This window comes from Lynx rufus, unplaced genomic scaffold, assembly GCF_022079265.1.
Source record: "Lynx rufus isolate CCGP_SWC_20201006 ecotype Redwood Valley unplaced genomic scaffold, mLynRuf1.p SCAF_9, whole genome shotgun sequence".
NCBI lineage: Eukaryota > Metazoa > Chordata > Mammalia > Carnivora > Felidae > Lynx > Lynx rufus.
Genome location: NW_025814897.1, coordinates 21750705 through 21819628, shown reverse-complemented (window position 1 = coordinate 21819628; position 68924 = coordinate 21750705). Strand labels below are relative to the sequence as shown.

Genomic DNA, 68924 nt, shown 5'->3' with positions numbered 1-68924 from the left:
ACTGATTAAGTGTGTGATAATCTACAGCTATTCCCCAGGACCATCTGGCTTTTACAAGAGCCAGGAAGGAAGTTAAATGGAGATGTGATTGAAATCACACCTCTGCTTCTTTCAAGTTTTAATGGTGGCATTAACTTTGTCATTCTTCCAGGATGCTGGATTTGCTTTTGGATTACAAGTTTGGCAGGGGGAAATGGGTTGGGGTAGGGCAGTTCTAGGGCCTTCTACAGTGGTTCTCCCGTCTGGCCATAACAGACCTCACTCTGTGGATCAGGGAACCAAAATGAAGATTCTTCCAGTTACTAGGTACATCTGTTCAAAATATAGCTTCTGAGAACCATGAAATAGATTCATGGTCCCACTGGACTTAAATGAAAACTCCATTTTTTTACCTTTCATAAACACACTCTGATTAGTGATCCAAGGTAGTATTTTAGGATTAACTTAATTCAATTAATTTCTTAATACCCTGAAGAATAGAGTACCTATCCTCTGGAGCGTCCTGAAGGAATAAGGATGGGGGTGTTTGAGCAGGTTGCATATAACAGATCCGTTTTAACATTCTCATATTCTGTAGCATTTAGATTTCTTCTTCCATCTATAATATGCCAAGTAGTTCTGACATTTTGATCTTCCTGGATGTAGCTTATGGTTGATATTGGCCAACTTACTTGTCTAGTAATGCCACTTCCCAAACCATAACATTAAATCCCGATTCCCAGCATCCATTAAAAAAAATTTAGCTAATCAAGTCTTAAGGTATGTTCTTCTTCATCTAACAAAGTTAGAATCCACTTAAATACATGCTCCTCAGACTCCTGTTGATAAAGTTGATGAAGTCCTGCAACTCTTTTGGCATATAGTCTCTCTCCTCTAGGCCCAGGGCTGGTACTTTACAGTCTGAACTATGCGGCCATTACCTTTCCTTGAGGATCTGGAAGCAATGATGGTAGTGGAGGTGAGTCCTGAGGGAAATTGGCTTCCTTGGTTCAGTCATTGAAAAGTTTTTATTCAGTGGCGAAAGGGTTGCAGGATATTCAAGGGAGGTTTAGGAGGATTTGAGCATTCAAGTTCTCAGTCCCATCTTGTCTGCATAAACATGTCCATCCTATATCTTGGGGCCCCACTTCCTTCCCATCAGTACCCTCAGCTTACTGTAAGAGACTGAAACTGAAGAATTTGAGTATTTAACTAGGTTTGCAACTCTATAACCATTAAAATCGTTTTCTAGACTTGGTCTTCATCCATATTAATTCAGAGGCTACAGGACATGGGGTCCTTTAGAGCTACCGTAGACACTGTCTTCCGCCTGGTTCTCAGTTGGGTATTGGAGACTTTCAACGTGTCCTTTTCACTGTTTACTCTCTGGGGAGCCATCAGAAGCAGCCAGCCGACTCCACAGTCTTTACAATCACGATTGTCACCATGGAGACTAAGTACCACAGTAACTTTATTTCTATTGTCCCCCACCTGCACTTCATTCCTTGCCACCATGTGTGAGAAGCTGAGTCACCGTGATGCCACTGAATGCCATGGATTAGCAGTAGCCCATTTTCTCCAGGTAAGGAGGTTAGTTCTGTGCTTTTCAAATAGGAGAGCAGTGGAATATCAGAATCCTGTTTTGGGGACAGTTTCTTGGGCGCTCCTTCCTGGTATCTTATTCTTACATCAGTCTAGAGCCAAGAAGGCAACACGTGGCACACTCAAATAATGTAATTGAGGTGGATTTAATAAGGCAACGATTTATAAAGGTTAGTGCAGGGATGGTAGAGGGAGTAGAGCTCAATTCTTCATCCCTATCTTTATCCATACCATTTCACGTCCTCCTTATGGGTGGAGTGTACTTCCTTGCCTCATAGCTTTGGACTGAGTCATGTGACTTTTTGGCCAATGACATGCGGGTGGAAGTGAGAGGATGTCAGTTCCAAGCTTAGGCCTCAAGAGGAGTCACATGTTCTTGTATGTTCTTATGAGCCTCTGTCATCACCATGAACGAAGCATCCATACTAGTCCAAGGAGGATGAGAGAGACATGTGGAACAGAGTTGGTCCAACTGTCCCATAGACCTACAGTGAGAAGCAGCACAGCTGCTGTGGCTATCAGAGCATGAAGTAAAGATGCCCAACTGAACCCAGCCTAAATCAGCCAAGTTCTAGCTGACTTGCAGATGTATGAGAACAAACGGTTGTTTTAGGACATTGAACTTTGGAGAGGTGGATATGTAGATTAGTATAGCAATAGCTAGCTGGTCCACTAGAATAAAGACCAGTGAGGCGAGGCAGAACCTCAGAGATGTTGATAGTAGGCTTAAAGGATGAAGGGGAAGAAGAAGTTACTAGAACCTGGAAAGAGTAGCTACAGGACAGGATTTTTGACAGGAGCTCTGGCCTTTGGTAGGGGGAAGTAGACAATTCATAGAAACCAGAGAGGGAGGCAAAGGGAATAAATATCACTCCCTTGCTCTCCTCCTAAACTCTGACTTCCTGCTAGTGTCTCTTAGCATCAAACCTAGAAGGCAGGGGAAACTATTGGTGCAGGTCATTTAAAAAAAATTCTCCTAGTGCACAAAGCAGGATGAAAGGCTGCAAGGGAAAATGGAAAATACCCAACATACTTTGCATGTCTGAAAATGTCTTGGCTTCATTATACTTGTACGATAGTTTGGTGGGATATAGAATAATTTTTTTCAAAATTCAAAGAAATGTCCAGTGCGGTATAGCTCTTGAGAAACCTCTCTTTTTTCTCTCTTGAAATTAGTAGAGTCTTTTTACTGTCCTTAAGTATTCACGGATTTTCTCCAAATGTGCTTTGTAGTGGATTTACTTTTATCTTTTGTTCTAGATACTCATAGGCTCTTTTTCATCTGGAAACTGTGTCCTCCAGTTCTGGAAATTTTTCTAGAATGATTTCATTGATAATTTACCTTATTCTGTTTTCCTGCTCTCTTTTCCCCTAAATTTCTAATTTTCTCCTATTTCCCATCTTTGCCTTTTTGCCCTTCTTTCTGGGAAATCTCCCCAAACTTTCCCTTCAATATTTGTATCAAATTTTATTTTAATAGCATTCAAAATTGAGATATACCTCACAGAACATACAATTTGCTACTTTAAAGTGTGTGCTTCAGTGATTTTTAGTATATTCACTATATTGGGCAACCATTACCGCTATAAATTCCAGGACATTTCTAACATCCCAAGAAGATCAGGACATTTCTAACATCTCTGTACTTATTAGCGGTTAATCCCAATTCCCTCCTACTCCCATCCCCTGCAAATCATTAGTATATTTTCTGTGTTTATGGATTTACCTACTCTGGACATTTCATATAAATGGAATCATATTAATATGTGGCCTTTTGTGTCTAACTTTTTTCACTTAGTATAGTCTGTTTAAGGTTCACCCATGTTGTAGAGTGTAACAATACTTGATTCTTTTTTTATGTCAGAATAACATTCCATTGTGTGGATATACCATATCTTGTTTACCCATTAGTCTGTTGATGGACATTTGGGTTATTTCCACTTTGGGGATACTATGAATAATGCTGCTATGGACATTTACATACAAGTTTTGGTGTCAACATATGTTTTCAGTTCTTCTGGGTATACACCCAGAGGTGGAATTGTTGGGTTATATTGCATTTCTAAACTTTCTCAGGAACTGCCAAACTCCACTGAGTTTTGAAGTTCTACTGTCAAGTTTAATAATTCTAAGAGCTCCTTTTAACATTTCCTGAATGTTCTTCTTTTTAAAAATGGAATGTAATATCTTCCCCTCTGAGAATATCAATGATATATATTCTTCGAGAATTCTTCTTCCTGCATAGTTGTCTCACAAAGTTAATTTAATTTGATTTAAAAAAATCTGTTTCTATGTTAAAGTCTTTGCCCACAGTCTATGTCTCATAACCTTAGGCTGATCAAGAATGATTTTATTCAACAATGAGGAACCGGAAAGCTGATTGGATCACGTTTCCTATCATGTGGGTAGTCTTGGTGGCTATGAATGTCAAAGTGATTTGATGAGCTCTTTGTTGAGAACACCTAATGCCAGTTATTTAGGTCAGATTCTTCAGAGAAGAGCCTTCCAATCTCCTGTGGATCTTTCTACCTGTACTCTAGGGGTTGGCGAGGAAAGAAGGCTGGAGGTCTCTGGATACATGATTCAATATGTACATGGTCACTTCATAGCCTTCTTTGGGCATGGTGTTTCTGTCCTCAAATAGGCCTGGTAGTTCCTGGTCTGGAGGCTGTTTCTGTTCTCTCGGGACTGTAAGCCATCAGATTTCTGCTAAGATGGGGGTGGGACAGGTTCCTAGTGGCATGGAGTGGGAAAATGAACCTAAGGATCTAACTGCTGCTCAAACAGCTTTTAGTCAGTTTTATTTAGCCTTTCCCCTTTTTCCTCTAGTTCCTGTGTTAACTGACACTGTCTATTTCTGTAACTTTTGTGAGTTTTGTCGTGCAATTGTCTTGATTCTCAGTCTTCCTCACTTTGGGTTTGGGATTTGGTTCTTTTGGTTCTGCTGAATATGGTTTCCAGTTTCCAAAACTTGTTGATTTTGTCTCATTTCCTATTGCACTAATCATGTTTTAATTAAAAAAAAAGTTCATTTGCTGTTGTTTTTTGTTTTTGTAATTTTTTTAATGTTTATTTTTAAGGAGAGACAGAGCGTGAGCAGGGGAGGGGCAGAGAGAGAGGGAGACACAGAATCTGAAGCAGGTTCCAGGCTCTGAGCTCTCAGCACACAGCCCAATGAGGGGCTCGAACCTGTGAGCTGTGAGATCATGACCTGAGCTGAAGTCAGAATCTTAATTAACTGAGCCACCCATTTGCCCTGATTTGCTGTTGCTTTGATGGAGTTTCTAGATGATATGGAATTGGATGCATGTCTTCAGTCTTCCATCTTAATCCAGAAGTCTCCAATCCACTATTCTAAGTAAAAAAAAACACAAAAACCAAAAAACCAAAAAACCCAAAACTCCCGTCTGAATTCGTCACGACCTAATCAAGGGACAAAAACCCTATACTTACTTTAATAGAATTTAACATAAAGAATTGTTAATCAGGTATAAAGAATTGTTACATGGCGACTAAAAAAAGCTAAAATAGAAAACTCAGCTATTACGGAGATGGAAATTGTGGGAAGCAGCTACTGCTGGACCTGGAGAACAAAGAGAGGAAGTTGGGATTACTAAAAGTTCCAAACTTAGTGAAAGGGCCTTGGAGAGCTGAAACTTCCGGCATCTGAGGAAGAACGCTGCCTGATGCTGGTTGTCTCTGGTGGGGACGTGAGGCGGGCTATGAGTACTGGAAAGCTGGTTCAATTGCTTCTGAACTGCTGCTCTGGGGTGAGGAAGAAGCAATGTTGAGTGACATTAACAGGAAGTCAACCAGAAATGAAACAGGAGCATGTGCCACCTCCCTCCTCCAGCCTTTAAGTCTCTCTTTGATGGCCCTTGTAGTCACAGCTTGAAAGAGATCTGGCTGGGGCACCTGGGTGGCTCGGTAGGTTGAGTATCTGACTCTGGCCCAGGTCATGATCTCGCAGTTCCTGAGTTGGAGCCCCACATCGGGTTGTCTGCTGTCACAACAGAGCCCGCTTCGGATCCTCTCTGCCCCACTCTCTCTCTGCCCCTCACCCACGTTCTCTCTCTCTCTCTCTCTCTCAAATAAATAAACATTAAAGAGAGAGAGAGAGAGAGAGAGAGAGAGAGAGAGAGCTCCAGCTGGCAAAGGGGAACGTGTGGTGTGCAGAGCCCAGTTCCAATGCCACGAAGCCAAGAAGGTGGACTGAGGACAATAGTTTAGCAACCGGTGTAGTTTACCCTGTCGGCTACTAGGATTATAATCCACCCAACTAAACGTATTTGAAATTCCATACAGCAATGAAATCAACTCTACGTTTCTACCTTTTTGCAAAATCATTCTTTTTTTTTAATGTTTATTTATTTTTGAGAGTGAGAGGGACAGAGAGACAGAGAGACAGATAGAATATGAGCAGTGGAGGGTCAGAGAGAGAGGGTGCAGAAGATCCGAAGTGGGCTCTGTGACGGCAGTGAGCCCAACACAGGGCTCAAATTCACGAACTATGAGATCATGACCTGAGCCAAGGTCAGATGCTCAACCAAGTGAGCCACCCAGACACCCCTTTATGAAGTCATTCTTACCCTCTCCTCAAAGTAAGGAGACACAAAGTCCAAATAGCAATTGTATCCATATGTGGGAGATAGTCTTACTATTTCTGAGCTATGTTAATTACTGATCATAGTTCCATCTGAATATTCTGTTTCTAAATGTTATCTTTTGATCCCAGTTTTTCTCTTCCATTCCCCTCATTTGGTTCAGAATTCGGGTGGGGAAGAAAGGAGTATTATATATTGACCTCTTTAAACACTAACAAGTATGCTTATTGTCAACAAGTTTACTTGCTAATGTACCAATCAATGTACATGCATCCCCAAGAGTGGTATGAATTCCAGTTGTTCTACGTCATCTACTTTTAAGTTTTGCCAATCTACGCATGAGAAATTGTATCTCACCATTGTTTAATCTACATGTCCCTTACTGGGGAGAATGAACATCTTTTTTCCATATGTTTACTGGACCAGGGTTTCCTCTTCTGCTCATATATGTGCCGATTTCCCTAATTTTTCTTCTTAATGATTTGCAGGATCTCAATTTTTTTTTTTTGTAAAATGTATTTGAAATGTATGGGTAAGAATAGAGGCTAATATAAAAAACATTCATGTTCCTACCACCCAGACTTGTTAAATTGTCTTATTTGTATTCATTCGTTGTCTTACTTCAGGTTTTGTTTTAAAGAAACAAAACCTGTACACACCTGAGATCCTTTTGGTCCCCTTCTTCAATTCCATTTTTTTCCATTCTCCTCAATAATCACTATCATGAATTTAGTGTATCATTCCCATGCTAAGTTTTTATACTGAGTGGAAGTTATATTCTGGATACTAACCCTTTGTTAATTTTATGCGTTTTGAATTGCAAATATCTCCTCTCATTCTGTGCTGTGTTTTTCACTTTGCTTATGGTGTTTTTTGATATATGAAAGTTTAAATTTTAATGTGATCATATTTATCAGATGTTTCTTTTATGGTTTGTGCTTTTTGTGTTACATTTTAAAAATCCTTTTTCTATCTTTCCTGTATTCTTTGTATGTCTTATCTTTTTGATAAATCTCTATACTCCCTTGAGGAAAGGATCATCCTCTACAATGTTAATTCCAGGGACTCCCAACAGCTAGGTCAAAAAGCCCCACCTGGTCCACAGCAGCATGTTGTCTTTCTTTGCACATCTGGCTTTAGCCGCTGAGCCCTTTAGTCACTACCTTGTGCTCTTTCCTCTGTTTTCCTTTTTCTCTGTGTCTGCTTTACTCCTGCCTATTCTTTTATGCCAGAGTGATGAGTTTAGAAGAGTATCAGTTACAGCTGAAAATCATTAAAAACAAATAGTCTCATGCAAGTGGAAAGTCCTCAGACTTTCCTCATTCTGTAGGTCATTGACCAGATACAATGTATTTCTGTCTTTTTGACCCGCTTCCTACTAGGTCAGCTTTATTCTAAACCTCCCTTGCCACCACATGACATTTTTATGCCTAATTCAGTGACATTTGGGCTAGATAATTCTTTGTTGGGGGAGTGTGTGTCTATCTTGAGCAAAATAGGATGTTAAGAAGCATCTCTGGCTTCCACCCATTAGATACCAATACCATTCCTCTCCACCCTGAATTGGGGCAGCCAAAAATGGCTCCAGACATTGCCAAACATCTCCTGGGGTGGGGGTGGGGTGAAATCAGCCCTCATTGAGAAATTCTCACCTAATTAGACAGGCCTAAATCCCATGTCTGGTCCTGAAACAATGACAGAAAGTGCTACTTGGCTTAAGCCAATCTGGACTTATCTGTAGAGCTGGTGCAAGTTTTGGTCTGTGTTGATGAAGTGTAGAAATCCAAGGGAAAAGCTAGGTGCTAATGGGAAGGGGGAAGGTGGAAGTGATACTTGATCAAGAAATGGCCACCCCTAGGGGCTCCTGGGTGGCTCGGTCGGTTAAGCGTCCAACTTCGGCTCAGGTCATGATCTCACGGTCCGTGGGTTTGAGCCCCGCGTCGGGCTCTGTGCTGACAGCTCAGAGCCTAGAGCCTGTTTCAGATTCTGTGTCTCCCTCTCTCTGACCCTCCCCAGTTCATGCTCTGTCTCTCTCTGTCTCAAAAATAAATAAACGTTAAAAAAATTTTTTTTTTTAAAAAAGAAATGGCCACCCCCAGAAAAATCTGATATGATGCCCAATGTGGCGGTTAAGTGGCCATTGTCATTGTTCTCCCAATATAATACCTGGTAATTAATAAATCCTAAGCCCTCACCGTTAGCTCCTCCATTATAATGGAAAGAAGAGAGAGAGGGAAAGGGATAGAAAGAGAGAGAGATTTCTGATGTCTCTTATTAGGACACTAATTTCATCATGAGGACTTCATCTAAACCAAAGTATCTCCCAAAGTCCCCATATCCAAATACTATCACATTGAGGGTTAGGGCCTCAACACATGAATTTGGGAGGAAGCACAGTTCAGTACATAGTATTAATATTTGGAATTTTGGCAATTATAATTCATTTAGAGAAGAAATAGAAATGTGTATTTTTTTGTTATGGATTAGCTTCTGATCAGCAGGTGTGTCCATCCCTGAATTTTTATGACATCACAGGAAGCAAAGAGTTTATATATGTGCAGGTATGTCAGAGACTTTCAACTTAATTATCGTGGGTCAGGTTCCTTGGAAATGTTTTTTGACACTGATGGTTTTGAGAGTTTGAGTAGAGGTGGTTTATTGAACAACACCCATAAGGATGGTAGGGAAGCAGGACTGGATAGAGGAGGAAGTTGAATTGTGATAAAGTTGCAACAGAAACTCAGCCAGTCCTATGTCTGAGAGCTGTGATGGCCCTTCAGAGTGGTCTCAATTTAAGGCTAGGAGCCATGCCCTTGTACCACTGTAGTCATTAGATGCAAGCTGTCTCCAAGGAGGGTACAACCTAGGGTGAAGCAGCTCCCTAATGCTGAAGGCAATTTCTAGAAAGGAAGTAGACGTTGGTCCTGACAAATTGGGGTGGGCATGGGGGCAGGTCTGAGCAGCACACCACAGCTTTCATTATGTTACCTGCACTATCTAAAAGCAGGTGACTCTAAGGGCACCTGGGTGGCTCAGTCAGCTAAGCATCCGACTCTCGGTTTCAGCTCAGGTCATGATCTCGCGGTTTCATGGGTGTGAGCCCCACGTCAGGCTCTGTGCTGGCATCGTGGAGCCTGGTTGGGATTGTCTCTCTCCTTCTCCCTCTGTCTCTGGCCCTTCCCCACTAGTACTGTCTCTGTCTCCCTCAAAATAAAGAAATAAACTTAAAAAAATTTTAAAAGCAGGTGACTCTAAACTCATTGTTGGGTTAGCACTGCAGGGATCATGTTTCTTTTTAATTGCTCAAGTCTTTCAGGCAAGCATTGTTGGATTGGTACTGCAGGGATCATGTTTCCTTTCTAATTGCTCAAGTCTTCCTTTCTATTGTCTCAAGGATTTAAAAAATAAGTCTCTCTGACAGTTTCTAAAAGTGGCTTAATGCCTGGTTTATCAAACTGAGCCTTACTTCTTAGTAATACAATTTCAATGGAATAAAATGCTTGAGTTTTTGGTCAGAAGCCCCTGAGACAGGTGTCTTTAGGGATAGAATGATAGCAGACATTCATACCTTCTCCTTCTCCTACCTATCTGAGCCCCTTGGGAAAGTATATTCCTTCCTGTGGGGATCTCTTAGTCTTAGAGTGCTGACAGTCCTTTGCCAAGGTATTTGGCAATGAGTGTGGTGGCTCTTGAGATTTTAGGTGTAGTAACATCACTGCCCAGCAGGCTTTTATATTTTGGCTCTATACAACAGAGGCTGCGTATTCCCAAGCACATTTCATCACGGAAGTGTTTTCATGTTCTGAAGTATTGTATTTTGCATGTCCACTCTCTTCTGAGAGCCTCACAGTCCTAAGTAATTGTCAATCCCAGTAGCTATATTTGTAAAAAGCACTTCAGATTGGATATAAGTTTATCACCATCATAAATCGATACAAAATGGGTCATTGTATGTTCATTACAGATATAAGGGAGAGGAAAAAAAGGACTAAAAACAAAGAGCCAAAGTCCTAGTGTTATATTTGTAAACTGCTCTTTAGAAATACCCTCAGGACAAGAGGGGCGCCTGGGTGGCTTAGTCCGTTGGGCGTCCGACTTCAGCTCAGGTCATGATCTTGCGGTTTGTGAGTTCGAGCCCCACGTCAGGCTCTGTGCTAACAGCTTGGAGCCTGGAGCCTGCTTCGGATTCTGTGTCTTCCCCTCTCTGTGCCCCTCCCCCGCTCCTGCTCTGTCTCTGTCTCTGTCTCTCTCAAAAAATAAATAAATATTAAAAAAAAAAAAAAAGAAATACCCTCAGGGCAAGAGAGCTCCTTGTAGGAAATTAGTACCTGGCTCTTATACAGCCTCCCTTCCCTCCCATAAAACAAGAACATGGAAAAAATTCCACAGGACAAAACCCAGTTTGGAGAAAATCCGATACCTGTTGAAATGTTTCCAAATATTAGAAAACTCAAGGTAGCTTGAGGTATGGAGAAACTACTGGGTTACTTTTATTGAGAAATTAGGGAAGTCACTGTTGAGTTTGCTTTAAGACTAACAACAATGGTGGATGATGTCACATTTAAAGACAGAAGGGCAGCAACAATTCAGATTTTTTCTCTAGGTACAGTGTTCTTAATGTTTTATGAAAGCCTCATGGTCACAGATTCTTACCCTTAGCCTCCCACAGAACAAAATTTTGCATGTAAGTTAAAAAAAATTTTTAATGTTTATTTTTGAGAGAGAGAGACACACAAAGTGTGAGTGGGGGAGGGGCAGAGAGAGGGGGAGACACAGAATGTGAAGCAGGCTCCAGGCTCTGAGCTGTCAGCACAGAGCCTGATTCAGGGCTGGAACTCATGAACTGTGAGATCACGACCTGAGCCGAAGTCAGAAGCTTAACTGACTGAGCCACCCAGGTGCCCTGCATATATTTTAAAAACAGTTTAGGGGGCGCCTGGGTGGCGCAGTCGGTTGGGCGTCCGACTTCAGCCAGGTCACGATCTCGCGGTCCGGGAGTTCGAGCCCCGCGTCGGGCTCTGGGCTGATGGCTCAGAGCCTGGAGCCTGTTTCCGATTCTGTGTCTCCCTCTCTCTCTGCCCCTCCCCCGTTCATGCTCTGTCTCTCTCTGTCCCAAAAATAAATAAACGTTGAAAAAAAAATTAAAAAAAAAAACAGTTTAGGTTCTTTCTCACATGATGTTTCATGTTCTCCTGGACTCCAAAGCTCTTTCTCTTGGGAGATTTCCCTGTTTGCATTGCACAACTCCAAGTGGTGTTGGGGGTGGGGGGGGGAGGGGGGGCGTTAACATTGCAATTTACGTGGCAGGTGACTCAGATCCCTACATTGCCATGTTTGTTAGCCCCTCATTTGTTGTTTTAAGTTTTTCCTTTCATTTGTGATACTTCCCTGGTGTTTGGTTTTGGCAAAGAATTTAATAAACAGCATAGTGTGGTGTGAAGCCATGTGGTGATTAAAGTATTGTGGTGGGTATTTGTTGGTTGCCTGCCCAGAGTCTACTCTCCCTTCCTCCTGACAATATTCCTTTATTTCCTAAAAGGGACATCAAACTTCCTTGATTTTCAACCAGGTTTTTTTGGGGGGCAGAACTGACCCTCTACTCCAGCGGTGGGTTCTGATGTTGATAAGTACAGGCCAATTAGCATATTCTTTTCCCCTGGTCTCAGTGATTTATTCGAGGATGGATGTATAACCTGATCAGGGTTAATTTGATGGAGGAACAGAAATGTCTGTTCCCCCTTCTCTCCCCACTTTTGTATGAGCCACTAGAAAGGATTCACTCTTTTCTGCTCTATGTAATAGGGGCACTAGGCAGTGAACAAACTAGCAAATCTGTATCCCTATGGAACGTACATTTCAGTAGGAGAAAGTGGGCAGTATAGAAGATCCATTAATTAGATGGTGTTCAGAAGCATGGAGACAATTTTAAAAGATAAGGGAAAGGAATAAGAGAGGTGACAGGAGGCAATATCTGCATAGCGCTTTGCAGACCGAGATGGAGACTTTCGCTTTTACTCTGAGTGAGAAGAGAAGCCACTGGGAATTTTAAGCAGAGGAGTGACGAGGTATGATTTAACTAAAATAGGATGTTCTGGCTGCTGTTCTGCAAAAGGAAAAGAGTAGAAGCAGGAAGACTAGTTGTGACAGTTATAAGGCTTTCGTATATTGCAATATTTCACTCTTTTTAATATAATAAATCTAGAGAGGGGGGGAGGCATATCTCGAAAGAAACTGTGGATGCAGCTTTTGGCTCATGGAGTTGACTGGAGTCAAACACAGAAAACTCACAAAGCTTTTAAGAAAAGCATATTGGCAAAACAACTAAACGAGACTAAGGGTGTGTGCAAGAAGAACAGAAATTTGGTCTCTCAATTGTCTATAGGCAGGAATCAGTTTGAGAATTCCACGTATCCACCAAGAAAGATATATTTTCCAGTGCCCTTTCCAGGTGACTAAGATAGATGATGGAAAAAGAATTATTTTCTAGACTGAAGAACCAAGAATTATGGAGAATAGACTGGAAAGTCATTCTGAGAGAGCAGAACCTATGCCTGATCATGGTACATTATTCCCTTTTCCAAATAGAGGAAACTGACAAGCTTCACTCAGTGGAATTTCATGTGTCATGGCCCAGTGACTGCCCTTTGCTTTCATTATTTTCTTTTTTTAATGACAGTATTTTTGTTTGTTGTGGTTACATTGTCTTGTACATCATTTGTTGTATGTTGGATGTATGAGAAGATACCTGCTCTTTTAATTCATATGGCTCAAGAACAGCCATATTTGGACCTGATGTAGATCCTGTGTTTCAAAGACTTGATGGACCTTTTAGAGGTCTTGGGACAGGAAAGAATTATTTTGTATGTGAAAAGGATATGAATCATTATAACCAAGAGAGTACACTGTGGTAGACTGAATTACTGGTTCTTCACAATTCTTCACTACCCTGTAGTATTATTATGTATACATGAGGCCTTTGCTATGGTTGCATGGTGAGCAGTGTATTTTCTCACCTCTTGGCTTTGGGTTTGTGCAAGTGATTTTCTTTGGTCAATGGGATGTCAGGGGAAGTGATATGGGAAAAACCTTGAAATATTCTTCTAGGGGCACCTGGGTGGCGCAGTCGGTTAAGCATCCGACTTCAGCCAGGTCACGATCTCGCCGTCCGTGAGTTCAAGCCCCGCATCAGGCTCTGGGCTGATGGCTCGGAGCCTGGAGCCTGTTTCCGATTCTGTGTCTCCCTCTCTCTCTGCCCCTCCCCCGTTCATGCTCTGTCTCTCTCTGTCGCAAAAATAAATAAAAAAACGTTGAAAAAAAATTAAAAAAAAAAGAAATATTCTTCTATGTTGGCTTTTTTCTTCTTGTGCTTCTGTGACTCCCATGAGAAGAGCATGTCTTGGGTAGCATTTTCAGCATGGGCTCTGAATAGGACACATGAAGCAGAGACACATAGTAGACCCTTGGGCTCACAGCCTGAGGCAAACATTCCTCAGTCAACCCACAAACCTTCGGCTTAAAGTGGATCTGAACCTAATCTCAAGCCTGGAATCTGGCCTGCCTCAATTAAAGTGCTACTGATCCACAGACTCATGAGAAAAAGTAATTGTCTTAAATCTCTTTGGGATGGGTTATACAGCATTAGTGTGGTAATGACTGAGCAATAGAGAGTTAATTGCAATAATTCACAAGAGAGAGGATGGGAATCAGGACCAGGGTGGTCACAGTAGAAGTGGTCAGATTTGGGGTATATTTTATAGATTAGAACCCACCGGTTTAGCCAATGGATTATAAATGAAGTGTGAAAGAAAGAGAGGAGTTGAGGATGAATTTTAGGCTTTTGGCTCGAGCAAACAGGAGAATGGAGTGGTCATTTTCTGAGATGGAAAAAACTGAGACAACTCAAGGCTTGAAGTAACATCAGGAGCTGTTACTAGGAACAATGACATGGTATTGCATGTGTTTGAGTTGGCTTGAGTTGGCAAATAGGGATGTTAGGTTGGTCATCGAATATACAGGTTTGGAGTTGAAGGAAGGCCCAATGTATACAGGTGGACAGCTGAGAATAGTCAGCTTTTAATTTTTTTTTAAATATTTACTTATCTTGGGGAGACAGAGACAGAGTGCAAGCAGGGGAGGGGCAGAGAGAGAGGGAGACACAGAATCTGAAGCGGGCTCCAGGCTCCCAGCTGTCAGCACAGAGCCCGATGCTGGGCTTGAACCCACAAAGCGAGGGATCATGACCTGGCCTGAAGTCGGACACTCAGCCGGCTGAGCCACCCAAGTGCCCCGAGATTAGTCAGATTTTAAAGCCATGACACTGAATAAGATCAACAAAAAAATGTGATCACTTGAAAAGGGGTCCAGCAACTGAGCCTGGTGGGCAGTTTCAAGTTTCATGGTTGGGGAGTTGAAGTTACCAGCAAAGGAGATTGAGAAGGAGCAGGCAGGAGAGAGAAGAGGAAAATGAGTTAAATGACAGTAAAGTGTTACTCATATGCATTGTTATAATATGGCATCCATTTCTTCCTACTTTCTTCTCTTCCTTTTCCTCCTTCATCAAAAATGTCACCACCACTAGATTTGTGTGTGTATGTGTGTGTATGATATGGAAAGCACAATGTTAATCACTTTATACAGAAATAAATATAACAGAATTATGAAGAAGGTAACAGGTATCTTATTTTTTTCTCGGTATATACTCACTAGGAGGAAAATTCCTTTTTTCTTTTCTGGTCTTCTCTCTCCGACAGAGAAGCTAAGTGTTTGTATTAATTCTGGGTCCCCTTCATAATCCCTCAAGCAGGATGGCTTTGTTTGAAGAGCAAAAGGATTGGAGGCTGGTGCTTTGAATAGAATAGAATGAGTAGCTGGAATGCTGGAGTAGAGTTGATTATTATTTTTTTCTCCCTAAGCCTGGAAGGGGGGTTAAGGATGGGAAGGAAGAGGTCCAGTGCATATTAGAGACTTGTGTTTAGCTAGCCTGCAGCTCCCTAGTGACAGTAAGACCTTGGAAGGGGGGATGGCTGTCCGGAGGTGAGTGGAGATTGGAGAATGGATGCCATAACCTTGAAATCATTGGCCTAAGTCATCTGATCTGAGTGGAGAACTTCTGTTCTTGGGTGAACTTCTGTTGTAGAGCCTGATAAAGTCTCAGAGACAGGAGTCGGTGTGGTGCAACAGGGCACCTGAAATAAAACTGCTTTGCAGAAAGAGAATGTCTGAGCTTAAGAAAAAGATCTAAGTGTTTGCAGGAGCACACTTGTTATGCACACCACGTGGCTGGCTTTAGAAGCTCCTCGAGATAGAGCCAGTCATGTTTTTTGAGCTTTGGGGAACAATGGTTGTGTGACTATGAACTGAGAGAGGTGTAATCCTAGAACCAAAGCTTGGGACATCCAATGTGTGCAGACTGGAATCTGAACCAGCCAGGACATTACCACAATGCTATATTATTGTGGTAGAAGGTAACAGCATTAGTTAAACAAGACTTCATTTTTTTTCTCTATTTTGTTTTGAGAAGAGTACTGCATCTTTTGGTCTAAGACATGAACCCCACAGTTTCTTAGGTATTCAAGGGTGAGATGGTCTCGAAAAGGAGAGACTGAACTTTCCAAAAATAAGGTACTGGGTGGGGGGCTTGAATGATTCGCTGGGGGAAAAAAAGGCATAAAGCCTCTGAGTTTATCATACACGTATTACTATTTGTGCTTTGGGGAAAACTTGGGAAGTTTTAGTTGAGGAAGGGTATTTAAGATGTTATGATGACTTTTGTTTTTCTTAAATATGTATTAGCCTTATTTTGTGTGGTTCTGGAGAGCAAAAAAATAAAAAACTGTCAGCTGCATGGGTGGAGGGACAGATAGTCACTACTAAATCATAGCACGTGTATTGGGCTCAATACATTTTTCACTAAATGACTGCATGCATGCGTGACAAATGAAAACATATGGGTGAAACTTACAGGGAGGCAGATTTTTGACTCAGCTTATCTTTTTCATAATCTGAGTTATTAAAAAAAACTAAATGGACTATTCTCGAAAGGCAGTGAAATTCTCTATCACCAGGAGTGAAGCAGGAGCCAAAGGACTGTTTTGTAGCGATGTGATACAGGATTTCTTCATTAGATGATGGTGAGACCACGTAACCTCTGAGGTCCCTGAAAACTCAGATACACCAGTTCTGTAACTTTAAATCCAAGGCTCTTCATCTTTACACATAGACTTGGGAGAAGTATAAATAAGACTCATGATCTCAGGGAAATCTTGAAGAGGCATGTGTTCAATGGCATGTTTATTAAACAAATGCTCATGACAGATTTTCACAACAGCAACAAATGTTATTTCACTACATCACATCTCCCTTGCTAAGAAAAAAAAACAATCATAGCAAGGTTGATGGATTTGGATTATTTGTTCATGTTTTTCTGGGGAGCGGGGGAGTAAAACCAGTCTCCTCACTCCTTTTCCTCTGTTTCCTTTTCTTGAGCATTACCTGGTTTCATTTTCTTCACCTCCTCTCTGACTAAATGTCCCCGGAAGGCTGCTTGGATTTTGACAGCAGCATTCTCCTGTTTTTCTTTTTCTTCTTCAGAAGATTCCTTCATGGAATGGATAAAAAGTAAGAGACTTCTTAAATATCCAATATTTTGATGCCATAAAAATAGTGCATACATTGAATCCATTGACGGTCGTAACAACTGAGATCTGTTGCTTCCTAACAGAATTTTACATACTTGTCACATCGTATATGTACCAAATGGTGAGTGCCAAAATGGCAGACATTTTGTTTTGTCATTCTTTAATATGTCTCTGCAGTAAATGATCATTGCCAACTCCCCCAGGCCCCACCAAATAGTTCTTATTTAACAGTTCCCAATAACATTTTTTTTTAAATAAGTAAGAATCCTTAAAGCTTGGTAAAAATGTCAAGAAGAATAGTAAGTGTCCTGTTTCTAAATAATCATGATTACATGAAATTAATTTCTTAATTTCTCAATGGTTAGCTAATCAAAATCATACATTTAAAGCAATAATGTCAGTTTTAAGGTGGTGGGCTGAACTTCTGTATATAGCTCCTTTTTTTTAAATTGAGGTATAATTTACCTAAATTGTAGACAGTGGAACACAGAGATCTTAAGGGTCTAGTTCAATAGCTACATAGTTTTTAATATATAATTTTAAATTATAACATTGATACATATACATTTAAAAAATTAAATGTCACTGGTAGTGAAAGATTTCTCCCCCTTTCCAAATCATACTCCTAAGATGTATCCATTATTATGGGTTGAGTATATATATCCCTCAAAATGCTTTCTGTATACAAAATATTCATATGGGTATATACATGCCTTTTTATTTAAAAAATGAGATCATGCTAATTACAATGTTCACAACTACTTTTTTGTAACTATCTATCTTGGTTCTCTTTTCAATGTATATAACTCTGCCCATTCTTTTTTTTTTTTTTTAATAACACCATTGTATTACATTGTACTAATGGAACTTGATTTATTTACTCAGTCTCCTGTTGATGGACCCTTGGGGTGTTTATATCCCTCACTCCATTAAAAAAGCAATGAGGCACAGGGGCGCCAGGGTGGCTCAGTTGGTTAAGCATCTGACTCTGGATTTCTATGTGCTAACAGCACTGAGCCTGCTTGGGAATCTCTCTCTCTCTCTCTCTCTCTCTCTCTCTTTCTCTCTCTCTCTCTCTCCTCCTCTCACCCCCTCAAAATAAATAAGTAAACATTATAAAAATACAATGAGGTAATTCTAGCTCTTAAACTTTTTTAAAAAAATTAAAAAATATTTTTTAAAGTTTTTTTTTTTTTAAGTTTATTTGAGACAGAGGGAGAGACAGAGTGCAAGTGAGGGAGGGGTAGAGAGACAGGGAGACACAGAATCAAAGCAGCTCCAGGCTCTGAGCTGTCAGCACAGAGCCCAACACGGGGCTCAAACCCATAAGCCGGGAGATCATGACCTGAGCTGAAGTTGGACGCTCAACCGACTGAGCCACCCAAGCACCCCTCGCTCTTAAACTTTTAAATGCAAACAGAATGGTATTAAAACCTCTGAGATATACCCCAATATGGGCAAATAATTATAGCAAAGTTGGAAATCAATGAGATCTCAACTCAAACTTCTGAAATTCTGTGTAAGGGCAACTACTAAAGATGTAAGGAAATGAAACTCCCTTTCGTCTTCCCTCACCTCCCATTGCACCTTATGGCAATGTTAAGCTGATTGAGTTGTACTGATATAATTCTGGAATAATTTATAAAGGTTATGGGGAAAAATTCTTCCCCCCACTGGGTAGGAAGTGAGGTTTTCCTTGAAGGGGAGGCCTACTTTGGGTGTCAATTACTGGGTGACTAACTGGGACATCAAGGTATGAAAAGGAACTCAGAAGTTTGGTCTTCAATGCTGTAGAGAGTGAATTCTTTCTCACTAGGGTTGGTCCTCTTGAGTCTGGACTATGAAGAATATAGACAGTGATATGCTGGCAAATGTTTATATACGGACTCTCCAGAAAAAAAAAAAAAGGCGGATTTGCAGTATTGGCCACAATCTTAATCCTCCTACTGTGGCTGATTTCAAGCTACTAAATAGACATTACTGAACATGGGTTTGTACACATGTGCACAGTTGTCTCTTGAGAGCTGGCCCTAGCACACTAGTGAAAATAGGTATCTTTGAAGGTGGACCCTGCTCAGGTCTTTGTTGCTTAGATGTGGTCTGTCAGGCAGGAAGCCATTTAGGCAGTAGTGCATGGAAGGTGAATAAGACACACTGTGTAAGGCCATTTTATTTGGTGGCACGTAATTCTCTGTGAGTTTCCTTTTGTTATCTCTGAACCTTTGCCACTGTGTGGTAATGAGAGCATCAATTAGTGAAAGCCTCCCAAAGGGGAAAATGAATCTGAAGCATCAAGACTGGGGCAGTGAGTTCTGTCTGTTCTTCTTGGGGAGATTTCCCCACCCGATGACAATCATGGAAAATAACGTTTTATTTTTAAAGGGAAGAATGAGTTTTCCTTTATAATAGGCACAACTAAACATGATCCACTAGCTAGTTTATCACTGATGCTACTTATCTAGAAAGTAAAATCATTAATTTTAGCAATATGGATAACAGACTAGATTCATATTGGAAATACGATTTTAAAGTTTATTTATTTATTTTGAGAGAGAGAGCAAGCACACAAGCATGCAGGGGAAGGGCAGAAAGAGACAGAGATTGAGAATCTCAGCCACTCCCAGTGCCTCTGTGGGGCTCGAACTCTTAAACCAAACTAGACCATGAAAACATGACCTGAGCCAAAATCAAAAGTCAGATGCTCAACCGACTGAGCTACCCAGGCGCCCCTGGAGTACAATTTTAAGTTGAGTGATATCTTTCTTTGTAGGAATCTAATAGTATACAGAAAACAACTTACTAAGGCTGTGACTGGTGTCTCATCTTCTTTCACAGATGTGTGAGACTTTTCTTTTTCCAACTCACAATTCTCAGTTGATTCGTGCTCCTGGAAGAGGGGTGAGAGGATCAGAGGCAATATTCTAAAACAGTAAAATCTTGGGTCAAACTGCTTAAAGGTAATTAAATATTGCTTTATGTTATTGAGAAGAAGTGGGGATTAAATACATACTGTTTTTTTTTCCAGTAGGTTGGAAAAAAATAAATAAATGAAAACTCTCAAGGGAATATGTATAAACAAATATGACCAAGGAACTCGTAGAAAATGTTTGATTTTTTGCTTTTGGAATGTAACATGGTTGGTTTTATATTAAAAACAAGCCATTGTCTTATACTAAAAGTTGATAATATGCTGTAATTAATCTTTTTTTTTAATGTTTATTTTTGGGAGAGAGAGAGAGAGAGAAAGAGAGAGAGAGAGAGACTGACTGAGGGAGGGGCAGAGAGAGAAAGAGAGAGAGAGAGAATCTCAAGCAGTTTCTGCACCATCAGAGCAGAGCTAAACGAAGGGCTAGAACTCATGAACTATGGGATCATGACCTGAGCTGAAGCCAAGAGTTGGATGCTTAACCCAAACTGAGCCACCCAGGAGCCCTCATGCTGTAATGATCTTGAACAAAATATAAAAAAGAAGTGCTGATAGTTTTTAAAATAAGAACAAAATATATGCCATTGTGTCTCATATGTGAAGTCAGGTTGACTTTTTTTTTTTAAACTTTATTTCTTTTTGAGAGAGAGACAGAGAGAGCGAGAGGGAGAGGGGAAGAGAGGAGAGAGAGGGAGAGAGAGAGTATCCTAAGCAGGCTCTGCACTGTCAGCACAGAGCCTGATGTGGGGCTCGAACTCACAGGCCGTGGGATCATAACCTGAGCCAAAATCAAGAGTCGGAAGCTGAACTGACTGAGCCACTCAGGCACCCCTCAAGTTGACTTTTTAATGAAGTTTGTAGATTAAAAATGATGTCAAATAATTAAGTTCTACTGTGGGGAACCATTTAAACAAAAAAGGGAGGGGGAGGGGAATCAGTTCTGCCTATTTTGACATGGTTATTGAAAATTTCCACCAAAATAGAGGCATTGCTAATTCACAACCTATGGGAAGAGTTTCTTTCATCTGTAAAACAGAAATCTGAAGACATATAAGCTAATCAAGTAAAGTCTTCAGAATTCAAAAGATATGAAAAAAAAACACCCTGAAATTGCTATGTGACACAAAGATTTAAAACTTTTCGACATTATTCCTTTGATTGCAGTAAAACATGAATACAGAGAATCTAGTTAAACGGAAACAAACTCAACACCCCCACATCTGGCAGGCACAAATGGATGGAACTTCACGTTTGAACTTATGGAATAAGTGACAGGTATTTCCCCAGGAAATTCCCCAAATCTATTGGGAACACCATCAAAACTTGAACTTGGCTAATTCCTTTTAATTCTTCTTTTTTAAGTTTATTTTGAGAGAGAGAGCGAGAGCATGCGTGTGTGTGTGGGGGGGGGTGCAGAGAGAGACAGAATGAGAGAGAGAGAGAGAGAGAGAGAGAGAGAGAAACAGAGAGAGAGAGAGAGAGAGAAGCAGAGAGAGAGAGAGAGAGAGAGAGAGAGAATTCCAAGCAGGCTCCCTGCTGTCAATGCAGAGCCTGATGTGGGGCTGGATCTCACAAACAGTGAGATTATGGCCTGATCTGAGCTAGAATCGAGTTGGACGCTTAACTGACTGAGCCACCTAGGGGCCCCATATTCTTCTTAATTCTAATATCTGATGGTGCTTTGTGGCTAATGTATTATCTCAGTTGTCTAGCAGAGTGCTTCTCAGACTTCAAGGTACCTACAAATCATTTTGGGAGCTTGTTAAAATTCAGCTTCTGATTTGTAGATCTGGAGTAGGGCCTGAAACAGAAGTTCCACAAAGTTCCCAGCTGATGCCAGTGATGTTGGATCACACACAGCCCTTCTCAACCAGTGCTCCTCTTCTGGACCACAGAACACAGTGTTTCTGTTCAACTATTCTCTCAATTCTCCCAAGGATAGTAGATAAGTAGAATCATTCTAGACACAAAGGAGAGAATGATTCCCTACATGCAATGAGTGCCTTTGGCTTAGGGCTTAATTATTTTGAGGAACCTTGGTTGAGAAAAGCTGGTTGTAGGAATGCTGCTAAAGAGAAGACAGGTTCAGTGTCTGAATAGATTAGCTTTATAGAAAAAACACCATTACAAACATTAATTCTGATCAGCAATTTGTAAGATGTCAATGATGATGAAACAACTGGATAAATGGTGCTTTATTTTATGAAATGTCATTCATTAATTCAACATATATTTACTGAGGATCTGCTATTGCTAAGCACTGTGATACTCAATGAAATTTGAAGAATAAATGAGGGTAATCATTCTGTAACTTTCAATACATTCTTCCTCTTGATCGTCTTTCAATTTCAGCTAAGTATCCGACCACGATTTAGATACTTGGGAAAAAAATTTCTCCTCAGAAAGAACAACACACTTAAAAAGGTTTAGGCAGATATTTGTGATGCCTCTCATGATGTTCATGATTCTGGGGAGATCCCGATGATCTCTGCTTTGGAGATAGGGAGAATAAATAACCCAATCCACGAGTTTCATAGGACCGTACCTTGAATGCATGGTTGTTATAGAAGCGGTCATCTACCTTAGTCCCCCATTCTGCTGGATCAAAGTTGGTTTCTAAATTGAAAAATATATATACAATAATTTCAGACTTATTTTGAGTTCATTAAAGTAAATCCAGAATAGTAACACAAAACAAGTTTTCTTTTTCAAATCACAGGTTCTTTACTGCCAGCTGAAAATCTTATTATTTTTAAATTTTTATTTATTTTTTAATTTACTGTTAAAAAATTTTATTAAAAAATTTTTAATGTTTATTTATTTTTGAGAGAGAGAGCGCGCAAGCAGGGGAGGGGCAGAGAGAGAGGGAAACACAGAATCTGAAACAGGCTCCAGGCTCCAAGCTGTCAACACAGAGCCTGATGCAGGGCTTGAACTCATGAACTGGGAGATCATGACTTGTGCCGCAGCTGGAGGCTTAACAGACTGAGCCACCCAGGTGCCCCTTTTTGAAATTAAAAACAATTTTTTTAATGTTTATTTTTGAGAGAGACAGAGAGTGAGTGGGGGAGAGATGGAGAGAGAGGGAGACCCAGAATCCGAAACAGGCTCCAGGCTCTGAGCTGTCAGCACAGAGCCCGACGCGGGGCTCGAACTCACGGACCGTGAGATCATGACCTGAGCCGAAGTCGGACGCTCAACCGACCAAGCCACCCAGGCGCCCCTCTTCTGATTATTTTCAAGCCAATTCCAGGATTCCTATTGTGTTATCTACAAATATTTATTTCAGTATGAATCTCTAAGATATAAAGAAACCACAATATCACTATCACATCTAAAAACACTAATTCCTTAGTACCAGCTATCCAAATTTTCTCCATTGTCTAATATATTTTTTATTTTTTACTGTTGATTTGTTCAAATCAGAACCCAAACAATGGACACATACAGACTTTTGTTCTGTCTTTTGAATATCTTTTAATTGAAAGATTTTTTTCACCTATCTCCCAGCCCATATTTTTTCCTTGTAATTTTTTTATTGAGGAAATTGGGTCATTTTTCCTTTGGAGTTTCCCACAGTTTAGATATTTCTGATTCCATTCCTATGACTTTTAATAAGTTCCTTTGCTTTCGAATTTTCTGTAGCTGATTCAGGTTTTATTTATTTATTTATTTATTTATTTATTTATTTATTTATGTTATTTAGCAAGAATACCTTATAGATAGTGCAGTGTAATTCTGTCAGGATATACATAATATGTAGTTGTTTCTCTTTTTAAGCGGATTGTTTCTTTTCTTTGAGGGCCCATTGATGATGATTGCTTAGATAATTTCTTTAGGGATTGCAAAATGGCAATGCTCTTATTAGATCATTACTTCTTGTTTTCTGGAGCAATCAGTAAAGAAAAACTTTCCTGTATCAACTATTTGGTTACCCTGACGTAAGGTTCATCCAGAAAAGGCAGGTTGAAGGTTTGATTCCCTTTATCGGCCAGTTTTCAGAATAATCAGTTGGTTTCTTAGGATCCTCTCAAAAAGGTTTTGTTTGTTTTTATCATTATGAACTAATGAATATTTAAGAAATTGGATAAACTTCAATCCATTGCATTTTTTATTCTTCCTGATGCTTTAATTGTCTAAAATTGGCCAGTTGGAGCTTATTTGCGTGCTCAGATGCTCCTGAGTCCATTGGAAACAACTCTAGAGTAGATGCTCTCTTGAGGTTCCCTTCCACCCAGTGTGTCCATGAAAAACACAGTGAAGAAGGTCTGGGTAATAAACTGGTAATCTTCAATAATGTGACATAAGGTGATTTTAAGAGAACCTGCCACAAAGGCACATGTTTTCAATAGCAAGAACTGTTACTTGAAGACACCTGCTTCATAAAGCCTTTCTATGGCATAGGGATGGTCTTGAGCGAGTTTTATCATAACCAAATGCCCACCTTTTTCTTAGGGATTTGTGATATCACTTACATCAAATGCTAACATGTTTCCTGTCAGAAAAATAAAAATTAAGACCAATAATTAGCTATGAAGAATGCTGGCAAGGGAATTCTTGCCTTGTGTGAGAGACTGGGCTAGAGGAATTTTTCTTCCCTTTTGGAGAGACTAAATTCTGATACTTGTATCAGTTGGATAACTCACCTTTGGTTTACATGAGTGAAAATGGTTGTCATGCTTCAAATGTTTTCAAATAGTTTTATACAGTTTTTATCAGTTAGAGAGCTAGTATTCTGAGACCATCAGTCTGAATCACTAATTGCTTTAATTACCATGATCCAGTAGCAATGACTCAAATGTTTTTGTAATGGGACATTTCTGAGATCTAAAATTAAATAAATGACTAAAGACATTTTACTCATGAATTTGTAAAATTAATGCTATAACAACAAAATTAAATGAACGTTCATTGTAATTCACCTCTTACCCTAAAAGATTTCACTTGATAGCTTTTTAGTGGCACTTAAGTTTCAAGTTGTGCAACAGATAGTCATACTGACTGGATATGGAAAAGACCAGCGACATTCAGGAAATTGGCAGAGGTTCTGAGCCTGGATTGAGATAAGACAAGATGGTGGAGCTGTGCCGTGTGTATGGGAGTGGTTTTAATTCAAGCCTTGTGGTAGGTTTCCTTCTTCTGGAAGATGATTTGAAATGGAATGCTTACTTACCTGTAGTTATTTCTAGTCACCTTTACCACTCTCTTGGAATACTGTAGTCAAAAGTAATGATGGTAACGACTTACACAAAATGGGTGTTCTAATCAAGAATAGGGTTTTTCAATAGAAATGTATAGCTGTAACAATGTATAGCTGTAACTAATCCTACTGGATTAGTCATAAACCAAGTTGTAACTTGATAGTTACGAGCCTTCAAGGCCGGGACTTTGGAAATTTTGTTTCTGGAAGTAAAGAAGCTGCTTTGGCTCTCAACCTGTCATATTGGCATGAATTTTAGTCTCTGGGCAGGACAGGACCTTGGGAGAATAGAGAAAGAATATAAATTACCTTCCCAAGCTGGAATTTCATATTTATTTATTTATTTATTTATTTATTTAAATTAAAAAAATTTTTTTTAAATGTCTGAGACAGAGAGAGACATAGCACAAGCAGGGGAGGAGCAGAGAGGGAAACACAGAATCTAAAGCAGGCTGCAGGCTCTGAGCTGTCAGCACAGAGCCCGAGGTGGGGCTCGAACTCATGGAGTGCGAGATCATGACCTGAACCGGAGCTGGATGCTCAACCAACTGAGCCACTCAGGTGCCCTGGAATTTTACTTTTTAAAAGCTGTTTTTCTCCGTGCCTTCATTCACTATTTAAGGAGCACAGAATTATATTTTGCAACACTCACGATTCTTTCAAGTAAGAAGGGTCAAAATGTATAGAAAGTCACAAACTCTCCTCCCAGGAAGAACAGTCAACTGCCTGGGATGCATAGGAACAGCCTGTTGGAAAGAGCAGAGGTAGACTGGATGATCTCTTGAGTTTCCCTTCCACCCACTGTGTCCATGAAAAACACAGTGAAGAAGGTCTGGGAAATAAACTGGTAATCTTCAATAAAGTGACATAATGTGATTTTAAGAGAACCTGCCACAAAGGCACATGTTTTCAATAGCAAGAACTGTTATTTGAAGACCCCTGCTTCATAAACCCTTCTATGGCATAGGGATGGTCTTAAGCAAGTTTCATGATAACCAAATGCTTAGTCTCTTACTTAAAGAAAAATATGCCTATTTTAAAAAGCTTACTCTCTCGTTTCTCTAGAAGATTTTCAAAATATGCTGCTGCAAAAGCTGGTATGTTTTCTGGTTGCTCCCTCAGAATCTCGCGTGTCAGCCCTTCAAGAAGATTCCCAAATCCTTGTGGAATTCGGTAGTGGGTGTTGGAGAATGGAATCGACATCTCCCTGGAAGGAAATGCCTATCGTACCTAGAGATTCATTAAAGGGCACAGTCTTTAAAATTGTCTGATTTTACTTATAGAATCACAACTATGTCAAATTATTTCTGAGACCCAAATTTTCTGGACTTGAATTCTTCTCCCCCCCCCCACCCCGTCCACACAACCCCAATCCATCATTTCTTCCAAAGAATTTTGAACTTTCCATTATTAATTAGAATATTATAAATACAGACCCATTTAACAGGCCAAGTCATTTTTTTAAATTAAAAAAATCACACATTTTCCACTATAGCACTAAATACTTTTTCTCTCTGACCCCTTTTTTTGTCTTTAAAAGGTGAGGGTAATTTCTGCTATCCCACAGGAATTCAGAGAAAATGACTGTTAACAATTTATCATAAATCGCCGAGAAGACGCTGTTTGGGATCTAAAATTAAAAAAAAAATGAAGAACTAATGTTGGTTCTAGAAATTACTCTAATGTGTTGCATGAAGAAGTTTAATACTTAGTCTTGTCCTAGTTTCCACTTCTGAAGCATGACCTACAAGGCCTCGAAGCACCTATATACTCTGAAGGGGGGAAGCAGGGGCAGTGGGGAGGGAGGGTGGGTGGCGGCCGCAAGATCAAGACTTTGCAGTCCTAGCGTCCAAAATTTTGGGATTCTTCCATTTTCTGGTTTTGTCTTGACCAGGTCTTATCTTCCTGTCTTGGAATACAAGGACTAGATTAAGGATAGCAGCCAAGCAGCGGGTTGGGCTGCTGAGTAAGCAAACGACACTCAGGGACCTGGCTTTTTGGTGAAGGTGTCAATGTCACAAAAGCCCGCAAGCCGTGGTAGGGGTCTAGGTGAGGGACTCGACGGTTGAATGAGGCCCCATCTGTGGAGGATGTTTTTTTTTTTTTTTTTTTTTTTTTTTGACGGAACAGGAGATGAGGTGTCGAATCGTTGTAGGGTTGTGAAAAGTACTGGTGAGACCCTGAACCAAACTGGGGACTGGAGGGTGGTCGGAGGGGGAACGCTGGTCTACTCGGGGGCGAGACGTCGAGGAGCTGGGATTTCAGACTCTCGCAGAATGAGCTGCCTCGGCGCCCAATCTCTCCTAGCGATCCCGGAATTTGTCGGGGATCCTGAGAAAATACGAGAGGAAAAGGGAAAAGGCGAGGTCTTAGTTTTGGAGAGGAAGTGGGGTAAACCGCCTCACCTCTTGGTTCTCTCAGAGCTGGTGCCGTTGGTTCCAGTTGTTATTTCTCGTTGCTGGGTAACGGTTTTTTTTTTTTTTTTTTTTGTAACTCCAACTACGGCGGCCGGGAAGGGGAGAGGCAAGGCTTCGCCCGGCTGCCGGTACGGGTTCCGCGACAGAATGGCCCTGGATGGGTGGAGTCTCAGGCATCCCCGCCCCCTGCAGGTCCCGCCCACGGCCCCGCCCCGGCGTGGAGTCCGCGTCTCGAGTCCGGCGCGGGGCTGGCGGATCCTCCCAAACATGGTAGCGCCGGGATTTATATTTGGGCTGGTGCTGCCTTTAATCCTGCCGGCCGACACAAGTAAAGGTGAGGCGGCCCGGCTTGGCCCAACCTGTGCCGGTCAGCCTGCGCGGGCCCGGAGATCCCTCGTCCTCTGCAGGACCCGCGAACCGCGAACCTGGAGCCGGTCCTCCGACCCGACCCAGGCCTAGGCCGCAGGTGTCTGCTGGGCGGGAGTTCCGGCTGGTCAGCTTCTTCCCCGTCCTTTCAACGTCGTCACGTTGCAGCGTGTGGGGCAGAGGGAGGGTTGGGTGTATCTGATTGGGGAGGCCCAAATGTGCTAGACCGAGGCCCTCGGGGTCTTTGAATAACTTCAAGGGAACTCGAAGGGAAGGGGGCGAAGCTAGTTCGATAGTATTTGGAAACAGGTAACTGAGTCATCCAAAACATTTCACTTCTGCCCCCACAGTAGTACCCTTGGGGAGGGTTTGCTGCAGGCTTGGTTCCTTGGGGGAATTAAATTTTACTAGTTTAAGTGGTGATTAGGACTAAGAAATACAACCCCCTCACTAGCTAAGAATATTTAAGGCTTAGCTTTGATTGCTGGCGCAGCTTACAGGGATAATATGCGTGACACTGGGGAGGAGGGTGACTCACTTTGACTACTGTCCAGGTCAGATCCTGTCATTTGAATACCCCAGGCTGGACCCTGAGTCACAACCGTGGAGAACCAGAAGACGGCATCTGCGTACTAAAGCAAAGTAAAGTGATAATGCTGGCCTTGTTTTTTTCTTTAAACCATTCGAATTGTGGACCCCAAAGTTCCCTGCTAAGAAATGAAAGTTGAGGTGAGAATAGGGACAGGGTGCAGAAAAATGGCTCGTGCTCTACCTGAGCACCCAGAAGTACCTAGACAGACTAACTGCCGCCCCTAAGTAGTTTTTCAGGCTTTAACAAAGTGTAAACCAGCAGCACTCTCTGCATATCATTTTTGGCCTCTCACCCTCACTCAGTGACCTTTGAGTCCAGCATATGATAGGCGAGTAGGGCTATTATTTTATTAACTTTTCTGTTAAAGGCTGTTATCTTTAATGCCGGTGCAGTATTCTGTCTTCACCTTGGGTCATATGCCCATGGTTACTATCTAATATTTGAAATGTACAAAAGTATATGAGCAATGAAACAATAAAATGAACACCCAAAGGTGCTGCACCCAACTTAAGAACTAGAATATTGCCAGTTTTATTGAGACTCCCAGGATGTACCTCCCAGGGCATCCAGGAGTTCCTCGCCAGAGGTAACCTACCCACTGGATTAATTTCATCACTCACTAACAGAACACTAATTCTTGTTTTCTACTCCAACATCCAAATGAAGGAAAAATTGAAGACCTAAGGAAAAAAGATTCAAATGCTAAGTGTCTTGTGCTTGACAAAAAGAATGACCAGCCCTGCCTCCTTTCTCGTTCTCCTATTTTGTCCATTGCTCAATTCCCTGGTAATGTTCCACTGTCTACTCTTATCAGCTTGGAATGTGAGCTTTATAAGGGCAGGGAATATGACTTTTTTTTTTTTTTTAAATTTACCACCAATATCTGCAGCAGACTGGAAATTGCAATAATAATTCTGGAATCAGGTGACTTGGTTTCTATTCCTTTTGTAAACTACCTGTGCGATTTAAGGTCAGTCAAAGGAGTTTAATATGTGCAGTGTGGATAGCACTGTGCCTGCCACAAATAAGCTCCCCGGTAGAATGTAAGCTTCCTGCTGCTGGTGAGGCTTTTTGTCTGTGTTTTGTTTTCCCTTTATTGTTTTCTTCTTTCTTTTTCTTACTGTTCTATCCTCAATGCTTAAAATGGTGCCTGGCACACAGTAGGCATTAATAAAAAATTTGTTGAATTAATTCATTAATATGCAAGCTATTAGGTAAAATTACCTAATCTACCTGGGTATTGGTCTGTTGATCCATAAATAACATGATTGTACCTTGGGGTGTGAAAGATCCTTTCTATCCTTAAAATTCTTTAACTCAGAATAGAGCCAGGCACAATGAGGACCAGTAAGTGTGTGTTGGCAAAAACAGACTGACTTGGAAAGATGTGTCCCCAGCACAATGAGACAATGGCTGCACTCTTAGCCCTTCTTTGTATAGGCTCATGTGCAAGCGACAGCCAGTTTTCTACACTCCGTTCCCCTACCCTCACCCTCTTTCTGCTTAGCTCTTAGCCCTTTGGTTTTCAGTTCTTGTTCCATATGAAGCACCTACCCAAGACTAGGCCCTCCCACACGTGTGCCTCTCCCCTTCCCTCCAGCAGGCTGCCAATGTGCTTATGCAATTCTGGGATGTTAGAGTCTCTTCTTAGAGCATTTTGCTTGTGGTAGCTGTGCATCTCCAGCCCATTATCCAGCCTTCTGGATGATTGTTGGTTGTCATTTAGGTTTTATGATGGAACTAACTCATGAGAGAGCGCTGAGGATGTTTAGCGACTGGGCTGTTATTTGAAGCAAATAGGCCACCGGGTCTGTATGGGAGACCCTGTTAGCTTTGCTGCCCTGTTAAGTATAGCCTCAGGGGCCATCATCATTTGTAGCTTTCAGGGAAGAAACCTTGTTAGTTCTCATTCTCTTTCCTGCCTATCATTTTTGTTTAAAATGCTTAAAAAAAAATCTTAACTTTGTTAATTATTTTCTTCTAGGGATTTTAGTCTGTTTTGTTCAGACAAATTGGGACATAACTTAAGAAGATTTTTCCCCCCTTGTTAAGTTTTGATGAGGAACTCACTGAGATAATTTGGATAGATGCTTGTTATTAATAAAATACTTCAGTATAGGCTGCATGTTAAAAATAGGAATGATCTCGTTAAAGTAAGTTCTTATTCAGTCTTGTTAGTGACTCTAGAATAGAATCTACAGTTTCAAGTGCTCTTCCTCTTGTTCTTTTTATATAACTTAGCTTGTGAAATGGGTAAAATTGAGACGAAAGACCTTTGTTCTGACATTTTGACCCTCTATTTCTCGCCGACCTTATTTTATCATCTTAATTTATTTGAATTTACCTTAGAAGGAAGCAGATGTCACAGATATTCATAAATGCTTGTTTAAAATTTTTAGTGGGTTGTCAAAAAAAAACACAATAAGGGGAATTATTTGTAGGAGTCGACACTGGTGGGAAGGAAAGGGGGAGATAAAGAATGGGGGAGAGATTAGGGGAGGCTGTGTTGGAGAGAGGCAGGTTTCTTTATTCCCAGCAACAAGGAGTGGGCATGGTAATGGAAAGTAGGGGAAGGAAGTGGTTTATTTTTCTCATAAATACCATCTGTGGGGTGCATAAAAGGAGCATTTTAACAATTAGGAGGGAGAGCGCAGAGCGTCAGGGCCAAGCTTGAGAGCAAAGGATGATCAAGAGCTCTGAAGCGGAGGAGGCTTGTGGCACATTGGTTGCCATAGGCTCTTTGAGTTTTCCTTATTGGTCATCTTGTACTATGATGCATATTATTGGCAACTGCTCTTGTTATGTTGCTTAGCTAATTAGGACGAATAAGATGTAGTTTTAGAAGATTAAAGGGTCTGGGTATATTCAAATTGTCCTGTATAAAAGCTTTATGGTTTCTTGCTGTTTAACCAGATTCAATTGGTGATGAATCCCCCAATGATGCTTTTCTAAGTGTTGGTTAACATTTTTAGATGTCCGTTTTCGCTTTGCTTCATACATCAATAATTACATGGTGCTGCAGAAGGAGCCCGCAGGGGCAGTGATCTGGGGCTATGGCATATTCGGAGCCACAGTGACAGTGACTTTGTGCCAAGATAAAGAAACCATCATGGAGAAGGTGACGAGTGTGAAAGGTAAGGCTGCTCATCCTCTGTTCAGCTTTTGTCCTCTTCTGCCACCTGCTGGATAATCTGAAAAACGAACCCTGGTGCTGGAACTCAGGTTGTCGCACCCATCCATTTAAGTTTGAGTATTTATCATGTGTTAGGCACTGAGGACACAAAGAAAATTAAGACAGAGTCAAAGTTCCTGCCCTCCAGGATCTCATGGCATAATGGGAATAGACACCAAGTGATAAAGTGCAGTGTGATAAATGCTATGATGAAGGTGTATATAGGCTGTTGTGGGATACAGAAGAGAAGCGTCTAACTCAGATTGGATGGTAAGAAACAGTTTCCCCTGAAGGTGACATTTGAACTGAATTATACATAAAGGAGAGGCAGTATGGAGGAGTGCTTAAGAACCCAGGCTGTGGACTCACTGAGCTCAGGTTCTGATGCTATAACCTCAGGCATGTTATATAACATCTCTGTGTCATAATTTCCTTATTTGTAAAGTGGAGATAATAATGATATTTAGGGTAATTGTAAGGATTAAATGAATTAGCACATGTAAACATGTGTGTTAGCTGCCATTATTATTATTATTATTATTATTATTATTATTATTATAATATTTAGAGAGTCACTCAAATATTTATTGAGTGCCTATGTGCCATATATTGTGCTAGGTACTGGTAATACAGTGATTAGCAAGATAGATGTGGTCTGTCTCCTAATGAAGCTGACAGATGAGGGAGGAGGCAGAAAAAGAATAAGCAGTTACAGGTAAGTTAGGTGCCTCAGTATGGAAGCACAGTCTGCTATGGGGAGTGCTTAGGAGAGATAATTAACTTAGTCTAAGATTTATCTTGAAAAATGAGTAGGGCAAACCAGGTAGGGCAATAGCCTGGAGCCATGGAGGCATGAGGGAGCATGGGTCATTGGAGAAATGGCAAGCAGGTTGGTTTGTCTAAGCACTGGAGTCTGCAACTGGTGGCAGATGACAGGAGAGAAGGTTGGAAATGTAGGAAGGCTTGTTTGTCACTGCTAAGGACTGTATACTCTGTTGTGGACTATACAAATCGATGGATTTCAAGTGGCCAAATAATCAGATTTGTATTTTAAGAAGATAACTCTGGCAGCACCATGGAGAGGAGAGTGGAGGTCAGTAAGAATAGAGGTGGTGGGAACCGTTAGCCTGTGATATTTAGGCAATAGATGACAAAGGCCTGACCCACCTGACCCACCTTGGGCACCACCCAAGGTAGTGGTTGTAAGGATATTCAAGAAGGTGAGAACCAGAAGCTTCTGTGAGCAGACAGGTCCTACAAAGGAGTCTTTGTCTAGAAGGGGTAGAGTTGTGTAAGTTGGCATGTGAAAGAGCATAGCTACAAGTTAACTGCGTATTGGAGGCCACAGTCACGGCTGGGTCTAGTGGAGACAGGATCAGATCTTGGTTAGAGGTAGTGATATAGCCATGAAATGTTGAAGGTGAGAGTCAGACGGGTAACAAGGCTGCTTTGGGGAGCAGGGGTGTTCATGTGGGAGTTGGTAGTTTGAGCAGTGACTTGAAGATACATATGACAGGGAAGCTTGTGGGAGTTTTATTGGGCCTTGAAAACAAGGGTTTCCTGATTAGTTTTGTCAATATCCAGTCCAGAGTGAACCAGACCCTGGTGCAGCCTCTTTATAATTCATTTCCATACAAAAAACGTTTTTTTAAGTTTATTTATTTTGAGAGACAGAGAATGCGCGCATACACACACACACACACACACACACACACACACACACACACACTTACTTGCATGTGAGCAGGGAAGGGGCAAAGGGAGAGGGAGAGAGAATCCTAAGCAGGATCCATACTGTCCGTGCAGAGCCCAACAGGGGGCTCAAATCCACGAACCGTGAAATTATGCCCTGAGCTGAAATCAAGAGCTGGATGCTCAACCGACTGAGCCATATAGGTGCCCCAACAAACATTTAAAAATACTATGTGCCAGGCATAGATGCGAGGTGAGTGCTTCTAGTTCTTGGATTGTAAGACTGTTTAAGGTAAGAATGTTTTCGGGTGACACTAAGAGACTTGAAAGGGGAAGCTTAATCTGATTGAGAAGTTGTTCTCTGTTAGATTTAAATGCTACTGGTGACCTGTGGGCTGTGCTGAAAATGAATTCAAGAGACAATTTTTGTGTTGTGTCTATCTTAGAAATTAACAGCATAGAGTATAAATACTGGTGATCACAGTTGATTTAGAAATCCAAAGAGCTGCTGTAGTTTAAAAAATAGGGTTTCAGGGGCGCCTGGGTGGCGCAGTCGGTTAAGCGTCCGACTTCAGCCAGGTCACGATCTCGCGGTCCGTGGGTTCGAGCCCCGCGTCGGGCTCTGGGCTGATGGCTCAGAGCCTGGAGCCTGTTTCCGATGCTGTGTCTCCCTCTCTCTCTGCCCCTCCCCCGTTCATGCTCTGTCTCTCTCTGTCCCAAAAATAAATGTTGAAAAAAAAAATTTTAAAAATAGGGTTTCCTTGGCTAATAATTAACATTACCAATAAATATTTAGGAGACAGAGACTACATAGTACTATAGTGATAGATGCAAAAGAGTATACGTATACTTTATATTTGTTAGGCCCTCTACATTTGCTTGGTAGGAGAGAAAAAATAAAATATTTATTTTTTTTAGATCCATAAACCTACTTATAGGGACATATTGTTGTGTTCTGTACATGAAGCAAAATGAATAAAGTGTTATTTGGAATAAAGGAGGTAGACATGTAGGAAATTTTATAGGGCAAAAAAAATGTTTCTCAAAGGAAACACTACAGGGTATATTGAAAGGTTGACTTCTCTTTAAATTTGATGAGGACTCTGGGATTTTCAGCTAGCCTACCTCAGTTTGTCATTCTGTCTCTGTTAATATTTAACTTATTACCTATAATCAATCCCCTGGGTGCCCACAACAAAATGGAATTAACAGCATGAAGATTTTTGTCCAGCAGACTGACACTTAAGCTTTGGGATGGTTCAATTAAAACTTGAGGGGTGATTGGGAATATGGGTCAGGTACTGGGCCTAGTCAAACCATATCGTCAAATGATGCATAATAAGTTTTTCAGACACAAGGAATAAAATTGGGGAGGGGAGGGTGTATCTTTTCACTTTGACATACATGCGGGATAAAATAAGAGTGTGTCTGGATTCATCATCATGACCTGAGGTAAGTAGGGATATTTACTTTAACTTAGAAAATTACAAAAAGCCTAAACCCCTTAGAAAAGTAAAAAGCTCCTGGTTGCAATGTTAGCATGCACACTAGTTTTCTGTGCTATACAATAAATTACCACAAATTTAGGTGCTTAGAACAACACACTTTTATTATGGCACAGTTTCTATAGATCTGAAGCCTGGGCCATTGCTTAGCTGGGTTTTCTGTTCAGGGTCTCACAAGACCGAAATCAAGTGTTGGCTGGGCTGTGTTCTCATCTGGAGGCTTGACTAGGGAATGATCCACTACAAGCTCATGTAGGCTGCTGGCAGATTTCCTTCCTTATGCCTATAGAATTCATGGAAACATCTCTACTGCTTCAAATCTCTGACCTCTAGACCTTCTTCTGTTTTTTTTTTTTTAATTTAAGAAAATCTTTTATTTATTTTTGAGAGAGAGAGACAGAGTGTGAGCAGGGGAGGAAGACACAGAATTGGAAGCTGGCTCCAGGCTCTGAGCTGTCAGCACAGAGCCCGACACAGGGCTTGAACTCACAAGCCCTGAGATCATGACCTGAGCTGAAGTCAAACGCTTAACCGACTGAGCCACCCAGGAGCTCCTAGACCTTCTTTTAAAGGGCTTACCTTATTAGGTCAGGCCCACCCAGGGTAATCTTCCTTTTTATTAACTTAGTGTCAACTGATTTGGAACTTTAATTACATCTGCAAAACTCCTTTATCTTTTCCATATAATGTAACCCAAATCACAAGAATGACATCTCCTCTCCCATGCCATTTTCTGATGGTTGGAAGCAAATCACAGATTCTGCCTGAATTTGAGGGGAGGGGATTTTGTACGGGTGTGACTTATTGGGGGGGTCACCTTAGGGTGTTATATGCCATAGCATGCTATACTTTAAATAATTTGCATAAATAGTTTTATTGATGGAAAAATGTTCAAGCTCTTTTTTTGCTTTTTATATTCATATTTGGTGGTGGTGATGAGCTTTATACAGAATAAATGAAGGTTGCAAAGGGGAAGTTTGGGCAGTAAGACCTTCTTTACCTCCAAGTCACTTCTCTAGATCACTAAACTGATTTGCAGCTGGTGAAGTGCCGGGGTTTTGTGGGAGAAGAACTTCTTCCAATTCTAGGCTTTTCCTCTTGAAGAGGGAAAGGTCATGGATAATTTCCTTTTTCCTCTTCTTGGCATCTGAGATTTGGCACAATAATCTGAAAAATAATTAACATCTGATGTGAATAGCAAAGAGAAAAAAGCATGAATGCACCTTATGACTAATCATGTCTTTAGACAAATTCTTTTAATTTTTTTCCCTTTGATTATTTTGTTCTTCTGATTTTGAGGTGGCGGGTGGTCAGGGAGACGGAGAGAAGAAAATGAAGAGAGTTCTTTACTTCAGTTGTTGGCTGGAACATGAAGAGAAGAGGGACAGGAAGAAATAGGCCCCCAGATATGCTAACCATTGGACACAGAAACACAAAGCCTGATTAGTAGTTTGCCTGGCTTTCTTGGTGGTATAACTCAGGACTGAGGTTTACTCTCTGCTGTTCACTGAATGCCTCGCACACAGTAAGCACCCAAAGTAACCGTGTAATAAAGGAAGGACATGAATCTTCCTACACGGGAGATGAAAGAATGCGAGGAAGCAGAGATTTGGATGCAACCAACATGAGAATTTACAGAAATCCAGGCCTGGATTGGTAAGCAAGGTCACAAGATTCGCATGTGATTAAGGTCCAGAAGAAGGAACCAGAACAGCTGTTGCTCAGAAAGTCCATCAGGATGAGCAGAAATTCAGCTGGATGGTGAACTTCCAACTCTTTGTAGTTGGTGACTCAGTTTTATTATTTGGATTCAACCTAGTGGACTTGGTGGGGGGGTGGTCAACAAAGTTTCTAAACACTGTAACTGGATTTCATCATCCTCTGGTGAGCTCCACTTTAACCAGCCAGTCCTCAACTCGATGGCCAAGGACTAACCACTTCTCTTGTGAAATGTGGTGATTTCTACTTTTGTAATCCCATCCTTGCCTTTGGTCTAAGAACCAGCCTTCACAGAGCTCGCTCTCCTTTGTGTATACTTACATGGGAGTCAATCCTCAGTGTCTTAACCAAATTGTTTCTACGTTGGTTTAGCCATTAGTAAGCTCTCTGCAGTGGACCTGGTTTCCCCTGCATTCCCTGGCAGGTAACTTCACTTAACCCTCATTATTGTGTCGGTTTTATCAAGTGGGAGAGGAAAACAGCTTGAATCAAAAAGAGCTCAAGTATTAGACAAGAAGGAAGTTCTCTAAGGTCTTTGAGGGAGTTGAGAGTTTTCCTCAAGAGGGCAGTTCTTGGTGTGGATCCCTAGTTCTCTTCAGACTATTTAGGTGCTAGAGGGAGCTCATTCTCTGGCTCTAGTAGGATGGCATTGCTATCTTTTGCCCAAACATCTCCCCCCTCCCTATTTGTCCTTCAGTTGCTGGGCAGTGAAACTTTTCAGAAACTCTGGTGAAGGTAACTTTCTTCACCGGCCATATTGCATGGATTGAGGCTAAGTGTAAATATCTAATTAACAGTGACTAGAAATAGATTGCACAGTAGTAGAAAGCTAAAGAAATTCTGCCCTAGGTTTTTTGACCTCCTCATCAAAAATGAGTAATGTTTGTGGCAGAAGGACAGAGACTTAGTAAGATATGTGAGTGCAAGAAGCCTGGAAAGACCTTGGCAAGACTGTAGTGGGGACAGATTGGAGTGTCTGCCTGTTCAGAAGCGTGAGCCATATGGAGCACATCACACCTGTGCGACACAATCTGTACTAGCTGCCCACTGTTTCCAAAACAGTGATTTTTCTGCTTTAGGTGAATTATACATTTAATATGTTGATGTCTGGCTATTGGTGGTATAAAAACAATAGTGAGCATTTGGTCCTGAGCTTACTTGACCTCTAAGGGATGGGAGTAGCAGTCTCAGTGGGTTGTACTTTCGAGAGGGGCAAGCATGCACCCTTTCGCTGATGCTTCAGGCTTTTGGACATTTTCCCCAAGACTCTGAACAATATGTGTGGTTTGAGCTTTTCCTAATCTCCTGTCATACATCCGGACTTCTCATGCTTCTGCTTAGCTTTTGCTGATTGGGAAGAACTTAGCGTAGCATCTAGCACTTAGTAGGCACTTGGATACTTTTTTTATAATTATAATTTTTGCGGGCTGCTATAACTTTAGGGTGATCCATTTCCACTTCTCACTATTCTTTCCCTCTGAATTAACATTAATCTGATGGGCACAAATTAGAAATTATTTTGTAGCCTTTGGCATGATGCCAAGAATATTTATTTTAAAATGATCATTTCTCTATTTTCTTTATTCTCTTCTCACTCTCCTTTTTTCAACTTTGTTCATGTTGTTTGGTTCTCCCAGGCATCATTTTGCCATTTTGAAGATATTTTCCCTAAGTTTCTGAATATGATGTTGGCAGTGGTGGTGGTATGAGTGGGTGAGAGGTAGGAAGGTGGTAGGGGGGTGGTTCCTAAGGAATGTGCTATGAATTTCTGAAACAGGGTCTTGGATAGCTTTTCATTCTTCCTAATTGAGTCCGAAAACCTTAAGTCTGGTAAGTAACTCTGTGAAAATAATTAATTGGGCATGTCTAAATATCTTCTTCACAGAGAGATCAATTTGTGATTAATCTTAAATTGGTACTATGTATGCTCCTACTCCTTTGTCCTGTGTCAGTTTCTCTGTTCACCTTAAGGGAAGTTCCAGATTGTAAATTATTTTCTCTAATCTGTGTTCACATTTGATTAGATAATTACATATTAATTTGGGGCACTGCATAAATCTATTAGATCATGATTATATTAATACTGACATTTGGATAGTATAATATGAATTTCTATTTTATGGGTTTTTTTTTAATTAAGTTTTTTTTTTCGTGTTTATTTATTTTGGAGAGAGACAGAGACAGAATGCGAGTGGGTTAGGGGCAGAGAGAGAGAGGGTGACACAGAATCCGAAGCAGGTTCCAGGCTCCAAGCTGTCAGCACAGAATCCGACGTGGGGCTTGAACTCATGAGCTGTGAGAGCATGACCTGAGCTGAAGTCGGATGCTCAACCGACTGAACCACCCAGGAGCCCCTATTTTATGTTTGTTTTTTTAAAATTAAACTCCCTTGGATTTTAATCTCAGTATATTTTTGTCTGTTCTCATTTAGGATTATAACTGGGTGATTAATTTTTCCTGTAAGTGCTTCAGTTACAAGGAAGGAGGGATTGGTACAGATTAAGGATAGAAATGCTACTGCTTTTGTTATTTCTTTTGCTTGTCTGAAATTTGGCTAATTTTTATATCTTTTTAAAGTTTGTTTTGAGAGAGCGGGAGAGTGAGGGTGAGAGAGAGAGAGAGAGAGAGAGAGAGAGAGAGAGAGGAGAGAAAAGTGTAGGGGCAGAGAGAGAGGGAGAGAGAAGAGAGAATCCCAAGCAGGCTCCACACTGTCAGTGCAGAGCCTGACATGGGGCTTGATCTCACGAACTGCGAGATCATGACCTGAGCTGAGATCAAGAGTCAGCCTGTTAACCAACTGAGCCCCCCAGGTGCCCTAATTTTCTTATCTTTGAATTCAGTTAATCACAGTGGTTGGGAATAGCCACAAATGGAAATGATGCATGACAGGATTGTGCTTTAATTTTGTTTTAATTGATTGATTAATTCCTTGGAGTCTTTTTATGATTTCAGCGCATTCTAACAGCTGGATGGTGGTACTGGATCCTATGAAGCCTGGTGGACCTTATGAGGTGATGGCACAACAGACTTTTGGGAGAACAAACTTCACCCTGAGAGTTCATGATGTCTTATTTGGAGATGTCTGGCTTTGCAGTGGGCAGAGTAACATGCAGATGACGGTTTCACAGGTAACTTACAGAGTCTCAGTGTTAATAAATAATGATGATGAAGAAGAAGAAATAGAAGGTAGAGGAAGGGGACAAGTAGAAGGAGGTAGAAACCTTTTTCTACCACGTGCCAAGATCTGTTCTCAGTGTTTGCCGTGTGTTAGTTAATTCGATTTAACAACTTTATGAGGTAAGTATGGTTATTCATCTCACAGATGAGGAAACTGGCCCACTGAGGTTAAATTACCAGCTTCAGGTCACACAGTTAATAGTGCAGCCCCAATAGGAGCAGGTAATGTGACTCTAGAGCCTGCTTTCTTAATCACAGCTAGTGCTCTGTGTGTGTGCAGGGCACCATTTCCTGGCCTTCCTGAGCTAAGGGCAGGAGCTAGAGTATCTGACGGCAAGGAAGATTTCATACCAAATTGAAGACAAAGTAGATTACGCTTCTTTTTGATTGGTCTTGATGAGCTTCTGGAGAGAGCCTGGGAAATCAAAACAATTAGAATTTGTTTCAAGCTGTGCATCTAATATATGTCTTTTGTTGTCATGGAGATTTAAAAAATCGAGACTGAATGTTGGCTTTGCCTTTTACCAGTTACATGACTTGGAGAAAATCACTTCGTATTTCTGAGACTTTGTTTTCAAAACCTGCTTTTTAGGAGCACCTGGGTGGCTCATTTGGTTGAGCATCTGACTCTTGATTTAGGCTCAGGTCATGATCCCAGGTCATGGGATCAAGCCCCGTGTTGGGCTCTGTGCTGAGCATGGATCCTGCTTACGATTCTCTCTCCTTCTTCTTCTGCCCCTCTCCTCTGCACCTGTGTGCTCTCTCTCTCTCAACCACCCCCCCCAAACCCTGCTTTAAAAAAATTGTGGTTAAAATGAGTTTTTGTTTATTATATTTGATAAATGAATTTTATTTATCATATTTATCATTTTAACCATTGGTAATTGTACAACTTAGTGGCATTAAATTTGTTCACAACCCTCTGTGTACCTGTCAGCACTATCTGTACTCAAAAAATTTTCATCATCCCCAGCATCCTTCTGTACCCATTAAACAATAACCACCCCCCTCTTTTTGCCTTCTTCCAGCCCCTGGTAACCTCTATTCTGCTTTCTCTCTATGAATTTGCCTCTTCTAGGTACCTCAGTTTTCAGTATACAAGTCTCTTCCATCCTTAGCTAGATTTATTCCTAAATATTTAATTCTTTTAAATGCTATTGCAAATGGAATCATACAGTCTTTGTCCTGTGTCTGACTTATTTTACTAAGCATAATGTTTTCAAGGTCTATCCATGTTGTAGCTTATATCAAAATTTTGCCCCTTTTTATGGCTGAATTGTATTCCATTGTGTATGCCACATTTTGTTTATCCATTCTTCTGTTGATGGACACTTGGGCGGTTTCTGTCTTTTGGCTATTGTGAATGCGTACAGATACCTGTTCAAGCCCCTGCTTTCAATTCTTTTGGATATATGCCTTTGAGTGCAATTGCTGGATCATCTATTAGTTCTGTGTTTAACTTCTGGGGAACCACCAAAACATTTTTACAGTGGCCGTACTGTTTTACATTCCTACCAGCAATCTGCAAAGGTTCAATTTCTCTAATGTGTTATTTTCTGTTTTTTTTTTAATTAATTTTTTTTATTATAGCCTTGCTAATATGTAGGAAGTGGTATCTCATTGTGTTTAAATTTTGTTTTTAGCTTTTTATTTAAATTTTAGCTAAAAAAAAAGTTGGGGTGCCTGGGTGGCTCAGTTGTGAGTTCGAGCCCCACGTCAGGCTCTGTGCTGACAGCTCAGAGGCTGGAGCCTGCTTTGGATTCTGTCTCCTTCTCTTTCTGCCCCTCCCCACGTGTGCTCTGTTTCTCTGTCTCTCAAAAATAAATAACTGTAAAAAAATAAAAAAAAATTAATTTCAGCTAACATGCAGTGCAATATTGGTTTCGTGAGTAAAATTTAGTGATTCAGCACTTACATGATACCATCCAGTGCTCATCACAACAAGTGCCCTCTTTAATACCCATAATCTGTCTAGCCCATTCCCCACCCACCTCCCTCCATCAACCTTCAGTTTGTTGTCTATCCTTAAGAGTCTCTTATGGTTTGTTTCCTTCTCTCCTCTTCCTCCTCCCTTCTCGTATGTTTATCTGTTTTGTTTCTTAAATTCCACATATGAGTGAAGTCCTATGTTACTTGTCTTTCTCTGATTGACTTATTTCACTTAGTATAATACATTCTAGCTCCCTCCATGTCATTGCAAATGGCAAGATTTCATTCTTTTTGATGGCTGAGTAATATTATATTGTATGTATGAATATATATGTGTGTTTGTATATATACCACATTTTCTTTATCCATTCATCAGTCAATGGACATTTGGGCTCTCTCCATAGTTTGGCTATTGTCAGCAATGCGGCTATAAACATTAGGGATATGTAGCCCTTCAAATCTGTATTTTTGTATCCTTGGAGTACAAATTGTACTAGGTAGTAGTGCAATTGCTGCTGGATTGTAGGATAGTCCCAATTTTAGTTTTTTGAGGATCATCGTAGTTTTGATTTGCATTTCCCTAATGACTAATGATATTGGTCATTTGTATATCTTCTTTGGAAAAATATCTAAGTTCTTTGCCTATTTTTGAATTGGGTTGTTTGTTGTTGAATTGTAGGAATTATTTGTATGTTCTAGATATTAACCACTTTTCATATGTATGATTTGCAAATATTTTCCCCATTCTGTAGGTTGTCATTTCACTTTCTTGAGAGTGTCCTTTGATACATAAAAGTTCTTAATTTCAGCAAAGTCTAGTTTATTTATTTATTTTTTGTTTTCTATGCTTTTGATGTCACATACATGAAATTGTTGCCAAATCCAGTGTTAAGAAGGTTCCCCCCCCCCCCCCCATGTTGTCTTCTAAGAATTTTATACTCTTAGGTCTTTGATCCTTTTTGACTCAATTTTTATATATAGTGTAAGTTGAAGATCTAACTTCATTCTTTTGCAAGTGGATATGCAGGTCTTGCAGCAGCATTTGTTGAAGACTGTCCTTTCCATATTGAACTCTTGGAACTCCAATTGACCATATATGTGAGGGTTTATTTCTGGGCTTACTATTTTATTCCATTGGTCTATATGTGTCTCCTTATGCCAGTACCATACTGTTTTGATTACTGTAGCTTTGTAGTAAGTTTCAAAGTTGGGAAGTATGAGTCTTCCAACTTTATTCTTCTTTTTCAAGATTGTTTTGGCTATTCATGGCTATTCATATGGAATTGTCTTGCAATTCCATATGAATGTGAGGATATGCTTTTCCATTTCTGCAAGAAAGGCTTTTGGAATTTTGATAGATATTGTGTTGAATCTGTAGATTGCTTTGGGTGATAGTGACATTTTAATGATTTTAAGCCTTCCTGCTATGAAGGGATGTTTTTCCATTAATTTAGATCTTTAATTTTTTTCAGCAATGTTTTGCAGTTTTCAGTATACAAGTCTCTTACCTCCTTTGCTAGATTTATTCCTCAGTATTTAATTCCTTTAGATGCTATTGTACATGAAATTTCTTTCTTAATTGCTCTTAAGACTGTTCATTGCTGGTGTATAGAAACAAATGATATTTGCATGTTGGTCTTGTACCCTGACACTTTGCTGAATTTGTTTATTAGTTCTGGTAGCTTTCTTGTGAATTTTTTGGGGTTTTCTAATATAGGAGCATATATCATCTATGGATAGAGATAGTTTTACCTCTTTGGATGCCTTTTATTTCTTTTTTTTTTTTTTTTTTTTTTTTGTCTAATAACTCTGGCTAGAGCTTCCTGTACAATGTTGAATAGTAGTGGTGAAAACAGACATCCTTCTCTTGTCCTGGTTTTAGTAGGAAAACTCTCACTCTTTCACCACTGAGTGTGATGTTACTTGTGGGTTTTTCATAAATGCCTTTTATCATGTTGAGGAATGATCCCTCTATTCCTAGTTGTCTGAGAGTTTTTACCATGAAAGTATGTTGCATTTTGTTAAACTAAGTCTGAGACTTGGTTTTCACGACTATACTGCAGTAGTGATTGTATCTGACCTAATTTACTGAGCCATTAAAAAGATTTGTTTGTTTCTAAAAGGTCTTTATAAATTGAAAATAGCTGTCAAAATATAAGGTGTTGCTATTTTTTCAAATTTTTTATTATAAAAAGTTTTAAGCACACAAAAAAGTTAAGAGACTTGCAAACACCTATATACCCACTACCTAGATTGACAGTTGGTAATATTTTGCCTTATGTGGTTTATCTGTTTGTGTGTGTGTGTGTGAATTATCTCAACGTAAGCTGTATATCTTGATATTTCAGTTAGGTGTCATATGTCAAATTGATACATATTCATGTATAAAATTAATATGTTGATTTATATGTACATATATGTATACATAATAGAAAATATGCTAGGTCTCAAAATTTAAGAACAGTTAATCTTCAAAGGCTGTGATGTATATATAAATATAAACATATATTTGTATGTTTTTTTTAAACAGAAAGAACATATATGTATATATACATATTTTTTTTTAACAGAAAGAAGGCCAGTGATGATTTTTTTTTTTTTGCTCAACTTTTTCATAGCCTAGGATTTCTTTTGTTAGCATCATTTCATTTTTCTCTGTTTCACTCACAGCCTTTGAAGACGTTCTTAAATTTTGAGACCTAGCATATTTTCTCCTTTATGATAACTGTATAGAGGCTTCACTAGGCTCTATTTACTCTGCTAGAATTGTTGGGAGGAAAGGCACTACACAGGCTCCCAAGCAGGGACGGGACACACAGGGTGCATGGAGTCATGTGGGATGGAACCAGGGAATACTGACTTGCCATCTGTTGGTCAGTGACGAAATTCACTTTGAAGGGTTCCGGTGTTCGTCGCTCTTAGAGAATAGGGCTGCCCTGACAGACTATGAGTGAGGTCTCTTAAGTAAAGCTGGGTAAAAAGGACACTGAAGGGGCGCCTGGGTGGCTTGGTCGGTTATGCGTCCGACTTCAGCCCAGGTCATGATTTCATGGTCTGTGAGTTCGAGCCCCGCGTCGGGCTCTGTGCTGACAGCTCAGAGCCTGCAGCCTGTTTCAGATTCTGTGTCTCCCTCTCTCTCTGCCCCTCCCCTGATCATGCTCTGTCTCTCTCTGTCTCAAAAATAAATAACCATTTAAAAAAAAAAAAAAGGACACTGAAAAAGTTGCCAAGGGAAGGAAAGTTCTTAGTAGTTTGGTATTCTAGCAAGGCAGCAGAGGTAGAACAAAAGCCTTGGTGCTGTCTGTCTTTGGCATTCAGATTTATTTTCAAGATCAGCTCTACTTTCTAATTAGACACAAAAACTGTCTAGAATGAAGAGGGTGGATTTCTGGATAGGGGTGATGGTGTTAGAGCTTTGGGCCTCAGAATTGTCCCCTCTTCGTTTGTTTAGTGGAAGCTGTCTGATTTAAAAAGGAAAGCAAGGGAGATCATTGTTATTTCTTTTAAATTAAAATCAGGGTTGGACAACATATTAGCAAGTTCACAGACATAATTGAAACTATATTAGCTTGAAATATTGCTGACAGAAGGGTAAAGGTTTTTTATGCAGTATCAGAACTTCAGAGAAAGTAATCTGAGTTAAGTTCTTTGGCACATTTGAAACTGGGATTGATTTTCTTTCCTTGTCTGTATGTTCTGATTTTGCTATAATGAGCATGAACTAACTATAATTTTTAAAAGAAAGTTATAAAAACAAGAAACTGATATGCACTTGCCTAATCCCTTAAAGATTTATCGAAGGCTCCGTTTGCAATGAAGAGTCCCATTAAATAAACAAGAATCTTAGGAATAAATGGTTTTGTTTGCATTATGGGTTGGCACAAATATGTTCTGCGTACTTTGATTTGTTTCCTTTAATAAGTTAAGAACTTGAAAAGATTATTGTCTTCCTAGCTCTTCCCCTGAAACTTAGTTTCTCCTCAAGTTGATATTTATTTTCCTGCCTTTCTTTCATTATGCTTCTCCAGTTTTGAGGAATACTTAAATTTGAGGTTTAAAAATCTCTGTGACTATACTATGATCTCAACTCATCTTTGAAAAAATTTTTATTTTATTTCATTTTTTAAAAATGTTTATTTATTTTTGAGAGAAGAGAGAGCACATGAGCAGGGCAGGGGCAGAGAGAGAGGGAGACAGAGGGTCCAAAGCAGGCTCTGTGCTGACAGCAGACAGCTCGATGCGGGGCTCGAACTCACGAACTGCCAAGATCCTAACCTAAGCTGAAGTCAGAAGCTTAACCGACTGAGCCCCCAGGCACCCCAATTCATTTATTTTTTTTTAAATATATAAAATTGAGTCCTTTCACATACTTTGTGGTTTATTTTGCTTTTATTGCTTCTACCCCGGATTGCTTTTTTTTTTCTTTTTCTTTTGTTAACTAATTACTAAATAATGCTACTAAAAAGATCCTACTCTGGACATACCTACTCCATTTTTGTATTAGTTTTCTAATTCAGAATCTAAATTCTTGCATTTATGTCTTCACAACCAGTATCTTATTTACTCTTGCTTCCTGCCCTACTTAAATATGTGGGAACTTTTGAATTTAAATGTTTATCGAACTGAACTTTAACCGGGCTCCCTTTCAGCCCAAGTGGCTGGAAGCAAAACTGAAGTTTTATATCTTGAGAGAAAGCATGGTTTTGTTTAGAAGTGGGATTGCTGTTAACTCACTAAGGAAAACAGTCCTTTCTTGAATGCTTTGATTATAGTTCCCTGTTTGCACAGAAAGGCATGGACCAGATGTATTTGTATCTATACAGTCAGGTTCTCAATAGCAGGCTGTGCCAGGGGATCTCATCTCATTTTCTGTCAAGCTAAATCAGATTTTGATTGTTAAGAGTAAACACATTCTTTCTGCCTAGAATTTACTCTTCAGCATCTTCTGCATTAGATTAAGGCTATAAGCTCTGAGATACAGGGAGATAGAAAAAGAATTCCATCTGACACAGCCACATGTTAATTTTTTATTTTTTTGTTTTAAATCATGCGCTTAGTTTGCAAGACAGCATTTTAGGTGCTGATGGTGTCAAAAGCCAAGTTTTCTAGTCTCTTAACATTCTATAGAACTTTATTTTTTGATCGAAAGCATGCTTTATATGATTCTTCCTTTATTCCTTTTGCTCCTTTTTCCTCTAAAGACGCCCAACACAGACATGCACGTACACACACACGTACACATGTACATGTACATATGCACACATGCACACACATGTACCCAGACACGGTATCTGTCTCTTCTCTTTGCCCTCCTCCGTGTGACTTTTCTGAGGAGGTAAGATTTCTACTATAACCTACCACTCTTCACATTCAAATGAAGGAAATGGCAGATTGTATGCCCATCTTGTTGTTAGGGTAAAGTGGAATTTTAAGATTGAGTGTTATTTATAACACTGAGTGAGATGTGTATAAATGGAGAAAAGTCTAAATGTTCATCTGTCGCCTCCTAACTCAGGGTAGGTCTTAAGACTTGGATATTTCTAGTTAGGCTCAGAAGAAGATGGCCAGTGTTAGACAAGGAAGCCCAGTTTTCAATATCTTGGCAATCTGACATTGTTCCTTTACAAGTAGAGAAGTCAAAATCCAGAAGCAAAGGGCTCATACTATATTACAATAAAAGATTCATGGGAGGTATGGTGGCTGGCTTATTTATAGTTATTGCCTCAACTTTAAAGCTGCTATATTCTACTGTAGTAGAAGGGACTCTAACTTAGAAACCCTAAATTCTTTATTAAGTGAAGCTCCCCTGTGTTCTTTGGTATGGATTCCCCGCGCGTGCGCACAGCCTCACATACTCTCACACAAGGGCCCTGCTCCCTCACGCAGACCCCATGCCAAGATTCTCTGAGGAAATAGATTCTTGACGTTTCTTCATTAATTCAAGAATGTGGCATAAAGGTTACAAAATGAACACAGGCGAGCAGCTGCTTTGATGGTGAACGGCCTGTCCCCAGGGAGGCAGTGGTACACTCTTTCCACCGCAGCAGCCTTAATGACTTCAAATACCTTGGTATTCATTTACATCCTCATTTAAATACTTGGTAGGAAAATAATTACACTGAGGTTTTTGATGAGATGAAATTTGATCTCAGCAGATGGAGTAAGGCTTCCCCTTTCATCAGCGGGGGAAACCAAGTGTCATTTAAATGAAAATCTTCCTGAAATCTCTTTATTCCTAAATTTGCTGCCCATATCCCCGAGGAAATGCTTCCATCAAGAAGGCTTGGTGAGATTGGGAAAGGATACCAATTTCAGAAGTAATTGTCATCAGGTACAGCAAGAATTTTCCCCCACCCCCAAGCGTTTTTTTAAACGCTTGCTGTGGCTTTCAGGTTTTGGCTTGAGATAATACACAAATGTGAATTTGAAAATGCGAGTTTTTCCCGGCCGGTGTTTTGGATCCAGATCTGTGTGCTGGTGACACGGGAGAGTGCCAAACACCGCAACCCTGTCGGCCTTGAATAGTCCACCGCGCTAGCAACGGGCCTATGAGGCAAGTAGCATGTTCACCCGTACCCGCCTCCCCAAGCTGGCATCTCACTGCGATGCGGCACTTGAGTTCCCAGGCAGTGCGGAAGCTAGTGTGGGAGGAGAGAAGGAAAGCAGTTTCATCCACGGTTTCCATGGAAGCAACATACCATCCTTAGTGCTCAGAGAGGAGCTGGTTTCAAGGGAGGTGACTTTTTACAGGTACTTGCTGCCGAAAAATAATTTTCCTGCCAGAATAGACTGTGAGTGCTTTAGCCTGTTTTCACTCTTGACTGTTTATTTTACATTTCGCTTGCCGGGCAAGATTTTGCACAAACGTGTCTGGATTTCCTATGGAATTTTCCCGAGAACGTATGTAGTCTCTGTCCTGATAGCGTGAAGACCGGCGACCCCCACCGGCTAGAGCTGCTGTTACCCAGGGGGCACTTCAAGGCTGTGGCTCCCGTAGTGATCCGAGAGACATTTCGCTTGCATCTGGCCGTCTTATTGGCCACAGCAGGCTCAGTGGCAAGTCAAAAGGCGATTCAAGGGGGCAGTCTGTTTCATTGAAAGGCCCTGTGGGGGCCCTCTGGCTGCTCCAGGGTTTCTCTTACACTGTGGGCTGGAGGGCCAGCTGTATTCTGTGTGGTGGGTGGGAGGAAAGGGGAGCCAGCTGCACACTCGGTGGCTAGCGGCCAATGGAAAGTATCCCAGCCTCCTGCGCTCTCGCTGTGGCAGTCCCGTCAGCTGGAGCTCTTGTTCCCTGAGGCCAATGATAACTGGGCTTCCCGATGCGCCTGTTAGCCCTTTGTTTTGGGAAAACCAGACTGGTCCAGGGTGGGGTGGGGGGATAGAGAAGACAAGAAAAGGCACCCAAATTACAAAAGAAATCAATACATTTACAATCTATATTCTTTGTAAAAGAAAAGAAAAGCATAACTCAAAAATCAGGATGGAAGGAACTGGCACTTTTGTATAAGCTCACAGAGGAATGACTAACAAAGAAACTACTCAGTATAATGCAGTTTCGTCCAGAAAAGCTCCAAGCCATTCCTGTCATACTCTTGGCAACTGGTGAGGTTTTGTGAAGGGATCTGGGAAGAAGTGGGGTCTTTGGGTGGACACTTTTCTTTGTCTGCAGCCATGCTGAACATCATCTTTCAGATTGCCCTGTCTTCTGTGCCTTTCTTGAGTGATTGGGCAGGATGAGATGAGAATATAAACATTTGAGATATTTCAGTATGTCTTAGTACTTCGAACAATCATCTCTCAGGTGTGTTCCTTTTGAAGACACCTCTCTTCTGTGTTATGGATTACACACACCTACCTCCCCCTGGCCTTTTGAGCTCCATTTTGGAGAGACGTGAATGCTATGGTTTTGTGTTATCAGTTACTTTTTCTGTCTAGAAGCATTTTAGTTTCAAGATACTACAGTGGGTCTAGTTGACAGTTGATCTTTAGCCTAAACCTCATCCAATTCAGACTTGCTCCTTGAGATCTCAAATTTCAGGGTATTCCTACCTTCTTTGGGGACAGGATTCACCATGGTCTGTGTTTGTCAAGGTGTATCAAGGTGATTCAGAGCAGCCCATCAGTGGTTTGGGTTATTTATTTGATCTTGGTTTATGAAGGCTCAGAAGAGCTCAGAGGTTGGGTAGTGTTTACTAAGAGGTGGTAGGCTAGTTGGCCGCCCACTAGGTTGATGTAAGAAATGACATTCCTGTCTGTTTTCCTAGATATTCAATGCGACAAGAGAGCTGTCTAACACTGCGGCCTATCAGTCTGTCCGCATCTTCTCTGTGTCGCTCACTGAGGCAGAGCAGGAACTGGAGGACCTGGCCAAGGTTGACTTGCAGTGGTCTAAGCCCACCTCAGGTGAGTGACTGTGGAACGTGTGCCATCTCTTACGTACTGGGTCAGTGCCCTAGGAGGACTCTGGAACCCTGAATTTGGTTCTGATCTATTTATTAGGATTCAGCCACCCTTATACTCATTTCTTGTTGACCCTCCACCCGAGTTCTGGGGGTAGCCACTTCATGCATTTCTTCCCAAGATTCCCCCCTGCTATGAGCAGATGACACTTCCTTCAGCTTCACTGAACAGACTGAGGCCACTCACATGAGCTCTGCCAGCGTCTCTCAACACTGCCTCAATGCTCTTCTCTTTTTCTCTTCCTTCCTTTGTTTCTGTGTCTGAACACAGCTGAGTGCTGTCCTTTCAGGGCTACCTGTGATGTGGGCGCTTCCTCTTCCAGGGCCTTCTACCCCTTGAGCTCTGGTCTTTCACCCCCATGTCCATTCAGCACAAAATCTTTATTTCCCACCTGTTCTGTGTCAGGCTTTGTGCTGGGCCCCAAGGACACAGCAGTGAGCAGGACAGACACAGGCTCTGCTCTCAGATTTTGCCTTTCTTTTACTCTAAGCAGACAAAACAAAACAAAACAAAACACACACACAAACATGACAACCCCCCTTCTCATGGTGTCTCACCACTCTCCTTTGCTCTGTTAAACTTTTCTAGAGTATTTTCTGTCCTCATTCCTTTCACTGCCTTTTCTATGTTCACTCTTGGTAATTTGTCTTCTCCTTCCACCTCAACAACTTCTTCACCTCAAGGCTGCTGCTGTTCTTCCAGTTATACACTCTGGGCACTCTAGCCCTTGACCCTGCTGAAGGACACCTGTTCTCATGGAGCTTGTATTCCAGTGCAGAGGAATACAGGAAATGCTTAATACAATTAGTAAATTCCATACAAAGTGTCTGGTCCTCAGTATTACACTATCTGAATTCTCCCTATGAGAACTCAGGAACTGAAGAGATTTGGGTAAATTTTTGGATAAATTTCTTGGTCTGTGAACTCTCCTTACATGGTATCCCAAACTCAGGAATCAGTTAGGTTTGGATAATATATTATACCTTCCTATTATCCCCTTTTTACTCTCTGAACTCTGAGACCAAATACATTTTTGGGGATCAAGGGATAGGGTGGATGGGGGTGTAAGCTAATGAGACAGAACTATATAAATAAAATACATCAGGGGAGGGGGTGCAGTAGGACTGTTGGGGGCTGGGATGGGGTCGTGGTTTCTCATTGAGGGTGGCCATGGGGGTCTCAGTTGAGAAAGGCGACGTTTCAGCGATCAGCTGGCAGAGGCGAGGCAAGCAGGTATCTGGGGAGGAACACAGTAGGTCAAGTCGCTGTCATATTCCAAATCTCTGCCACCTCCTCTGCTGTTGTCATGTCACGTCTCTCTGACTGCGGTGGGGAAGGTTGGCCGGTATGAAGGAGCCGCCTCTGATCTAATCATGGTACTCCTCCCGTCTCAATGTCCTCAACCCCAGTCACCTCTACAAAGTCCCCTTAGCCACTTCGGGTCACACACCTACAGGTTGCAGGCATCAGGGTGTGAACATCTTTGGAAGGCTGTTCTGCCTTCCACACATTCTCATTCCCAAGCCTTTTCAGTGGCTTTCTGTTTTCTCTCCTCCAAGATGTGATTCCCCTCCTGTCTTATCTTCCACTCGTCCCCTTTTGTGGTCTAGGCTCCAGTCACATACTTTTCAACCTTTTTCCTACTCTGTGTCCTTTTTTAATATATTGTTTCCTCTGGATAGAACGCCAGCCCTGCATTCCCTCTCCCTTCCTTCTTATTTACCTTTTCCTTATACCTAACTGTCAGTGGACCCACCTTTATACCAGCTACCCACAGCCACCCGGCAGCAGCCAGTGAATTTTCTGACTCTGCATTAGGTACTAGACATCGGGGATCCAGAAGTGAAGAAGATAAGGGCCCTGCCTTGGAGTAGCTAATAGTTAAGTGGGGGTAAGGAAAACACTGTGCTTAGAAGATTAATGGAAGCACAGGAGAGGGGGTCATTCTTAGACTTTTTGTGATCTGCCTTTCATTTGATATTCTTACTTTTGCTGTTAAAACTCCTTACCACCTGTTTGTACCTCCTGAGGCACTTAACCATATTGGGTCGTCTATTTTATTCAGCTGAATGTCTTATTCTGTAGAATGTAAGAGCTATGAGGAGAGGCTCCATGTCTCTCCATATCTCTTTATTCACTGTATCCCAGCCATCTAGAAGTGCCTGGCACCTAGAAGGCGCTCACTCAGTTTCACAGTTCATTTGAAATTTATTTGAATTCCCAGTATTACACTGTCAACTTTTTGAGTGCCCACATTGTAGAGAGTTTGGATCTTTTGCAGTGCCAACCCGGTGACTTATATGTAAACTACTATGTTTCTGTCATTTTTTCTTTAACTTTTTCTGACCAGAAAACTTAGGCCATGGAGTTTTCGAGTACATGTCAGCAGTGTGCTGGCTCTTTGGGCGTAACCTGTATGACACATTGCATTATCCCATTGGGCTGATCTCCTCCTCGTGGGGTGGGACACCCATTGAAGCCTGGTCTTCTGGAAGGTCACTGAAAACCTGTGGTGTTCCTACACGAGGGTAAGAAATCATCCTGAGGTCTGGGAGAAAGCCTTGGAAATTATGTAAGACAGAAGGATCATGGTTTCCTTTGGGGAGCCAAATCTGTGTTGAATGTCCAAATATGTATTGAATGTATGTAACTTATTCTGTGAACATGTATGGTATTCTTTTTTTTTTAAGTTTATTTATTTTTGAGAGAGAAAGAGCGTGAGAGAGCATGTGAATGAGTTGGGGAGGGGCAGGGAGAGAATCCCAAGCAGGTCCTGAGCTGTCAGCACAGGGCCTGATGTGGGCTTTTTACTCACAAACTGTGAGATCATGACCTGAGCTGAAACCAAGAGTCAGACCCTTTACCAACTGAGCCACCCAGGTGCCACCGTAAGGTATTATTTTTATTGTCATCAGCACCACGATCATCTGAGAATATGTCAGGAAGCAATTATGATCCTTTTCCTTAATAATAGTGATAGCTAATACTTACTGAAGGCTTTCTCTTTGTTGGATACTGTTATCATCACTTTATATGTATGACTTCACTTAATACTCCCAACAACCTCTACAAGTGTAGATACTGTTAACATACTAAGCTACTAAGCTTAAGTCTCAGAGGGGTTTAGTAACTTGCTCATGGCTACAGCTGGTAAGTGGCAGAGTCTGGCTTCAATGTCTGTGCTCTTAACCACTGTGCTCTATTGTCCATGAGAATAAACACTGTAACATGAAGAACAAATATTCATGTAATCAAAGAGATGTATTAGTATATTGATTATGAAAGCACGATCAGGAAAAGCTGGATCAGGAAGAACACATGGGGTGGGGAAGAAAGGAATAGTTATTAAAATCCTGACACTGATATTAACACAGAGATTAATAGTCTGTGAACTGTTTTCATAAATATTATGTCATTAAATCTGGGAAGGGCCCTGGAGAGAGGCTGAACTTCAGCTCTTGGTATAGCTTAGGTAAAGTCATGCCTGTCGGGGAGGGAAGACCTTCCACTTTGGGACTGACAGAATGGCCTAGGTAGAGTGGGAGGGATCTAGGTAGAGCCAGGCTTCCCAGGTCTCTGGGGACGTGAAGGGATGCCATCAAGGGTGTGGGGAAGTGGATATACTCATCCACACCTCCCATGAGTATAAATTCATATACATATTTTACAGAGAAGTTTAGGAACACGTTTAAAGCTTTGAAAAAAATGTGCCCTTTGACCCAGCAATGTCATTTCTGGGCACTTATCTTAAGGAAATAAGCCTATATTGCAGTGATTTTAGCTATTAGGAAGATAAGAAAAAAGCTTAAAAAAATCCAAGTGTGCATCAACTGAGTACTAGTTAAGTAAATTTATTGTCTGCATGAGACACTCACAATAAAATACTCCTCTTCTCTGGTTTTAGTGACCTTATCTGGAAACTGGGATGGCCCCCTCCGAACTTGTACTGACTGATACATTTATCCTGGGAAGAACCTGGATAGATATGAAAGTTGGAGGCTATTCAACATGTTTTCATGGGAAACAGAGTGGTTCGGTCTAATCTTGTGTTGCTATCATCAGACGTTTACCCCAGATGAAAGTTGGATAGACACCCAGTTTAGGGACCATGATGTGATCAGTCACTAGCTCTCTCATGATACTTGTGCTTCTTACCAATTTTAGGTTCACTCAGTCTGATTCTGTAACCGGTCCCAGTAAGAACTCTGTTCTCTGGAATGCCATGATCCATCCACTACATAATATGACTCTGAAAGGGATGATATGGTACCAGGGTGAGTGTTAATTTGTTGTTTCTCCATTGTATTAGTTAGCTTTTGCTGTGTAACAAACCAGCCCAGGATTTAGGGACTTAAAACAATAATAGTTTTATTTGGCTCCCCATTTGGTGGGTTATTGGGGTAGTTTTCCTGTATCGACTACTTTGGTTAATTTCTTTCGGGATCTTTTATGTGTCTTTGGCCACCCGGCAGGTGTCTGGTGGCTGGATGGCCTCGGCTGGCCTCTCCCTCCTGTCTGTTGACTGCTGGAACACCCTGGTACTCAAGTGGTCCCTTATCCTTCAGCAAATTAATTCAGATTCTTTATCATTTACACAGCAGCCTCAGGGTTGCAAGTATATCAAGAGAGAGCAAACCCCAGAGCTGAAGCACTCTTCAAACCTCTGCTTGCATCATGTTTGCTGATGCCTCCTTGGCCAGAGCAAGTGACAAGGCCAGTCCAGAGAGACTGCAGGAAGACTCATTCCCTAAGGGCATGGGTAGAAGTTGGGGAATAATGTGTGGCCATGTTTGCATCTACCCCAACCCCCTCTCATAATCTGGACTGTTTTTAGGGGAGTCCAATATAAATGTTAACAGGGACCTGTACAATTGCACATTCCCTGCGCTCATTGAAGACTGGCGTCAAGCCTTCCACCGTGGCTCCCAGGGGCAGACAGAGCGTTTCTTCCCATTTGGATTTGTCCAGGTATGTGTTGAGAGGAAGCAGGTTTTGGGTATTGGGGTGGGGGTGTCCTGTGGAGGTCTCTTTCCTGGAATCCATATTCCTTTTTTTGCCCTCATAGTCTGCTGGTCAAGAACTAACTGTAAGATTTAATTCATCTCAGTTCACTGATGGGACAATTACATCTTCAAAAAAAGTTAATAAGTAATATTTCTTTTATTTAACATTATTTTTTTAATGTTCATTTATTTTGAGAGGGACAGAGCACAAGTAGGGGAGGGGCAGGGAGAGAGGGAGACACAGAATCTGAAGCAGGCTCCAGGCTCCTAGCTGTCAGCACAGAGCCGGACACAGGGCTTGAACTCATGAACCATGAGATCATGACCTGAGTGGAAGTTGGATGCTTAACCAACTAAGCCACCTAGGTGCCCCAGTAATATTTCTTATTAAAAAACAAATACATACATGTTCATTATAGATATTTAAAAGATAAGCAAAAAAAAAAAAGCTAAAACATTTCCAATTGCACAATCCAGAATCTGTTCATGTATTTTCGCAGGAGGATCCATACCGTAATACTGTACCATATCTTGCTGCTTCTCTCTCTCTGTCTTTTTAATGTTAATTTATTTTGAAAGAGATAAAAAGCAAGTAGGGGAGGGTCAGAGAGAGAGGGACAGAGAATCCCAAGCAGGCTGCATGCTATCAGCGCAGAGCCCCATGCGGGGCTCAAACATATGAACTGTGAGATCATGACCTGAGCCGAAATCAAGAGTCGGGCGCTTAACCCACTGAGCCACCCAGGCGCCCCTTGCTTCTTCTCTTCATATGTATTGCGAACATTTTTTCATGCCAATAAATATATTTTTAAGTTTATTTATTTATTTTGAGAGAGGGAGAGAGAGAGAAAGGGAGAGCATGCAGGGAGGGGCAGAGAGAGAGGGAGAGAGAAAATCCCAAGCAGGCTCTGCTGTGTCGGCACGAAGCCCGATGTGGGGCTCAAACCCACAAACCATGAGATCACGACCTGATCCAAAACCAAGAGTTGGGTGCTCAACCGACTGAGCCACCCAGACGCCCCTCATGCCAATGAGTATTAATCTTGAGCACAATTTATAATGATTGCAGAATACTTTGAAATATGGTTGTATTGCAGTTTATTTAACTAGTTCTCAAGAAATGGACCCTTCGGTTGCTTTAAACATGTTGCTTTTGTAAGCAGTGGTGTGTTGATTGTCCTTGTAGCTAAATCACTGCATGCGTGCTTAATTCTTTCCATAAGATAAATTCCCAGAAATGAAATTGCTGCATTAAATTGAACATTAATTTGAACGTGTCTTCAGGTTTCTCTGTAGAAATTTATGAATTTGTGTTCAGTGTGTACTCTTAGCAGCTATGTGTGTACTTGGCCGTGCCCTCCCTAACTTGGTGCTGTCCTTTCCAGCCCCTGTAGTGAACCTTGGTCTCTCACTCCCAGCCCACTGCCCCTGCTCTTTGCCTGGAGCACCCTTTCTCTCCTGCACTCTCCTGACCAACTTTGTCCTTTAGATCTCAGCCTGGACATCAGTTAGGAAGCCTTCTGTGACTGTCCAGCATCTGGGATGCACCACCTCCTTTCCCCTGATGGGTAATTTCTTAGCCCTCTCCTTCCCCCATTTTCCTTGCATGTCAGTCGCACACAGCATCATGTTTTCCTGCATCACACTTGTATCTCGGGACCTAACTGGTCAGCAGTTATTAAATATGGTCTAACACATAAATGAAAAAATATATCAAGAGAAATCACACTTTTAATTAGTGGCAACTAGACAGAAGGATTCTGCTCTTGTCCTCGCCTAAAAGGAATGAACGTATTTAACCAAGTTGATGATGGCTTTGCGTTACCTGTTCACATGACTCCTCCAAGACCTACACTCTTTAGCAGGGTGGTAAGCGGCGACTCTTCTGAAATACAGGAAATGAAACAAGTAAGGTGTTAGAAAAGCGGGGCCCAGCTCACAACATACTAATGGAACAGGCTTTAAGATTTGAATTGGACACATGCTTCCAGATGTCTGCCTCTGCATGTCCCGCAGATACCTTCTGCTCACCGTCCTCACGTGTCTTCTACCTTGTCTTACTGCACCACGCCTTTTCTTGGATGAGGACTTTTATGGACCTTCTTTCCACTTATACTGACTTTACAACCATTTTCTTTCTTCCTTCTTACCTTTGTTTTGACTTCGAAACCAGATTATTCTACTCATTATTGTCAAAATAGCCAGCCCTGTCAGCAGATCTGTATTTCTGGTGGTGGAAACTACATCTGGACTTCTGAGGTTCTTTTTCATCTTTGCCGTGTAGATGGTGATTTGAATGTGACTCCAGCCAATTCAGACCGTGTGTTGTATGCTGCTTATATGCCGTGAACTGTGTGAGGTGCTAGAGATACGGTGCGAATCAGAGAGACCTGGTCATTGCCCTTAGGCCTTACTGTTTGGCAGGAGTCCCTCAGACTCGGGGCTTTAACTGATCACCATCGACAAAAATATGTTGGTTACTTGTGGAAAACTGGGAGCACAAACATATACCTTTGAAGAGAAATACCACATATGGCAAAATAATGGTTCAGCGCATGGATCTGCAGCTAGTCTGCGTGGATTCACATCTCAGCCCTGACGCTCCTTCGGCTCTGTGATTTTGAGCCAGATATTAAAAAGGGAGATTATTATTTTAAGTATTGAATGAGCTAACTCATGTAAAGCCTGGCACATGCCAGATAATGTTCATCAGTGAGAGAAGTCAGAAAATCTGGGGTGGGGGGGGGGACAGTTGGTCTGCAAGGAAAGATGAATTGGCTTTGTAGAGGTGTTGAATTTGAAATGATGGTTGCAATAACTAAAGCACGGTTAGAGACACAGGACTCAAGCTCAGCAGAATGCCCCGGACCGGACACACGTATCTGAGAGTTGTTAGTAGTGAGGTGACCGGAAGCATGGGAGGGAAAGAAGACCAGGAGGCTAGGGAGTCCTGAGGAGATGCTTTTGTACAGCGGGTGTGGAGCAACGGGAGTGAAGTGCAAAGTACATACAGTATGCTATTGTAAAGTCTTCTGAATGGGGCCCCTTTTATATTCTTTGGCTATTATATGCCTTCATTAGCGGTGGTATTTCTACTAATCGCTGTGGGAGACTGAACGGCACCCTAGCGGATCTCAGAGTAGGGAAAACAAGAATTTCATTTGGGTATGGAGTATGCTGGTGCCTCCATGTGGCCACTGTGTCATAGTGCAAGCGAGCCAAGTGCACCTGTCAAGTGCCAGTGCGTGGTGAAACTGGAGAATTGCTGCAGGAATTCTCCACAAACGGCCATTTGGAGACCACTTCCTTGGCTTGAGCGGCTGTGTAAGCATCTCTCGGTGTTGGGCCTCAGCCTCGTACTTACCCTAGACTCTTTCTGGTGGCTCTGCTGCTGTGATCCTCCTTATGGCACTGGCTGCCGAGCATGATTCCACTTTCGGTCTGTTGGGTGTTGTGTGGGAAGAAGCAGTGTTGCTCACTGGGTCTTCTCGTGAAATTCCATTGTGAAGCTTCAGCACCTTTTATCATTTCATATGTGAAAGCAGATTTGCCGAGAGATAAGAGAACTGGAAATGTCCCCTTAGTTCCAGATCACGTCCCTTCTGCTGCTGTTGCAACCTCACCAGTGTTTTCCTGATGATTTTCTAGTCTTTCTGGAACAGGTCAAGAAGCAGAAAACTCCCTGTTTTCAAGCCTTCATTTGGCCACGTTTGTCTGGGATGATCTCAGGTATTTGCTGGCCATGGGAGTGAGAAGGCTGTGGGGAGCACTCTCTTCATCATGTAGCTCCCCTGATGGGGACAGAAGATTTCAAACGGGGCCCAAAGACAGTGGTTGCTCGCCCAGGATGTTTGCCAGCTTGTGGTTTGACTTACTGTTAGATCATGGTTTGTAAAAGGGATAATAGGTTGATGCCTCTCATTGCCTGGACTGTGGCTAAGAATAAGTTGCAGTCGACATCAGAGAACATGGTGATATAAATATCAGAGAATTAAGGAAGGAGGAAAGAGTGGGACCACATGCGTCATAGTAGTATTGGAGAATTTTTCTGGGAGTTTCTGTCCTTTGCGGGAGTAGGAGTCTATCAATTTTTAAAAATTAAATTTTTTTTTCTTTGAGAGAGAGGGAGAGACAAAGGTAGAGGGAGAGAGAGAGACAGAGAGAGAGAGAGAGAGAAATTGAATCCTAAGCACGCTCTGTGCTCAGTGCGGAGCCCAACACCAGACTCGATCCCACGACTCTGGCATCACGACCTGAGCCAAAATCGAGAGTCATATGCTCAATGAACTGAGCCACCCAGGCATTCCAGGAGTCTATCAATTTCAAGTTTAGATGAAAGTGTTTACTCAGTACGTTGCAGAGTCAGACAGCTTCTTACTACCTTTACTGCTCCTGCACTAGTGTAAGGCGCCATCATCTCTTCCTTGAAATATTGCCTCCTTACTGGTCTTCCTGCTTCTACCTTTCCACCCCCTTTGGGATATTCTCAACATTTCAGTTAAAGTGATCCTTTGAAATGCACGCCATATCAGAAGGCTCCTTTGGTTCCTCCATATGAGTGAAGTCAACAAATGATGTGTGATCTGCCCCTACTTTTCTTTGCCTTGCTCACTCCACTTCAGCTATGCCGGCTGCCTTACTGTCTTTAAGCACACTAGGCTTACTCTGCCCTAGAGTCTGCCATTTTCCTTTCCTTCTGCCTGGAAAGTTTTTTCACTAGTATATTAGTTTTCTATTGTAGCGTAAAAAATCACTGCGTGTTTAGCCGCTTAAAATAATGTTACATACATTTATTATCTTACGGTTTTATGGGTGAGGAGTCAGGGCATGCATGGCTTAGCTGAGTCCTCTGCTTGGGGCTGCAGTGAAGGTGTCGGACAGAGCTGGGGTCTCATCTGAGGCTTGGGTTTTCTTCCAAGCTCAGGTGGCTATCGGTAGAATTCATTTCATTGAAGCTATAGAACTCATGGCAGCTGACTTCTTGAAGGCCAGTAGGAGTTTCTGACTTATGTACCCCATTTTAAAGGCTTATCTGAATTGGGCTCTCCACATACTCTTCTTCAGGTAAAGTCTGATAGAGGACTTTACCTACATCTGCAGAATCCCAAGCAGATAATTAGGTGTTACAGATTCTGAAGGATGGATACTGTCTTTTCCCTGTATTCCATCCCGTATCCAAGGTGATTGCCTGCTTCTGTCAGTTTGTCCTTTAGGTTATCTTATTCCTGCCCATCCCATTCCTACTACTATCCTAGGTCAGGCCTTTCTCTTATGTGTCTAGAATGTTCTAGTAGCTTCTGAACCAGTCTCTCTGTTTTCGGGCTCTTCACAGGATCATTTGCATGATCACTAGATTAATCCTTTGAAATAGTCCTTTTATCATGCCAATAATTTCAGTGGCTCTCTAATTTCTTTTTTTTTTAAATGTTTATTTTTGACACAGAGAGAGAGAGAGAGCGCGAGCATGAGTGGGGGAGGGGCAGAGAGAGAGGGAGACACGGAATCTGAAGCAGGCTCCAGGCTCCAAGCTGTCAGCACAGAGCCTGACATGGGACTTGAACTCACGGACCGTGAGATCATGACCTGAGCTGAAGTCGGACGCTCAACTGACTGAGCCACCCAGGCACCCTGGCTCTCTAATTTCTGAATTGAGGTGAAATTCATATAATGTAAAATTAACCATTTTAAAGTATTCAGTTCAGCAGCATTCAGTACATTCACAGTGTCCTCCAGCTGTCACCTCTACAGTGATTCCCTGTTGCTTATAGGTAAAGTATGAATTCTATCCAAACTCTTGCCTCACTATCTTTCCAACGTTGTCTTTCCTACATAAACCCTCAAGTTCAGCTCAGTTACTCTCTCTTGCTCTCAAAATTGCCCTTTTACTTCCTACCTTTTTACATTATAAGATTCTAACATGTCCTGTTTGTAGTGGTTGCTTATATTTTCTGGGCCCATCCATTTTTTCTTTTCTTTTCTTTTCTTTTCTTTTCTTTTCTTTTCTTTTCTTTTCTTTTCTTTTCCTTTCCTTTCCTTTCCTTTCCTTTCCTTTCCTTTCCTTTCCTTTCCTCTTTCTCTCTTTTTCTTTTCTTTTCTTTTTCTTTTTCTTTTTTTTTTCTTTTGTTACATATTTTGAGGCTGTGTTTTCTTATAATAATAAACTTTGTTCTTATGCAGAGTACTTGCTGTCTTTGGCTCCAATATAACATTCAATCCATGCTATATTTATACTATTGTTTATTAACTTCTCTTTAAAGCATTTTTAAAAATGTTTATTTATTTTTAGAGAGACAGAGTGTGTGTGAGTAGGGGAGAGGCAGAGAGAGGGAGAGTGAGAGAATCCCAAGCAGACTCTGTGCTGTCAGCACAGAGCCCGATGCAGGGCTCCATCCCATGAACTGTGAGACCATGACGTGAGCCAAAATCAAGAGTCGATGCTCAACCGACTGAGCCACCCAGGCACCCCTTGTTTATTAACATTTCTTATGTCTAGGTCTGTTCCACCAACAAAGCTGTGAAGTACTTGTGCTGGTTAGCTACTGCTGTGTAACAGATCTCCTCAAAACTCCATGGCTTAAGATAACTATTATTATAGCTCACATGTGTGGATAGCTGGGGTTTGGTTGATCTTGGCTGAGCTCCACTGAACTCTTTCATATCTCTGTGGGTCAGTGGCAGGGATGGGGCCGAGTGGGGTGGGGGCTCTGCTTTCTCCTGGACATGGTTGGCATGGGTCAGAAGAGGCAGCTCTGTTCCACAGCTCTCCTCCTTTTCCAGAGAGCCATAGGCTAGCCTAGGCATGTCCTTGTCATGATGACAGCAGAAATGTGAAGGAGCCAATGGGACCACTCAGGTCTCTTGGGCCCTAGGCTAAGAACTGACACACCATAACATGTGTTTCAATCTGTTGACCAAAGCGAACCATATGACTGAGCTCAGAAAGTGGTAGGGAAATACACTTTGTTTTTTTTAAGTTTATTTATTTTGAGAGACAGAGCAAGCAGGGGAGGGGCAGAGAGAGAGGGAGAGAGAGAGAATCCCAAGCAGGCTCCCTACTGTCAGCATGGATCCCGAAGTGGGGCTTAAACTCACGAACTGTGAACTCATGACCTGAGCTGAAATCGAGAGTCAGATGCTTAACCGACTGAGCCAGTCAGGTGCCCCTATACTCGTTTTCTTAGTGGGAGAAACCACAAAACCATATGGAAAGAGGCTGTGGATATAGGAAAATGTGAAGAATTGGGGTCTTTGATGCGATTTACCACATGTTCTCGGCAGATTCCTCTCTGCTTCCCTACAGCACTTGACCATGTTAAATACAGATGTATCAGTTACCTGTTGCTTTGTAACAAACTTCCCCCAAACTTAGTGGTTGTAAAACATCAGCCATTGTATTTGCTCATGATGCTCATGATTCCATGCGTCAGCCAGGCAGAGCTCAACTGGGATGGTTCATCTCTGCTCTAGGAGATGCCAGCCAGTCTTGCTCATGTGGCTTTAATTTGAACTGGAGCCTCTAGCGTTCACATGACTGGCCTCTTGGCTGGGACTGCTGGGACAATAACCCCTTTCTCCTCTAAGGGTCTTCCTGTTTCCAGGGTCCCCTTCTCCATGTAATTTCTCCAGCAGGGTAGCTGGACTCTTTTTACATGCCCATCTCCAAGTTCCAAGAGAATGAAACCAGAAGCCAAGGGCCATTGAGGCAATGACTCAGAAGCTGCACATCACTTCCCCTGCGTCCTGTTGGTCAGAGAAAATCACAGGCTTCTCCCAGATTCAGTAAGAGGAGAAATCGACTCCACCTCTTGATGAGAGCAGGGCACAGATACGCTGTGTGGGGTGAGGGGAATTGAGCCACAACAGTAAGACACTCAGTAAATACTTGTTGAATGGTATTTGAACAGATTAATGAAGCAGAAGCAGAGTCTATGTATGAAAAAAAAACTCTGGTGTAGGATTCTGATGCAGTAAAATTCTGATGCAACATTCTCTACTTTCCAGTTATCTTCATATTTGTCTGCAACCTCAGATGATAAATTTCCCCAGATCCGTTGGCATCAAACAGCAGACTTTGGCTATGTCCCCAACGTGAGGATGCCCAACACTTTCATGGCAGTAGCAATGGATCTCTGTGATAGGACGTCCCCTTATGGCAGGTATGGGTGCTTCTTGGGCTTTGCTTGAACAATAATCTATGTTCTTTGTCTGTGGCCTTCATTCTGATGTTCACTTGTGAGGGGCAGAGAGTGGGTGTTATGAGGATTGGACCTTCGGAGCCTTATCAATCATTTACACTGGGGATGTGCTGCAGTAACTCAACATCTCAGCGCCCTGATGAGACAACATTTTACTTCCTGTTCACAATACATGTCCAAAGAAGGTCAACAGAGAGGCTTTGCTCATTATAGTCATTCACAGATCTAGAGTGATGGAGGTTCCAAGTTGATCTGGGCTCCCGGTCACCTTAAAGTCTCACACTGGCAATGAAAGTAACGCATGTTACTTCTACTCACGTTGCATTGGCTCAGAGCAGGTAACATGGCCGTGCCTGGCTTCAGCGAGAGCAGGCACGGAATTCTTCCGTCAACTCAGAGGAGGAATAAAGGGATATCTGTGAACAGCTCCAATGACTACCACACGCTAGCTGTGGGATACAAGGGGATTTGAAATATGAAATGGGGCCCACACAGTGTCTGGTTTATAGTGGGAACTTAAACGAATATTTATTTTTGGGCAAATGAATATTTATTGATTGTCCTATCTGAACCTGGAGGGTTTTATTCATGGAACATGTGAACACCTTATTCAGATGAAACGCAGGACTGCCAGTGGTTGGAGTAAGTTTAAGTTAGCTCTCCTAGGTTGGTTCCAGTGCCTTTCCTCCGTCCCTCAGGGACCTGTATTCCTTCCTTCCAAGTCATCTGCTATTTCAAGGTTTCTAACCCATAGGATGCCCGGAGCCCCATTATGGCTACCGTTCACCGTGTCCCTTAAGCTGACGAGCCATTGACCTGTTAGATTCAGTCAACTTTGTTCTTACCTTCCTAAAGGGTGCTTTTTATAATCCTTCCCCCCCCAACCCCCCGGTTTTTAAATGTGGCTATTGTTCAGTGAAAACCCAAAGTTCTCTGCCTGTTCTTTATCCGTAGCATCCACCCTCGAGATAAACAGACTGTGGCCTACAGGTTGCACCTGGGGGCCCGGGCTGTGGCCTATGGTGAGAAACTGATCTTTCAAGGACCACTGCCTGAGAAGATGGAACTCCTGGCTGACAGGGGGCTGCTAAACCTCACATATTCACAGCAAATCCAGGTGAAGAAGCAGGACAAAATATTTGAGGTGAGAATAGCCAGAACTTAATAGGGGTTCATCCTGGGTTGGGAGTCAGGATTTCTCCACACTGAGGCCCATCATCTCTTTAATTGTAACATTTCTGTGAAGGGGATCTTGGTTTTTGGCGGGGCTGAGTTTATCTCAGAGGGGTGACTAAGTAGCTATTAATTCTTTAACTTAGGGGCAATTTTGATAGGACAATCAAGGGAAGGAAAATGAATCTACATTAAAATATTCCTTTTGTTTTTTCGCTCCGAGAGCATCCATCTTTGCTCTGGCAAGGGCCTGCAGCTTTATTTGTAGGTTACCTTTGGAAGATTCCTTATTCCAGAGTGTTTCCCTCATCTTGGATGTCTTTTTATGTCACACTGTCGCAAATTCTGATAGTCTTTGAGTTTAGTGTTTCCTTTGAGAGGCTTAGCTTGGGAATTTGTAGCTCATTGTAAATTAATGTAATGAAACTACTTTCTTCTAGCACGTAGCGAGGATCATTCCACTGTTGAACTAGGGCTAATAATTAAAGAGCTTATGTAGTCTTTCTTCCCTAGTTGGGGGTGGGGGTGAGGCATTCCTATTGGAACATGCAAATGAGCTTCTTTGGGAATCAGGAGGCCATTAGGCTGGTTGGAGGGGGTTGCTGTATGAAAAGAGGGCACTGGAGGGAATGAAAGAGTATTAAAGACAGACTTTAATTACACGGGTTTATCCTTGCTCCTCCTCTGGAGTCCTAACTACAACATCCACAGGCCTCAGGGCAGCGCTTGCCCCACTGAGCTCCTTTGGACACTGGGTTTTAGGTAGTTCTAGCTCCCCAGACATCTGCGTTCTGACTTCAGTTCTCTCATGGCAGAACGGCCTGTCACCTGGACCCAGAATCATAGTGGGGAGCAGGACAGAATTTAACCTGGGGTACTGAAAACTTCATGTCCCCTTCCTTGGATTGCTTTCTGGTTTGAGAAAGGCTCTCTGTCCAAGGTTCCTTTGTGCCCCTTGTTCGTCCCCCCCCCCGCCCCCCCCCCCCCCCGCCCCTTCGGGAGTGCTGGAGTTGTAGCAGCAGCTGGACTGCCCCGCTCCCTCACTTCCTGCCTGCCATGCTGTCTGGTCGGAAGGCTCACAGCAAGGAGGTTCAGGGGAGCCCTCTCTAAATGCTCTATGTGATTATGTTTCCTTGTCTCCCTCAGTAATTTAATATTTTTTTAAAAATTGATTTATTTTGTCACAGGAACATTCATTATCACACCAACCTGGGTTTGGGTTTGTTCTGGTTATTGTAGAAAATGGATCCTGGGCCAAGAGTGGCTCCTTCTGTCCCTTGTGGTCTCTTGGAGTATCCTAACTGACCTAACCATTCCTATTTTTCTGATTCTCTTACTAGATCTCATGTTGCAGTGACCATCAGTGCAAGTGGCTCCCAGCTCCCATGGGCACTTTCTCAGCCCAGACCCTGGCCCTGAACGTCAGTTCTTGTCGCGGCACTCCCGCTGCTGTTCGCTATGCCTGGACCACGTGGCCTTGTGAATATAAGCGGTGCCCCCTGTACCACCCCAGCAGCACCCTGCCGGCTCCTCCCTTCATCGCTTTCATGACAGACCAGATCCCTGGAGATCTCAGCAAGCTTGCTAAATGATTTAGCGGCATTGCGATCATTACCTTGGACATAAGTGTGCGTCCTTTTGATGTGGGCATTTAGCTGTTGAAGTGATGACAGCTATAGCTTTTAAAGGCAACTAATAGAAAAGCCGCATTGGACAGCTCCCAGCTAGCACATGGCTGTGTCCGTGTTCTGAATAGGCGATGAGCAGTGCTGGCAGGCTAATGAGATGCTTGCCTCTTGTCCCCCAGTCAGCCTAGGTGTCTTGCCGGACTAATTCCCAACTACAAATGGAACTTCAGTGTCCTTCACTTCCCTGTGGAGAGTGCAGTGTCTAACACTTTTGTCTACTTATATCCAGAACTGTGGAAACTCGTGGCTGGAAAGGATTTGAAGGCCATGTGGGCCAGCTCCTATTTATGTCTTCTTTACAAAATCTGGTAAGTGGTTACTGAATCTCTGTATAAAGTTTCTAAACTTCCCAACAGTTTTTTCTTATGTGGAGATGAACTCTTTCTAGGCCTGTTTGTGTTCTGTCTTAAGCCAAAGCCAGTTCTGTTCCTTTCAGTCTAATAACAATAACGTGAATGTTTGAAACCAACAGGAACTGTGTGTGTGCATCTGGGGAGGTGCGAAGGGGCTGCTTTAAGGAATGAGGAGAAAGGGTGAGGTGGCGGCGGCCCAGGAAGGCACTCAGGCAGTCAGTGACGGGTGGGGAAACACGGGCTCAGGAAAACATGGCAGTAGAGGTCACGGACAGGCAAACAGGTTAAATACAAATCTCAGGCTTTCTAAGGTAAGAGGTTTACCTCTAAAAAGGATAACCCAGATGGAAGAAAAAAGAGGCTGAAAATAAAGCTACACAATAAGCATTTAGAAAAATAATCCAGATGGGACAAATGTGAAAGTGGGCTTCTGTGACTGTTAAGAATCCTAATGCAAAGAGAAAAAAACCAAAAAACATAGCATTACTGCTTATTGGTTGATTAAAAACAGCTAATGGCACTTGGTAATTGTGTCCTCTATTAGAATTTGGAAATAAAAGTACAATCATTAGTGACGTGTAAACATTTATAGCCCACCAAAACTGGGTTAGGAATGGTAAATGTGCTTTGAAGCATGAGGAAGGAGGAAGATTTATTTGAGTAGCTTCCACTCCCTTAATGGGAAAAATAAGAACTAAAGTAATAAGCACCTGACCCCAAGGGGTCCTGGTGTAGTGCTGAACAGCAGGAATAGCTGTCAGTGTCAGGATTTATTTTAGTAAGAAAACAAAACAACTATGCAGTATACAAAGAACTTTGGCTCCTCTGAGGACTTCCTAGTGTACAATTAACTCCTAACACCCATACTTTGACCTCATATGCCTCTGGCCTAAGGGGAACCAGGGACCTGGGAACAGACTCCTGAGAAATAAATCTCCGGGTCCACCCCTCCCCTGTGCCAACACACATTCACTCATGGGCTGTCCTAACTTGTAGGCAGCTGGACATGGTCAGGAACCCCATACCCAGGCTCCTTTCCTAGTGCACACAGTGGGAGATACTAGGTTTAGGTAGTGGATATACTAATGAAAAGTCATGTGAAACTTTAAAAATTTTTTTAATGTTCATTTATTTTTGAGAGAGCACGAGCAGGGGAGAGGCAGAGAGAGGGGGAGACACAGAATCTGAAGCAGGCTCCAGGCTCTGAGCTGTCAGCACAGAGCCTGATGTGGGGCTCAAACTCACGAACTGCGAGATCATGACCTGAGCCGAAGTCGGACACCAGACCGACTAAGCCACCCAGGCACCCTGTGAAACTTTATTTTTAATGGCTGAATGCTTTTAAACATTCTGTGGAAATTCAGTTAATTTCCCAAGTGAAAATAACTTTTTAGTATTTGTAAAATGAAATTTATAACTATTGTAGATTTGGACACAAACAAAAAGAATAAACAAGTAAAAATCACCCCAAAATCCACCATTTGGCAAAAAACATTTAATATTTTGGTAAACATTCAGTTGATTTGCTTGGGTTATATTTTATACACTACATGTCATACTATTTTGTAATCTGTTTTTGGCTTATTCTAGTAAAATAATTTTCCTATGTAAATTGAATATAGTGTTTTAGTTTGTGGGAGCCCCATACTTTATTTAACCAATTTTTCCATTAGTGGACACAGATTTTTTTTTTCCAATTTTTCCGTTAAAACGAATACAGTGAGGAATGTTACATGCAAACATCATACTGTACTTTCTTCCTTAGGATCCTTAATGTGAAATAACAATTTTAAGGATTAAACATGTTTAAAAGTTTGATACCTGCAGCTTAACTCTCCTGAAGGGTCCAACAGTTTACATTCGCACCAAGGCACAGTGCCATTTACGCTCTCCCACTGACACTGGATAGTGTCAGATTTCACTCTCTCAACCAATAGATGAAAAGACGTTTTAAGTATACTGGGGTGGAGGGAGGCTCGTTTTTTTTTTTAAAGAATTTTTTTTAACGTTTATTTATTTTTGAGACAGAGAGAGACAGCATGAACGGGGGAGGGGCAGAGAGAAAGGGAGACACAGAATCAGAAGCAGGCTCCAGGCTCTGAGCCATCAGCCCAGAGCCCGACATGGGGTTCGAACTCACGGACCGTGAGATCGTGACCTGAGCTGAAGTGGGGCGCTCAACCGACTGAGCCACCCAGGCGCCCCGAGGCTCAAGTTTTTAAAAAGGATGATCTGTAGTAAAACATTTTACCTTTATTCCATGTACTCCCTTCATGTGTGTACATGTGATTTTTATATAAATACATATATATATTCTACAGTTGAAACCCAAATTTCTATTTTTGACATGTGATGCATTCTATTAAGTTATAATTGTTTTATTTAATTTTAACAGGTGTAGGTCTTACCTCCCTAAGTTTAGGAACAACTGATGGGTTGAGATCTGTACTTTGAAAATTACTCTTCTAGGAAAGCTACAAAGTAAATACTCTTATTAAAGCAAGCAGCGCAATAACTTAAAAAAATCTTAATCTT

General features: G+C 41.7%; 2 protein-coding genes across 3 annotated transcripts; one reads left to right on the top strand and one right to left on the bottom strand.

The window, feature by feature from the left end:
- Positions 1-16448: 16448 nt before the first annotated feature.
- Positions 16449-26151, bottom strand: SPA17 (sperm autoantigenic protein 17). Its single transcript, XM_047070089.1, has 4 exons — positions 25998-26151; positions 22294-22364; positions 19623-19709; positions 16449-16782 (listed from the first exon to the last, which is right to left on the bottom strand). The coding sequence occupies exons 1-4, from the start codon at positions 26149-26151 to the stop codon at positions 16639-16641; spliced, it is 456 nt and encodes a 151-aa protein (XP_046926045.1). The 3' UTR covers positions 16449-16638.
- Positions 26152-27632: 1481 nt separating this feature from the next.
- Positions 27633-65940, top strand: SIAE (sialic acid acetylesterase). 2 transcript variants are annotated; one of them, XM_047072386.1, is made up of 11 exons: positions 27633-27699; positions 28314-28373; positions 31296-31457; positions 39364-39539; positions 49782-49920; positions 52328-52505; positions 54142-54251; positions 54812-54945; positions 62982-63136; positions 64130-64319; positions 65689-65940. In XM_047072386.1, exons 1-11 carry the CDS (start codon positions 27633-27635, stop codon positions 65938-65940), a joined length of 1623 nt encoding a protein of 540 aa, XP_046928342.1. The 2 variants fall into 2 exon arrangements, with proteins under 2 accessions (XP_046928342.1, XP_046928343.1); XM_047072387.1 differs by lacking the exon at positions 28314-28373.
- Positions 65941-68924: the final 2984 nt, after the last annotated feature.

Coding starts and splice junctions, on each gene's coding strand:
- SPA17 (XM_047070089.1), bottom strand. CDS start 26,151: ATGTCGATTCCATTCTCCAACACCCACTACCGAATTCCACAAGGATTT. Junction 22,365..25,997: donor TCTTCTAGAGAAACGAGAGA/GTAAGCTTTTTA, acceptor TTTTCAATTTAG/AAACCAACTTTGATCCAGCA. Junction 19,710..22,293: donor ATAACAACCATGCATTCAAG/GTACGGTCCTAT, acceptor CCCCTCTTCCAG/GAGCACGAATCAACTGAGAA.
- SIAE (XM_047072386.1), top strand. CDS start 27,633: ATGGTAGCGCCGGGATTTATATTTGGGCTGGTGCTGCCTTTAATCCTG. Junction 52,506..54,141: donor TGTGGTGTTCCTACACGAGG/GTAAGAAATCAT, acceptor TACCAATTTTAG/GTTCACTCAGTCTGATTCTG. Junction 54,946..62,981: donor TCCCATTTGGATTTGTCCAG/GTATGTGTTGAG, acceptor TCTACTTTCCAG/TTATCTTCATATTTGTCTGC.